This window comes from Parasteatoda tepidariorum, chromosome 10 (assembly GCF_043381705.1).
Source record: "Parasteatoda tepidariorum isolate YZ-2023 chromosome 10, CAS_Ptep_4.0, whole genome shotgun sequence".
Taxonomy (NCBI): Eukaryota; Metazoa; Arthropoda; class Arachnida; order Araneae; family Theridiidae; genus Parasteatoda; species Parasteatoda tepidariorum.
In genome coordinates this window covers 52,559,386-52,631,474 of record NC_092213.1, presented here as the reverse complement: position 1 = coordinate 52,631,474, position 72,089 = coordinate 52,559,386, and the positions used below count along the sequence as shown (strand labels likewise).

Genomic DNA, 72,089 nt, shown 5'->3' with positions numbered 1-72,089 from the left:
AAAAAAAACAATTTTTCTAAGAAATATTATCCTTAAAATAAAGAAAAAATTTAAATTTATGGCATTATAATCATGAATGATATTTTGATTTAATCAAATAATTTCTCTGCTACGAAATTAAAGTAAAATTTATTCTATCAGAACAACTTCTTCTTTTTTTAAATAATGCGGCTAATTTCTTTTTTATGTTACTTTGAAAAAATAATAATTATTGATTTATTTATTTTAGCCTCTTCAGTTTTGTATCATCACTTCAAAAATAGTTTTTAAGAAATTCGTATTTTCTACACTTTAAAAATTAGCAAAACTTTGGAAATATCCTTTATAAATTTATTTTAAAATCTCGTATTTTATCTTTCATTAAATCTTTATTTTCATTTTTTTGCCTGCGATTGAAATCTTTCCCTCCAACTTTTTTTTTAAAAAGAAATTCTTTACAAATTTTTTTATCATATTTATTACAATGTGGAAACATAAATTTTTTTAAACTCCTCTAATTTAAATTTATGGAAAACATTTTTATTGTTACTCTGTTTCTAAAAGTGTTCTTCTTTTCAGTGTTGAAATCCACCCAAATACTTCCATTTTGAAACATATCGCTCGTTCAAAATTAAAACGACACTTCTGCATTCACTTCTCATTCAAATAAGATGAGAAGTGAATGCAGAAGTGTCGTTTTAACTTTGAACCAGCGATATGCTCAGACTTTCTGAATTATAAGAAATACCACGCTTTTTTTATTTTGTAGAAATAATCTTGAAATGTAGCAGCTAATGTGACTTAAAGTTTTGCGTGTTTTTCCTTCACTTGGGGGCAATACTGTTCATTCAAATAATGATAAAAGAATGATCGAGCAGATTTCATGCCATACCCTTCGTTTTGAAAGAGACACTTAATTAAAAGGTGCTTTTTTTTAACTATAGATTCAAAGTTCAGTGGTATTTGAGCACGTTACAAAAGTTTTGAAAAGCATACAAATCGAATGGATTGGTAAAATTTCTCTTGGAAACATCATACTGCATGACAACGATTATTGAATATTACTTTTGAGTATCAATATATGAATTTTATCAAATACTTTGTTTTTTCTTGTTATTTATTGTCAGTAACTAATGATAGTCAGTAAAATTGATACTATATAACCAGAAATAAAATTATGAATTAAGTCTAAGTTTCAAATCTAAGTAACGAAAAAAGGAAGAACGAAATGAATGAACATTTGAATTTTAAAATAACCGATGAAAAAACACAATAATGAAATAATAAAGGAAACTAATGAAACAAGCACATAAAAATAAAGATAGATATGAAGAATAATTTTTTTTTTCATTCTTTTAAACATATAGGTAAAACACAAAATGTTAATACAAAATGCGCATATAGATAATAATTCCTTTAAGCATATAAGTAAAAGACGAAATTTCTTTATAGGTACAGAGGCAATCATTCTTTTAAGAATACAGGTAAAACGCGAAATTTTCATGTAGGCATATACGTAAACATTCTTTTAAGCATATAGGTAAACTGAGAAATTTTTATATAGGCATATAGATAATCATTCTTTTAAGCAACTAGTAAAATTTTCTTTCTTCTAGAGTGTGACAATTTATTGACACCCAAAAGACTTAACAGCATGCATACATTCTTCAGAGAGTTAATGTTTTCTAAAGATTTATGAATTAATTCCGAAAAGTCCATATCTTTTAATGAGTTCAATTACACAAAACTTCATTTCCTGAAACGATATTGACAAGTTGACACACGAGTTGTTATTTTACTTTCGCTTTTAAATGAAGCTCGATTATTTAATCATTGGGAACTTATAAAATTTAAGCAAAACTGTTATTTTTAATTGACAATGAATCACTATATTGGAACAAAATGCCAGATTTGATATTAAATTCAAATTCTTTTCAAATGAATGCTTACATATGGATTTTTAGATTGAAAGAAAATATTAGTGTTTCTATTTTCAGAGAAACTGTAATGATTCTTTAAGGCCGAAATAAATTGCAATGAGCTACAATCCAAGTTTAACATAATAAATTTTTCGCAAAGTGAAGGAGACAGTAGGACACCTTAGTTGGTTTCTTTTTCTTCTTTTTTTTTAAAAAAAAAGAAAAATTGTATACTGCAAGGTGTACGAAAGAAATGGAGACCATCAATTATAATCAAGATAGAATTGTTTACGTCCATGACGATTCTAAAAATATACATAAATAAATGAAAAATTATTAAAAGAAAAGCTTTTTTAGAATAACAAGTCCTTTAGAAGTTCTTTAACAGCACAGTCCATCTTCACCTCGTAATAACTCTCAGGAGGAACCGATTTCCTGCGTTATTGATTTGTCAAAATTAAGTTATTCTCAAAATTCAACATAATTATTCACTCGTCAATTTTAAGAAAAATCGACACAGCCGCTCTTTTACCTTGATCTTCAGAAATACACATTGGATCAAAAATCCAAATATGCATGGATCGTGAAATATTCTCAAAAGACGTATCAAATACTGCATTACTCAATTTTTCTAAGTGTAATGATGAGAAACCAAGTTTCTTTGGGAGTGAGGTTTGAGTCTGTTGTCTGATTCAGATAAAAAATATTCATAAAAATGTCCTATTTTATAAAAAGTTTTGCATTTCATTCGCAAATGAGAGCTGCAATTGTAAAATGAAAATGGTTTACAAATTGCTTATGATTGAGATTAACAAGAAACCTATCTCAGATCGAAAAATATAAAACCGACGTGTTTCATATATTTTTCACAAACTATCCTATATCTGGGGATTTTTTTTAATTCCAATGAGCTGCACAATCGGTCTTGTTGATGAGCAGAACTTGTGCGTTCTCCAGAGGTGGTATCCACTCTTTCAGGACCACCGCAATGGGTGAGATACCGTTGGTCATGTTAATTTGGACGTCTAGTTTCTGCCACACTAGATGGCAGCACCGAGACTCTATTTGGATGCCCCAGCCACTTATCTGGGAATCGAAATGTAAAAAACAAAATCAGTAGTTTTAGTTGGGGACTATTTTGGGAGCATCCAAATCTTCAATAAAGTATTGGGGTCTCTTTTTTAAGATTTTGAAGCAGCCCATGTGCACTACTAATAAAAAAGAAGTTTAAGGCTCGCGTTTTGTATCATTAAATACACTTTTCAAAAATATTTAACTCGTGTAGTTTTGGATTTTCGATTTAAAACTTTTATTTCGAGACAACAGATATTCTCCAATTTTTCGGACACCCTTTACATGTCAACTAAATGTTTTTGGAAAGTAAAATAGATTATCCATTTCTTAAGTTTCAAAGAGGTTTGAATATTTTGTCGAAAAAATTGTGTTTTTAAGTTTCATATCTAAATGTGCAGCTTCATACAAATTTCTAACAATGAAAAATAAATCTTTCATTTTATAATATTATTATATAAGTTTGTTTTGATTTTTTTGAGAAAAAATATCTATCTTGAATTCATTTTGGAAGTACTCTACAGTTCCTATTCAAAGAAATAAACAACTGTAAATAAAGGCACGATCTTGTGCTCTTGCTATCCATCTCTCATGCAAGATAAATCAAAAGCGTGTCTCTTAGATCTTTTCTTAAGACTTTCCAACTTGAAGACAACTTCAGTGTTAAAGAAATTTCATGTAGTCTCTATATTATGCTTTCTTTGATTTCTTATTATTATTTTTGGAAACTGGAAACATTTTTCTACTATTCTCAAGTCTGTTTTTATATATTTCTCTTATTTATAAAGGCACTTTCTGTGTCTTATATTATTTCTGATAAGTCTGATACGGTTTTAAGTAGCATGGACATTTTTATGTTAAAAGTAAATTACATGCCATGTTCTTTAATAAACAAAAATATTCATTTGGGTTTTATTATCAGCTGCTTAAGAACAATAAAAGTATTTTTTTAAGAAAATCATATTGTGATATTCNTATTAGTAATACAAGAAAAATGGTACTTCATATTGATATTTAATTAGAAATTTCCTCAGTAAAACACTAACTTAATTAAATTTCTATAAAACAAAATGAAAATTTAACGAAATACAAATGTACATATAAACATTATTATTTAGTTTCAGAAAGAAATAACCACCTAACAAGCAGAACTTTCCAAGAATTTAGCTAAAACCGTTGAAAGATATTATTATTTTCAAATAGATCTTTCCCCAACCGTTTCCAGTATTTTGGGGTTTATCAGGTGAAATTAATATGTTACAAATAATTTGACCGTGCAAAAAATTTAATTGAGCCTTTTAAAAACTTTCTTAAAGAAACTGAGAAAAAAAACAATTTTTCTATTAAATATTTATCCTTAAAATAAAGAAAAATAGAAAAAATTTAAATTTCATACGGCATATAATCATGAATGATATTTTGATTTAATCAAATAATTTCTCCGCTACGAAATTAAAGTAAAATTGTTTCTATCAGAATAACTTGTTTTTTTTTAAATAAAGCGGCTAATTTCTTTTTTGTGTTACTTTGAAAAAATAATAATTATTGGTTTATTCTATTTTAGCCTCTTCTGTTTAGTATCATCTCTTCAAAAATAGTTATAAAGAAATTCGTATTTTCTACACTTTGAAAATTAGCAAAATTTTAGAAATATCCTTCATAAATTTATTTTAAAATCTCGTATTTTATCTTTCATTAAATCTTTATTTTCATTTTTCTTTACCTGAGACTGAAATCTTTCCCTCCAACTTTTTTTTTCAAAAAGAAATTCTTTAAAATATTTTTTATCATATTTATTACAATACGGATACATTAATTTGTTTTCTAAACTCCTCTAATTTAAATTTATGGAGAACCTTTTTATTGTTATTCTGTTTCTAAAAGTGTTCTTTTTTTCATTGTTGAAATCCAACCTAATACTTCCATTTTGAAACATATACTCAGACTTTCTGAATTATGAGAATTACCACACATTTTTATTTTTATTTTGTAGAAGTAATCTTGAAATGTAGCAGCTAATGTGACTTAAAGATTTGAGTGTTTTTCCTTCACTTGGAGGCAATACTGTTCATTCAAATAATGATAAAAGAATGATCGAGCAGATTTCATGGCATACACTTCGTTTTGAAAGTAACACTTAAATAAGAGGTCCTCTATTTTTGAACTATAGATTTAAAGTTCAGCGGTATTTGAGCACGCTACAAAAGTTTTGAAAGGCACACAAATAAAATGGATTGGTAAAATTTCTCTTGGAAACATCATACTGCATAATAACGATTATTGAATATTACTTTTGAGTTTCGATATTTTATCAAATACTTCTGTTTTTTCTTGTTATTTATTGTCAGTAACTAATATTTAAAAAAATTGATACTATATTACCGGAAATAAAATTATGAAATAAATCTAAGTTTCAAATTAATTAATTTAAGTAACGAAAAAAAGAAGAAGGAAATGAATGAGCATCTGAAGTTTAAAATAACAGATGAAAAAACACAAAAGTGAAATGGTTAAAAAAAACTAATGAAAAACGCACATAAAAATAACAATAGATATGAAGATAATTTTTTTTTCATTCTTTCAAGCATATAGGTAAAACACAAAATGTTAATATATGCATATAGGTGATAATTCCCTTAAGCATATAGGTAAAAGACGAAATTTCTATATAGGTACAGAGGCAATCATTCTTTTAAGAATACTGGTAAAACGCGAAATTTTCAAATAGGCATATACTTAAACATTCTTTTAAGCATATAGGTAAACTAAGAAATTTTCATGTAGGCTTGTAGATAATCATTCTTTTAAGCAAGTGGTAAAATTTTCCTTATTCTAGAGTGCGCCAATTTATTGACACCCAAAGGACTTTAGCAGCATGCGCACATTCTGTAGAGAGCTAATGTTTTCTAAAGATTTATAAATTAACTCCGAAAAGTCCATAGCTTTTAATGAGTTCAATTACACAAAACTTCATTTCCTGAAACAATTCTGACAAGTTGACACACGAGTTGTTATTTTACTTTCGCTTTTAAATGATGTTCGATTATTTATAATCACTGGGAACTTATAAAATTTAAGCAAAAGTGTTATTTTTAATTGACAATGAATCACTATTTTGGAACAAAATGCCAGATTTGATATTAAATTCAAATTCTTTCCAAATGAATGCTTACATAGGGGTTTTTAGATTGAAAGAAAATATTAGTGTTTCTATTTTCAGAGAAACTGTAATGATGCTTTAAGGCCGAAATAAATTGTAATGAACTACATTCCAAGTTCAATTTAATTAATTTTTCACAAAGTGAAGGAGACAGTAGGACACGTTAGTTGGTTTCTTTTTTCTTTTTTTCAAAAAAAAGGAGCATTATATACCACAGGGTGTACTAAAAAATGGAAACCGTCAATTACAATCAAGATAGAATTGCTTATGTCTATGACGATTCTCTAAAAAAATACATAAATAAATAAAAAAATACTCAAAAAAACTTTTTTTAGAATAACAGTAAGTCCTTTACCAGCACAGTCCATCTTCACTTTGTAAATAACTCTCTAGAAGAACCGATTTCCTACGTTATTGGTTATCAAAATTATGTTATTCTCAAAATTCAACATAATGATTCACTCGTCAATTTTAAGAAAAATCGACACAGCCGTTCTTTTACCTTGATCTTTAGAAATACACATTGGATCAAAAATCCAAATATGCATGCATCGTGAAATATTCTCATAAGACGTATCAAATACTGCATTACTCAATTTTTTTAAGTGGAGGCTTTGAATAAAATCCCATATTTTGATCCTGCAAAAATCAAATCCTTTATTTAATAACAGATTTTGAAGCTAATTCATAGGTAGCGCTGTTGTTGCAAAATGCAAATGGGTTGTTAAAAATAGAGATTTCTCGAGAAGTTCTCCGACCGATTAAATAAAAATAAATCTGCTGATATTATTTAAAACCTATCTCTTTTACAACTCGTTTGCTTGGTGTCCGAAGAAATGGAAATTATCAAATATCTTTACAAATCTGGCAGCAAAATCCCAGTATACATGTGTGAATGTGTGATCTTTAGAAATACACATTGGATCAAAAATCCAATTATGCATGCATCGTGAAATATTCTCATAAGACGTATCAAATACTGCATTACTCAATTTTTTTAAGTGGAGGCTTTGAATAAAATCCCATATTTTGATCCTGCAAAAATCAAATCCCTTATTTTATAACAGATTTTGAGGCTAATTCATAGGTGGCGCTATTGTTGCAAAATGCAAATGGGTTGTTTAAAATAGAGATATCTCGGGAAGATCTCCGATAATAAATAAATACGTTTGCCTAAAAATAATACCTAAAAATAAATACGTTTGATATTATTCAAAACCTATCTCTTTTACAAATCGTACGTCTGGTGTCCGAAAAAATGGAAACAATCAAATATCTTTACAAATCTGGCAGCAAAATCTCAGTATATATGAGTGAAATATGCTCAAAAGACGCACACAATGATGAAAAACCAAGTTTCTATGGCAGTGAGGTTTGATTCTGTTGTCTGATTCAGATAAAAAATATTCATAAAAATGTCCTATTTTATAACAAGTTTTGCATTTCATTTATAAATGACAGCTGTAATTATAAAATGAAAATGGTTTACTTGTTTATAATTGAGATTAACAAGAAACCTATCTCAGATCGAAAAATATAAAACCGACGTGTTTCATATATTTTTCACAAAATATCCTATATCTGGGGATTTTTTTTTAAAATTCCAATGAGCTGCACAATCGGTCTTGTCGATGAGCAGAACTTGTGCGTTCTCCAGAGGTGGTATCCACTCTTTCAGGACCACCACAATGGGTGAGATACCGTTGGTCATGTTAATTTGGACGTCTAGTTTCTGCCACACTAGATGGCAGCACCGAGACTCTATTTGGATGCTTAAGTGCACTAGGAATTTAATTTTGCTGGAAATGCCAAGAGCCAATAAGGCACTCCAGGAATCTTTTACATGCCACATATTCATACGACGTGGCCGTTGAGAATTTTCTGCATCTCGAAAATCCGATGTCTGGGCTGGAGATCGAACCCGCAGACTTGGGCTCAGAATGCCGGCGACAAACCAACTGAGTCACCCAGCCACTTATCTGGGGATCGAAATGTAAAAAACAAAATCAGTAGTTTTAGTTGGGGACTATTTTGGGAGCATCCAAATCTTCAATAAAGTATTGGGGTCTCTTTTTTAAGATTTTGAAGCAGCCCATGTGCACTACTAATAAAAAAGAAGTTTAAGGCTCGCGTTTTGTATCATTAAATACACTTTTCAAAAATATTTAACTCGTGTAGTTTTGGATTTTCGATTTAAAACTTTTATTTCGAGACAACAGATATTCTCCAATTTTTCGGACACCCTTTACATGTCAACTAAATGTTTTTGGAAAGTAAAATAGATTATCCATTTCTTAAGTTTCAAAGAGGTTTGAATATTTTGTCGAAAAAATTGTGTTTTTAAGTTTCATATCTAAATGTGCAGCTTCATACAAATTTCTAACAATGAAAAATAAATCTTTCATTTTATAATATTATTATATAAGTTTGTTTTGATTTTTTTGAGAAAAAATATCTATCTTGAATTCATTTTGGAAGTACTCTACAGTTCCTATTCAAAGAAATAAACAACTGTAAATAAAGGCACGATCTTGTGCTCTTGCTATCCATCTCTCATGCAAGATAAATCAAAAGCGTGTCTCTTAGATCTTTTCTTAAGACTTTCCAACTTGAAGACAACTTCAGTGTTAAAGAAATTTCATGTAGTCTCTATATTATGCTTTCTTTGATTTCTTATTATTATTTTTGGAAACTGGAAACATTTTTCTACTATTCTCAAGTCTGTTTTTATATATTTCTCTTATTTATAAAGGCACTTTCTGTGTCTTATATTATTTCTGATAAGTCTGATACGGTTTTAAGTAGCATGGACATTTTTATGTTAAAAGTAAATTACATGCCATGTTCTTTAATAAACAAAAATATTCATTTGGGTTTTATTATCAGCTGCTTAAGAACAATAAAAGTATTTTTTTAAGAAAATCATATTGTGATATTCCTTTTTAAGTTATTTACTGCTTACCAATATCTGCTGGCGTTCTACTAGTTTCCTTTTTAAATTGCAACTGCTTTTGCGATATTAAGCGTTTTGCAGCGTAATGTGCTAGAATATTTCTGAAGCTTGTTACTCGCTCAGTATGCTTTTTATTTGATATTTCTAAGACACAACCAAGTCTGATGGGGTCAGACCAGATTTAAGAATTTACCATTCACTAAATCGGTAACAAGATGGGAGGAAAACGTTTTAATCCTGATTTGACTGAAAAAGTTCTTAAAGCAGGAAATCTCCCAAGAATCCTCAAATACTTCTTCTGGTTCTATTTGTATTTTGGACAAAAAACGATAGGATTTATTACCCTTAGAAAATAAAAGGTATTTTAAGAGTCCGTGAAGCAAGCGTGATCAAGAACGGTTGCTAGTTTCGTAACAATGGTTGCTCGAAATGCTAATATAGTTTATCTCAGCTAAGAACTCCACCCGCTACAAAGCCTGAGGCCGTTTGGTGCAATGGAAACAAGAATGGCGCATTTTAGGGAGGGTAGCTTCACTCTAGGATTAACACAATAGACCGAAGAAATAGATTCCCTTTCTCTTGCCGACAGAGCTGAAACCACTCCAAAACAGTGACCCCGCACCCCTACTTGAATTAGTCATACTTCGTTACCATAGTCACCACCACAGGTCCAGATGAATGTCTGGGTAAGTTCTTATTTTAGACAAAGTATACAACATATTCTGTCATATGAAAAGATTAAGAAACAACTCCGCTTCAAGCCAGATGCGGATTCGCATTGACCAGCCTTTGGAATCAAATTGATTTGGATGATGGATCAAATTGATTGATTCGGATCAGCAGTCTTTGGGATTCAAATGTCATTGGAAGGCTCTGAGTCACCATGGCTCTTCAGTTCAAAAGTGAACATCCTAACATTTATTTTCCTGTGGAGGGAAAATGGAAACGTAATACTTTTCCTTTAAATTAGCTGTTAACCAATTAACACAATGAAATGTAAACTGATTACACTCGTACCATCTCTAAAATGTGAATTTTTTTTTATTTCATTAAAAGTGGGGGGGGGAGAGAAAATATTTTGCTTGAAAAACAGCATAAAAATTAGTATATATTATTCGAAGTTGACATTTTTACATGAAACATATCTTTTTTCATTTCTTTCAGATAGATATTTTATGTATTCTAAGCTTCCACTTAATTACAGCACTGTTCATTGAAGCATTTTATCGCTTTTTCTGAAAATGTGTTTTTTTTCACCAACCCCTACCTACAAATGCCATCTTGTAAAATCTGAAAATTTTATTTGAGATTGTATTTTCTTGAATCCCTATAATTTTATTTCTATATTTTTGTTTCAATTTCTTGTTTTCCATTCTAATAAAACTAAATGTAATAAATCGAAAATATACCATAATTCAAAATTTTGAATATTTTATTCAAATTGATATTCAATAATCGACATATAAATATAATATTTACAGCATCCTTTTGAGATAACGAGTACTACATTTCGTTTAATAAGTTTATCCATTTATTTAGAGTTGTTGCTTTAGAGAAAACGTTTTAAAAAATCGCTATGAAACTTTATGAACAAAACAAATTCACCAAAATCATTAGAATGTCATTAACTGAATGGTTTTAAAGCACTTAATAGTAAGTTCGAACCATTTTTGGGATATTTACAGAGCATTAAAGTGAATTCTGAATTTTAAAAGCATTTGCTTAATTTTAAAAAAAATTCTTTGTTTGTTACGTTAAGTGCTTAAATGCTTGCAAAATCCATAATATTGATTATTTGTATTCAGTAAGTAAGTTGTAAAGTATTAACGGCCTTCACGATAATTTTTTTAAAGCTTTGAATAAAAACAAAATTTGATTTTTCTCTTAGAAAATGTTATGATGAATTATTTTTCTTTTCGCATCAGATAAATATAAAACCTGAAATGATATGTTTTGGTTTTTTCAGAGAATCCATTATTAAATGCATATTTTAAATATAAAACCTTAAAGAACATCATTTTAATATAAATATTTTACAAGTGAGATTTTTTTTTTCAATACCTTTTAAAATAATAGTTCTGGAATAAAATATTCTTTTAAGAACGTAATAATGAATAAAATAATCTTATAGATGTATAAGTGTAAAATTTAGTCAATAAGTTTTAATTTACAAATAGGCACTTTTAAAACAGGATAAAAATTGATTTACTACGCTTAAAAAATTAATGATCGATATTTTTATGGTGCAATGCCTTTATCAAAACTTTTAGTTAAATAAATTACTTTAAAAAAAGTAATCAGCAAAAGTTAACAGCAAAAGTTGACAGTATAACTGACATAAGACTGAGTAACTAAATGAATGAGTTGCTGCATTAAAAAATTAAAATAAGCTTTCAGTGACACATTTAGTTGGTAATTAAAATGTACTTTGCTTGCCAACCAGCTTTATTTTATTTTTCTAAACCTAGGCAAACGAGTACTGCTATTAAATGTTTTCTTTTCTCGATAGTTAGACTCAGAAGTTGATACTTAATTGATCTAAGTATTAAATGAGTGTATTCAAACATACCCTTCACTTAAATTCAGTGCAGCTAGCCTCTGTTGGCACCATCCTCACATTTTTGAAAGAAAAAAAAAATTTTGGTATAAATATTATAATTTATTTAAAAAAATATTCTTAAGTTTGAGAATTAGAAATTCATGCACGTAAATGATTTTAAAATGAAAATTATTGTTAATATTTGACAACAGATATGTTTCGTATTAGAAAGCCTTGAAATTGAAATGCCATTTGTACACTGAGAAAAAAGTATTCTCAAAATAAACAGAATGAGCCAAAATTTACCGTGTTTTGGCTTTATAGGAATACCGAAAAACTCGGTAATTTTCACAGAGGGGCCTTTTATTCGGTTAAATCTGTCCGGTCACAAAGTCCTCCATGTTCCTCCAAGATCCCATAAAAAAATTTACCTCTGAGGGATTGGATTGATCGTTCTGTGGTTCAGGTCAAAATTACGATCTGTGGAGAAATAAATGTGTTCTCTCTATAAACGGGTGTGACGTATGGGTGTGGCAGAAGTCAAATTCGTGGCCATAGATGGTGCTACAGGAAAACAGGATCAAGACCTTAATGTCCAACGACATCAGTATTCGATTAAATGAATTTTTCACTTTTGTATTTTTTTACTAAATTGTAATAAGAATTATAATTTTGAAAACCTAAAGTTTCGGTAACCCGTTAATATATGAAAGGAAAAATTACCAAATGAATGGTTTAAATACTGTTTAATTTTATTTTAACCAAAATAATATTTTTTATTCCATTTTAATTTTTTTCTTCTTTTTTTTAGCAGAAATGTTATTACTATGCATATATGGTAATTTTAATCGTATTTTTCCCCATGTACGCATAAGATTAAACGTAATTACGTTTAAAATTACATATTAAAATACAGTATTTGTTTAATTTTTGTTGCCTTGTGTTAGCTGCCGTATTTGTTTTTAGTAAACAATTTTATTTTAGCATTTAAACTATGAGCTTAATGAGCCTTAATTTGGTATTTTATTTCATGAAAAGTTTTCGTTTAGTCCTATTTTTTAATTACATTTTAACGAACCTCTTTCCATGGCAACGTACGTTGAAAAAATAGTACTTCTTCAACAATATTGCATGCGAACAACTAAACGCAAAGAGATGGAAATTATCGCAAATGATCTAAAATATATATTAGCATTCTTTTACAAAAAGCTCCATGACAATCAGTGAGGCCATTCAAATGATATTACGGAAAGTTGAGTTTCAACAATGAATTTTCTTATTTTCGAAATTTCTCCTAAGCTACATACCGCAGAGAGCTTATTTACTAACTAGTCGGGAAAAAAAATCTAAGAACTGAAGGAAAAACTCAATTTCAATTTGTGTTGTCATTTTCGAGTAATTAACGTACAAACATTCAGACTTTTCCATTTATAAACATGGAGAGATTGCATGGATAAATTTTGTTCTGGAACATATTCTTCTTTATTTATAAGTAATGTATTTGTATTATTCTTATTATATTTCATATCTACATTACACAAATCTGTATAACTTCCTATTTCTTCAAAAAAAAAAGAGCCTATTGCATTTTTAAATTATTTTGTGCAAAATGTTAAGTATAGAATATGTTTCTGTCATAAACAGCAAAATTTAAAATCTCCCAGAATTAAAAATAATCGTAATGAAAAGACTAGAAAAGTTTATTTCGATGAGTAAAAACAAATAACCTGTCACAAACACAGTTCAGTTTCTTTTATTGCAGCATAAATTGGATAAGACACAAATGTTACCAATCAAATTCAAAGCATGGACTTAACTTATGTGTATTATGAAGTTCAAAAACAAAAAGAAAGCAATCATTGGGAATACAAAAAAAAAATAGCTTTTTGATTTTTTCCGTAACTATTTCACCGTCTTCTATTCTATTTTCCTCTTTCCTTTATTATTAGTCCAGTAATTGTAGTAAGAAAAAGGCTGTTTTTTTCTGCAAAATTAATACCCAAGATTTATATTTATAAGTGTTCATTATAAATGATGTCTTGAAACACTCTTATTTTCCTACCTTAGCTTTCCCACTTTGGGGTCTGAAGGTTAAAGGGAAGAATATTTTGGTTTAGGAGTAGAATTGATTTTCTTCACCAAAGGCAAGTGAAGCATTGTTTCCGATGTAATTTTTATAATGAATTAAGCGAAACCAAAGTAAAATCTACAGGTTTTAGAGTTTAAAACTTATAGCGGTTTTTATGTGTTTCATGCCATTTATTAATTTGATATTATTGAAATATTATTTTTTTTTTTTTCAAATTTTTCATCATATTAAAATTGTAGTAAAGTATATTTTTATGATCTCATTTGCTTAATAATTGTTTTTAAAATAATTTGAAATAGTTACATTATGATAAAAAAAAATAGCTTACTTCGTAATTCTAAGATTTCTCAGTGATTTGTTCACTTTCGAATAAACTTGTTCCAAATATATCCTGGCTATTTATATTAATTCAGATTATTTATATTGTTTTTTATTTTTTTATTTATTTATTTATTTTATACCATGTCGGGATATTTTTTCATAATCAGTTGATTTTTATACAAATCTATTGTTCAATATTTACTCCATATCGGAATTGTACATAACAATGCTTAACTCTGAAGCTCAATATCTAGCAATATCAAAATTCGCATTTGACGTGTTTTTTTAGTGATACTAATCGTCATTTTTGTTAGAAGAAGAGAAAATTAAACTAATTAAAAGATTTTGAAAGGGATTGTAAGATCAGAAAGGGAGTGCTAGATTTTATTCACGAAACTAACTATTTTTTCTCTAAGTTTTATTATTAATCACATTTTTTGTCCACAGATGGTGCTATCGTCTGTAAATGATGATCGATGGATAAGATATATTCTCTGATGCATGCCAGATAATTCTAATTGAATTATTTGCACGGATGTCAGTTTTTAGGCTGTTTTACATTATTTTTGAAAATAATACGCATTTCAGAAACTTGTTTTATTGTTTTCCCAGTTATCACGCTATTTGTTGACAAAATTTATAAATAAATTTCACATTTTGTAAAAATTTATCTTGGTTTTCTACGCATAATGCTGCAGGGCGTAAATTTCTATCACCTTTTCTTATTCTTTTATTAGCTATAAATCTTTAATGCAATTTTTTTTTTGTTTATAAAATGGTGCTTAAATAATAAAATCAAAGTATAGCTTTAATAAAAATTAAATATTAGTAATAATAACATTGTAATAACGTTTCATGTATTTCAGGCTATACTTTAAAAACAATCAATAATTTTTTTGGGAGATGCTTTTAATTTAATAGTTGACTTTTGGTTACAAAAATAAATGCTTTTTGTACTTTTTGTTTTACCTCTTTTGCACCGTTGGATGGAGAAAGAAACAATTTAGAATCAGAAAAGCGCGTTTCGCATATCATACTGTACGCCGTAAGACCATGAAGGGAACATCGCGTGGTCAGCTTTATGTGAACACTGTACAGAAGGAGTTAAGGTAAATAAATAGAAGCTTTCTTATAATAGGTTCTTGCTTCTATACCCCCCGAAGCTGTAGTGTTTCTATTTCCGTGCAATTATTTGTACATTATTAACGTTGTTTTGTAGGCAAAGAAAGGCAAAGTATACTTTTTCTCCAGTTGATAAGGTGCATCTTTTAAATAAAAATGACTGAAATAAAGAAAACAGTTAATTTTGTGTTAATTTCTTCCTTTGCAAATAATAATCTTATTTATACTCTATCAGAAATATAATCTCAAATTCACCTTTTTTTAAAATCTATTAAAATGTATTTTTTGCTGTTCTAAGTACTGCGAAACAGTCATTAGTTATTTCGTATATAGTCTTGTTTATACTGATACAACCAAGTTTTAAAATCCTACTGCCTCCTTTATATTATTTTTTATGCATTTTTTAGCTAATATGTCCTCAAAGAATAATCTATAATAATCAGTTCTGTTTTGGTTATACTTTTAAGTCACTGTGCCAAAAAATGGCTCGGCCAAATTTGATTAGAATTTGAAAACATTTTTTTCCAATGCCTGTCTGATTGATACTCATCAATCAGGTATCCATAGGGCAGATTTTTTGACCACTGTTTCAGAGGCACCATATTAGGTGGGCCAGCGTTGCTCCCATAATAAGGACAGATAGTACGGAAAATGACAGAACATCCATGCCTTTTTCCTTGATTCGAACCCAGGACCTCTCTGATGTGAGGTCAGCTCCCTGACCATTACATTCTAATCGGGTCGATGAATAAGAATACATGCATATACGTACGTACAAGTAAGTACATATGCGTACAGGCTGATAGGATAAAATCAAAGCAGACTATGTAGTTTTAATATCTTATTTTAGCTACAATTTTTGCTCCATTAGTTATAATCCTTCACATTCTACAACATTTTTAATTTCTGAATTCATAAAGAAAAATTGCAGAAGTTTCACTGAATAGTTTAGTTAACTTCTTTTATGGTTCATCATAATTCATATTATTTTTAAATGTATCAAGAAACTATTAAATTTTAACCTAAATAAAGACATAAATAAAAGAAAAATTTAAAGTATCCTTCAAGAAATTGTAGTTTCAAATGATGTTTTTTAGTCTTCTACGGCAAAATTTTACTCTCACACAAATTTTAACAAAAGAAGAAACAAGAGTTAAAACAAATGATCTGTCAAAAACAGAATTAATTGCTTTTCCTTTTTTTTCGAAACAAAACTTTACCATTACTAAAGGTATTACCCTACCATTCTACTTTAAAAAGTAGTCTCAATAACTCAATTTTTGCTTGCCTTGATAATTTTGAAACTGGAATAATTTATATTTTGAAATAAAATAAATGAGGATTTATAGCTTAATTCATTACTTCACGTCTCTTCTTTACTATAAATGATGTATATTCTTTGAATTTCTATGTCCTTCATAAAAATTTATTTTTCTATGAACAGAAAGTGTTCTAAGGAATTGTTCACCGTCCTTTGTAACTATTTGGTTAGACTAAAAGGTAACTGCAGTATATTCAACTAAATATTATTAAATATTTTGATGAAAGGGATTAACATTTTCTGAGTTGAATCCATGTACAAATCATGTTCTTTTTTTTAAAAAAAATTATTTTATTTCAGAATGAGAGAAATAAGGAAATAAAAATTTAAAAATTCAAGATGCAACTTTAAGAAAATTCGAGAAGGAATTCGTGGTGCTACTTTAAATAAAAAGTAAGAGAAAAATATTTATGTAACTTGCATTTGTTAATTCACTTAATTATTAATTTAATATTCATTAATTAAATCGCTATTCATAATGCTCCGAAAAACACAATCTGGTGGCAGATTTTAAACAGTATCTGGGCGACAAGTCCTGAACAGTTTTCCATGCAATTAAATTTTTTAGAATTTGTTAATAGAGAAACTTCGGTTTATAAGTCTGTAAAAAAGAAATGTAGCTTTCTTTCGTCTACTCCACATTTTTTTCTTTGCAAATCTTTTTCGTTCTTAATAAACCTTTCATATAAAATATATTCAAAATTTGTCATAATCACCCAATTTACCATACTTTTTAAAGATATTTATAGCATTTTTCGTGCCAATATTTTTCTTGAGAGTGTGCTATTTTCTCCAAGGCTATTAAAAAGATAAATTTTTTGGACCAGTTCCAACTTTCTTCATGACTTCATTTCTTCTGAGTAGTTAACTTAGTTGCATATGCAACATAACAAAAAAAACTGATATTAATTAGAAAATTATTTTTAAACTAGTAGGGTAAACCAACCATTGAAGGAACACTACCCAGTGAAGGAACATTTCATATATATTGATTAAAAATAAGAATTCGAAAGTTTTTCCTTAGATTTATTGGAAACAATAGCTTACTGCCAAACAATAGGAAGTCATCTAGCAATGTTTTGGATTACCTGGTCAAATAGACTTCTCTGGAAAAATTTTTGAATTTGTTATTATCTCTGCAACACCTTGTTTCTTTGAAAAAATTATAAGGTGAGTGTTTGTATTTATATGTTTGAAGTGGAATTAATTGCATGTAATAGTTTTATTTTTCTCACTGTGAAAAAGAGAATTCAAAATATAGTTATTGAAGTTACGTTTTATTTTTTTTAAAGCACCATAGCATAATCAAGTACTGAGATAAGGGGGTGTTTATTCACTGGATCACCAAACGATGAAAAACCAGTGAAGGAACAAGTGTTTCTATACTGTTTTTTTTCTAACTTAATGAAAATAAAAAATAAACTTTAATTTTCTTTTACCTTTAGTGATGTTCTGCATCAAAAATATGTTAAAAATACGAAAAACAACTTCTAACCTGTTCCATCACTTGATCTTCTTACCACTCGTTATTTGAACCTCCAAAACGTTAAAAAAATATTATGCAAGTTCTGTAAAAAAACTTTTACACAATTTGCAATTAGTAACAAATATGTTGACACTGTCATATAACTAAAATTACGAATTTTGAAATTAATATGATTTTTTAAAAGGCAAGCGAAGCCTAAGTGTTCCTTCACTGGTTAGTTTATCCTAAATTATTTTTTGTAAATAGTATTTTGAATCAAATTATCCTATTTGATATTTAAAAAAAATAATACATATTAATGAATTTAGTAAAAAAAGGAGTCATAGAATACTTTCTTCAACATATTTGCCTGCAGATAGTACAAATCAATAATAATTGTTCGACTAAATGGATAAACGCAAAAATTAGGCTTCTTAGCAATAAACTAGAAATAATCTCGCATCTACACAAGTTAAAAATAAAGACTAAAATAATTTGCCCTTCAATCGAATATGAGGTGTTCGATTGATACACAAAACGCTTTTGTCTCGAACTGACTACAATGCTGAAGAAAAATGTCCCCAATCGTAGACAGACCATGGGTTAAAGACAATTTATTGTTGAAAAGTTTTTGTGGTTTTCGTCTTCATTTAATTCATTTCTTTTTATATACTTTTTAATCGGTTAATTTTTTCAGAAATTAAGCCATTTGTCAGTTAGTTGATTTGCTTTCTCACTTCTGACCATTTCTTCATTTTCTCAGTTACAGTAAGGCCGCTTTTTCATTACACGACATGATACCGAGAAAACGGAGGCATTGGTTGTCTCATGATACAGGATCTAGTAAGATACATTGCAGAAGCATACGAATTTTCCCACTCAACGATACGATATCGTTTATGGAAATGACTTATCGACAAGCACCCATGTATTCCATCAAATCGCGCCGATATTTTTTTTTACCTTTTGTATCTGCTTTTACTCTTCTGTTTTATATTTTACTAAGATATCAGTGCTAGTTAAAATTAACTCGTATTTGTTTGCTTTAAGAAATATATAATTTAATTACAAATAATATAATTTGTTTAGTATCCACGATGCGTGAAATTATGCTTTAAATTTTGGATAAATTTCAACAATTATTTTCAATTAATAAACATAGATGGCACTACTACTATTCTGTACTTATATAGATTATCTGTAAAATTATATATATATATTAATTGATAAATTAATTTGCTTTTAAAATTCGTTAAGAAAATCATTTTATTTTCTACTTCTTCCTTAAATTCTTCATGGAAGGTTTTAATAATAATTCTGATCGACCGGTCTGTGTAGGGGGCATGGAACTGTCCTTGCATCAGAAAGGTCCTGGGTTCGAATCCCGGGTAAGGCATGGATGTTTCTTTCCCTCTCTGTGTGTTCTATGTCCTTTCTCCTTTGTTTGTTAATATGTGTGAATGTGACCCGCCCTATAAACGGGTTGTGGTTGTGTGAATAGCGTGGCAAAAGTCGAATTCCTGGGCATAGATGGCGCCACTGAAAAACAGGAACAATCGCAACCCCACTGCCTAAACAGGCATACGACAAAAAAAATAATAATTCTGCTACAAGAAACAAACAAAAAAAAAACGAAAAAGAAAAAAAAAACGTAATCTACTACGGTCAGCTGAAAAAGCGTCAGTCGAACCCTCCGACAACAATAGTATCGTTCCGTCATGTCATTACCGATTTGATAATCGTCTCGTATGATGAAAAAGCGTTTCATCAACTGATTTTAGTATCACTTTCACAGTCTTTTAAAATGAAAAATAAGAAAAATCCTAAAAAAAATCATGTCTGAAATAAACTAATAAAATTCAATTCAAAATGAGCGCTGCCATAAACCAACATATTACGTACGTAAAATGCAACATAGATTTTGAAAATTATAGTGTAAACTTCTGAAAAAAAATTTAAAGACAAATATACTTCTTATGAAATAAGTTGACAAAACCAAACGTTTCTCTTAACAATGAAAAATATTACATGGCTCGCTCTATCACATAATGCCTGCCAAATTTTAGATATTCATACCATTCTGACTTGCAATATAAGTCTGAAATTATTTTAAATTTGCTCGATTACATTTTCCCTTTAAAAAATTTTTAATATATTTTTTTTTAAAATTTAGCAACAGTATTGTAAATCAAAAACATGTCTAACCTACTGGTGGCTTAGCCAACGGGCAAAATTGGAAGAATGTTTTTCCCCAATGCACTATTTCCCTATCTAACATGGAAAAACCTGTTTTGCTATTAAGAGAAGACTGCTGGTTGAAATGAGACATTTTACGATTAGAATTGTCAGTGGATTAATATAATATTGGGGATAAGTATATCTTTTCGATGCAACAGTGGTACCAAGCTGAATCACAAATTGTTTATAAAAATTAAAACTAGTATAAGACTTTATGTACATTCACAATAACAAATTTTATTTTCACAATAACGCCATCAATGGAAAGATATGTAGTAAACATCACATGTGCAAAAATATTCATAACAACATTAAATTTGGTTACAGAGACCATGAAGCCAAACAAATTCCATTAATGGTGCAACTTCATTGAAACCTGAAAGAAAAGGAAATAAACAATATTATGATCTTGAATATCATGTAAATACGTTAACGACTACTTGCATGCATGAAGCGGATACATAATTATTGTTACTAATTTATATCAAACTATTATTCAGTTCAATTTTAAGTACAAAGAAAACCTGTTTTGTTAAATTTGATGACATTTTATTGGATAGAAATGTATTGTTATAAAATCTAAATATATAAAACGAAATGTTTATATAAAAGTATGTGTGAGCTTGAACCTACTTTAAATCAGCAATTCTGATCGATTCTGATCTGAAAAATTAGTTTCATCGCATTGTTCTCATGAATTTGTTAATCTTAGGTAATCACAAGTAAACTCAATGCCGATAATTACTCGAATGGGAATGAAGTCACTGAATTCGTATTTAAAAAAGTACATGGAACCGCGCTTTCTTTTTCTATATTAATGCTCTTTTAGAGCGTGTTTCTATGAACTTAATTAGTGAAAACTCAACAAGAACTAATGAAATAAGATTGAGTTATCTATTAAGTCGTTGAGAAATTATGGTAAGTTTTGAATGTTAAATTTTGAATAATACTGAATGGATAGTTTTTTTTTCTTTCTTTTTTCTTTTTTTTTAATGGCGGGCACTTGGAGTTTTTCCCATTGGCTACAGAAATGCCAGAACTGTTACTCTCTTCTCGTTACCCAGTGGGCACCTGTGGCGAAGCCACGGCGGCGGAGCAGCGCCGCCCACGCCACACAACTACAAACCCGCTTATAGGGCGGGTCACATTCACACAAAGAGGAGAGGGCATAGAACACAGAGAGAGAAAGAAACATCCATGCCCTGAGCAGGATTCGAACCAGCGGCTAATGGTTCCGCAATTAGACACGCTAACCACTCGGCCACCTGGTCGGACTATATGAATAGTTAATCTTTCATTTCGTCACTTGAACTTCAACTTAGATTATGCTAAATCTAATTGTATACAGCTATATAGGAATATTAAAAAAAATGAATAAAAAAATAAAGTTTAATAAAGTAATTAAATAATGTATTTAAAGTGGTTACTCACTACCATTGTTGATATTATTTTCTATTATCATAAAAACCTGAAAGAATTTCGTGCAATTTCCGATAATCAGAGCTCTTAGTAAATGTAGGAAAAAAATTTAATATTTGAATTAAATTTGATGCTTAATATATAAAATTAAAGTAAATTTAATATTTACCGTAACAAAACGTGGAAAGAAAAGTATCAATAAATGACCACCGAAAATTGAGCCTAACTCCATGGCGAAAATATTCTTGTAAAGAACCGTACTGTAAGATAGTGAAATTTCTAGCAAAAAAAGAAAAAAAACATAACTCCAGTAAATAAAAAGTAAGATATTCATTATTCAAAATTATAATTCCCATTTTCAAGCATTTCGTAAAAAATACAAAGCGGAAAAGTAAAATTAACCAAACAAATGTCTTCTATGCCATGGCCTAAGATACCTCTTAGCTACCTAACTACCTAAGCTACCTACCTAAGATACCACATTTTATAACGTTTACCAAATTTTATCACATGATAAAAACTATATTTTATTGTTTATATTACCAAAATCATTACTAAAGCGCTCCGGCAAAAATTACCAAACTCTTTGGTGTTCCCATAGAGCCAGAAACACGGTAAATTTTTCCACATTCTGGTAGTTTCGATCATATTTTTTTTTCTCTGAGTACTAAATAAGTACTCAACCCCGTACCCATCAAACTGTCTGCAATATTTTAAAACAGATGAAATATGTTAGGAAATTGTCATGACGTCATGCGAATGTTTCAAAAGTTGCCATGGGCTCCTTATCTAAGAGCTAAATAGTTTGATAAAACCTGAATTTAATAATAGTTTAAGGAATTTTACAGCATATCATTATAAATGTTTATATCTAGTATATATTTATACAGGCGGTTTAAATAAAGGAAACATTCATCTAGAAATATGTTAACCATATTTTTTTAAATTTGGTATAATTTATTAACAGTTGCCGTCAATCAGCTTATTCCATATTTTATTTTTTTCTTTCAATAAAGCATTTACAATATATGTATAGAAATATGCCTCGTTTAAAAAAATTAATAATTCAATTTATTAAAAAAATATTAACAATAACATTAAAAATTAATAATATTATTAAGTAATACTTTTAAACTTCATATAAATCTCTAATGATTTTAACAACTGAAAACTTTCAGAAGAAATTCCTTTTTAAAACATATTCTTTCTTATTTTTACATTTTTACCTTATAACGTAAAAAAAAAGGTCTTAAATGGAACAGTTGTAAAAAAGGCGGCAACAATGGACAAAGCAGAAAATATACCATTTTATCTGTCCTTTCAAATCGAAGCAAGTAAAAAATATATCCACTTTTATTCTTTAAGCTTTTCTTCCCTGGTTATACTAAGGCATATTGAAGTAAATTTGAAATAGAATTCACAATTCAGTAAGGCACTTTAGTAAAATCAAAGAAATATTTTGCGTGAAATAAAAATAACTATGTTAGGTGCTTTCGTTTGAAGAAGCTATTGCTGAAAGCAGAAATGCTCTCTCACAAAGCTACATTTCTCAAATGACAATTTCAGTCTATTTTCGTGTGGAAATGTAAGTGTAAAAACGTTATAAGTAACAGGGGGCTTCATGAATGTGCTACAAACTTCTAGGAAAGAAAGTGCACATCAACGAGAATAAAATTGCATGTAAACCGATGCCTGGAGATTTCATCATATGCCGTTAGTGTAGCTTCCTAATTATAAGCTATTTCTTCATATGTTTCTGAACAAGTCATAATAGAAAAGCATCCCTAGCCGCGTATGACGACATTTCCGTGCATTGGTTACCATGCAATTTGATTATATTTCCTATCTCCCCTTGAAGTTTGTCCAATGTTATGATTGTTTCCATCAGTCCAATGTTATGATTGTTTTTTAACTTCAACAAAATGAAGCTATAAGTGCCATTTACAAAAATATGCAGAAATTTGTTCCTCAGTGCCATTTTCAGTTTTTTAAAATGTTAAATAATGAATAAAAATCGTTAATATATCGAATGTAAGACTCTTTTGAAGTATTACATGTGTAAAGGCTAAGCGACAAAAATTAATTCAGTTGTCAGTATTAATCATCTTCAATAAGATACGAGATTAAAATTCCTTTGATAACATAACAGGAACAAAAGCTGTAATTAATTAAAACTAACTCATTTTAAATCGTAATATAATTATTTATTTGCTTGCAAATAATGTATTGAAACATCCTGAGTACAATACAGGAATTATTGAATATTTATATTAGAAATATCTTTTTTAATTCTGTGTCAAAAGGTCAATTAAAACTAAAATTTTTATATTTCCCCTTTCAATTAACTCCTAATCCTTAGGCAAAGAATATTCTGTCTTTAATCCTGATTAAGAACTTCATTTTCAAAAGCAACATGTCACGTGTTGTCTGTACAATAACAAGCCATTTCTCATGCTTTGGGAAAAGAACTTCTGAATTATTCAGGTGAGGTGATAAAAGCAGCTTGTTAGAAATCATTTGTGAACTTTAATTACCATAATTTTCCGACAGATCCCTCTATAGAAATCATTCAATTCGAAAAGGAACAGCGTGTTTCGAATAAATTAGAAGCTGTGTGAGTGTCATATGCCTTTGTCAAATTTATTCACACATTAGCATGGAAATTTTAACATTTAAATTTGAATGGTAATACTTATTTGTATATTAATGTTGTTTTAACTTTAAGAATGAAACATTCGTGATAGACACTAAACATACGGCAGTTTTGAAGTGTAATCATGAGAACTATAGCTAAATAGAATTTGAATTATCATATATAATTTTTATATTTAAACTATTTGCGATATGTAGAAATTTATTATAATTACACAACTTAAGGATTATTTCTAAAAGGAATCTTTTATTATGTATTCAAAATATAGATCGTTTTAATTGAAATTATAGTATTTTATAAGTTGTCAGTTAAGTTGTAGTTTAGAATTTTTGAAATTATTGTTCTGTAAGGAGTTTAGTTTAATTTAGAAAATGGTGGTTAAGAATCTGTAGTTATAAGTGATAATATTTTTCGTATTATTTTTGTTTTCCTGAAAGAATTTAGGAAGAGATATTTTGGTAAAATTCCAAAATATGCACCTCGATCCGAAAAATGGTTTTAAATTTATTTTTATTTATTGATTGGATTTGCATGATACTTTCAAGTACGTAATTTTGTTGAATCTAGAATATTAATGCTTATTTTAAATAATTTATTCTATATAATTTCCCATAATATTAACTAACAGCGCAGATTTATGTTTTACTATTACATCTTTCGTACGTCAGATCATACACTGTAAATAAATAAATAAAAATAAATAGCTTAAGAGTTACCGCTTTAAGCCGGCGGATCAGTTGATTGTTCGAAACCGTGAAATTAAACCTTAAATCCGTAGCCTCGATGGTTTTTTTCAAGTTTCGACAAGTTTTTTTTGTAACAATTGCGAAGAAAATACGTAATCAGACTGGTTTTTTACGGTAAAACTAAACCTGTCGTCTCAACAGAGTCTTACCATATGAGAGCAAGAACAAGATTTTTCTGTGAAGATTTCATGTAAACAGAATTTGTATCGATTAGTCATTGCTGAGATTTGAGCCTGGGTCACTTCGTCGACAAGCATGCACTCTTTCCCCTGAGCCACTGCTGCTCAAGTGTTATAGTAAGAAGAAATTGTGATAATGAGAATAAATTTGGCATTTGTTCAATATTGAATCGATTTCAATAAATTTAATTACCGTTTTATTTATGTGATGTTGATGAAAACCACAAAGTAATTGCTTAAAAGTAAGAGCAAGTAAAGAAAATCGTGCAATGATTGGAAAAAAGGTAAAGTTATATTACGAAACGCAAAACTGCATGGCAAAAACTAGAATTTCAATTGACGGTTTTAACCCGTTTTTGATAAGCATGAAAAATGGAAAAAAACAGCGTTTAGTCATCAAAACGACTTTAAACCGTTAAATATACTGAAGAATTTGGATAAAAACAGCGGATATTTGTATTGTGTACAAATTTAAATTATTTTCACAGTTACTTGTTTGTTCAGTCCTTGCTTTGCAGCAAGCGTTGTTGCAACTCAGAGTTTTTTTACAGTTTTACTAATAAACTTTTTAATGAAACTTTAAATTTTTTGAACAGAAAAAAAATTTATAACAAATTTTTAAGTACTCTCTTCATGGAAAGAATAAAAAGTTTAAAGTTCTCGGATTTTATTGAAGAAAAGAAAGTAGAAACCTACATTCTGCTGCTTGAACATATGATATATTTATGATTTTTTTTACGCTAAATCAAATGAGAGCAATATCGAGATGATCAAACTAATAGGTTATAAGTTATAAAGTCTTTATGAGCAATAAGTATACTTTTTTACTCATACAAATATAAGCCTCTGACATTGCAATCTAAATAAGTAAAGCAATGTTTCCTATGCATTACACTAAATCGGAAGAAACTATACACGAGTCAGTATAACGAATAGTTTAACGTTGCAAGAGATTTGCGTAGATTAAGTACTACTCTTAACAATATTTATGTGCACGTTTTGTATTACAATCTATTAACTCTCTGAGCATGTAAGGTATATTTTCCTATGGTTTTTTTTTATTTTGAATTGAATGAGATAAAGTCTGAGTCGATAAAATAAATGGATTAAAGATTAAAAGAAACCACTAAGAGAAGTAATTTTTAACAATTAAAAATTTTATTAATTGATAAAAATTAAATTTATAATAAAAATATTTTTCTATTTAAACTTTAAGTTTTTAGTAGATTGCTAAATTGCTACTATTTTAAAAATTCGAAATGTAAAGCCAACTTCATGTGTTAAAGTTCCAAACGCTTACAATACATTGTTGTCAAATATTCGAAAATAATATTAAAAAAAACATAAAACATAAAAAATATAATTTTGAATTTTTAAAGTCAATGAATGACTTGTGTAGTACCAAAATCAACATGTTAAAATAATTTTATTTCTGTTATGTTATTAAAAATTAAAAATCATTTTTGGAATATTTATCCATTATTTATTAAACTTTTTATTTAAAATCTAATATCTACCTTATGACCAATGAAAAATTATGAATAATAAAATTCCGAATAAAAACAAAAATTTTGAAAGCGATAAAAATGAAATCGCATATTTTCAAAACTGATCTGAATGAATCCAAAGAATCCAAAATGTTTAAAGATTAACAATTTATAAACTTGTTAAATTATAACTTATTCGAGATTGTCTAAAGAAATCAATTCTTTTAAATAAATTTCCAGACGTTAAAATATATTACAGATTTAACAAAGAAGGCTTAATAAAGCTCATATAAATCACAAAATACTCACAAAAAAGACTCGCATAAATCTCTATATATTAAAAGTGCATACCTATTTTTAAAAGTTTATTCATAACAAATTTTCAATCTTCAAGATAAAGTATTACAAGTGAAAGAAAAATAGTAAACTATTACAAAATTATAAAAAAGGGAAAATATATTTCACCGTCTAGATAGCTTACAACCTTTCGATTAACAATCTTTTTCAAATATTAACATGGTTAAAGATGAGTGTTATTATAATCTAAATTGTTTATTTTTATTTAGGGAAAAATTGTTTAAGTAAAAACTATGCCTACGGTAATTTCCTTCCTGGAAATAAAAATTTGAATCCTTGAAATTGTTTCACATTTATTAAAGATTCAAATATGCTACTTTTCTAGCCCCGTATTTCATTACATTATATATTTTTCACTGTTTTACTCGTTCAGTAAACAGTTTGTATAGATTTTTACTGAAGAGAGATTATAGAGACATACGCGGATGAACTTGTATCATCTTTAAGGTTCGTAAATGTATACTTCTTTTGTGGAAGTTTCTACATCCAGAGTTTTTCAAGTACTTTTAAAACAAAGATACAGTGAACTAGGTTAAGACAGGCATATGATCAAAATAAGTACTCTTTCGCATTTCTATTCGTGATGCTACACTGAAAAAAATTCCAGATCAATTTAGGGTGAAAAGTACTGGCACCCAAAATACACCATCCGTAAAATCCATTTTCAAAGTAAAATTTTATATCGCAATTTTTTAAATTTTTTACAGTAATATTTATTTAATTAGAGTGGTTTAGTGTATTATATTTTATATTTTATTTCCGTCGTTGAACAGCAGACCCAGTTTTTGGGTTTGCGACAACTAATGTTCAACTCTGTAGCCTTGTAATTTTGAACCAATCCAGAAGATGTGGAAACCCCCCCGAGGTATTATTTGTTATGGGAACATGGAGGACTTTGTGGCTTGACAGATTTAGCGTGCATCAGTCACCATTTTATAACTCGGAGAGTCTTCGGCCGGCGGGGATCGAACCCTCGAGCTCCTCTGACATACGGGCCCAGTGCCCTACCAACCAGGCTATCCCGGCACCCTTAGTATATTATAGTAAATACAACAGTTAATATATTGTCATATCAGTTTATCTGATTCTTTGTTTCGTAAAATTTTACATTAAAACTAGATTTTACCGGCACCCCAAGTGTCAGGACATTTTACCTAATTTGATGAATTTTTTAACAATGTGGATAACAATATATTAGGTGAAATCGGGAAGGAATTCTCATGACTTTATAAAACGGATTACCTTGGGAGACATACAATTGTAAAGAAAAAACTAACTTTGTTTATTTTATTAATTATAAATAAGTTCAATAAGATATACACTGTAAAAATTTCCGGATCACTCTGACTGCAGTATTTTTATTTTTGCGGCAGTAGTCATTTTTACCGTAAAATGTGATACCGTAATTTTTACAGCAATGTTAATCTAATTACAGTTTAGTGATTTTGCAGTAAACATTACTGTAAAATTTACTTTACATCAAGTTTCTTGTTCTGAAAAGTTTTACGGTAAAAATTACTGGCATAATGAGTACCACCCGAGTGCCTCAACTGCAATATTTCATACCTTGTTCGATCTTTATTTTAATGCTACATTACATCCTTTATTTAAATTCGGGAAGTCTAGTTAATACATGAGCATACTAAGGTCTGCATCATTTCGTTACATAAAAATAATGGTTTGAAAACCAATAAAAAATAGAGAAAGAGCTTTCAGATTTCTCTATGAATCATGAGGGGAAAAGCAAAATTTCACGTTTTTTTCTGAAATATTGCTTATAAAATAAATATTGTCAAAAAAATTGCTTATAAAATAAATATTGTCAAAAATATTGCTTAAAAAGAATGTTAAATCGTAAATAATTAAGGTTTTATATTTTAGATTGCAGTACAGATTTCCTGTATTTTAATAACTCTATAATACAGTGTAAATGGAACAATAGACAAATAAAATTTTTCGACAACTTTCATATATTTGTAGGTATTTATTTTAAAACAGATCATGGAATAATTTTTGTACAATAAATTGAGTGATTTCAGTAAATATTTTATAGGTTATTAAAATATTGATTTCAACAGTGCCATAATACGATTATTATTATTATTTTTTTGTATGTAGTTTGAAATACGAAATTTTAATTTCTAGGTTCTTCAAATACAGGAAAGCGGGATTCAAGTAAATAAAAATGCCACAAAATGATGTAGTGCCACAAAATGCCACAAAATGATAAAAATGCCACAAAATGATTAAAGAAACTTGCATCATTTTCAAATTTGAAATAGAAAATAAATATGCATCAATATTTAAACCACTTATTCCCAATCAGTCATATATTTGCTATGAATTTGACTAAAAACGTATATTTTTACCATATTTATAATTTTTTTTGAAACGATTCCATTTTATTTTGCTTACACAGCGTTATACAGCGGATTCCATCCTGAGTTTACAAATATCAATATTCAATTCAGTTTCCTTGTAATTTTGAACACAACCCAAAAGACATTTTGTGATGGAACTAATCACTTTCGTGCTACATGGGGAGGAAAACTACGAAAATCTCCCACAGATAGCTTAACGGCAAGGGGATTCTAATCCATGATCCGTGTATTTTTCTCTATAACTGTGGTCGTGCGAACGGGAGCAGAATTCGTTTCAATCAGCCATCGCTGGGATTCGAACTAGGTTCATCTCATTGGGAAGTGAACGCTCTATCCCTGAGCCACCACGGTTCTCGTAAAGATATTTTATTTTATAACAGTCACCGAACACCAAAAACAATTTTGGGTTTATGGCTATCAATGCTCAAATCCGTATCCTTGTATTTTCGAACCCATTCCAAAAGACAATGGAACTACTGGGTTAAGTATCAGGAGAAATTTGCCTTCGTTGAAGACTTTTACATAGAACTAACACTCATTTGCATTGCATGGAGAGGAAAACCACATAAACCTCCCACGGTTAGACTGACGGTAAAGGGGCTCTAACACGTGATTCGTCTACCACTGAGAATATTTTAGGTCAGCACTCTGGTCCGTGCAAGTCGGATGCGGAATTCGTATAGACCAGTCATGGATGGAATTCGAACCAGGTTCACCTCATTGAAAGGCGAAAGCTCTATCCCCTGTGCTGACATGGCTCTCATAAAGATAGTATAATTTATTATGTTTCAATTATTTAAAGCAATTAAAACTCATTATTTTGTGCGTTTAAATTAAATAATTTGTTTTTTTGTCTTATTTAAAGAATTGAATTTCAGTCGAAATATTTTTAAAATGAATTTGCGTGTTATCATTATTCTACGATATGCATTTTCATTTACATTTAAAAAATTGAAATGATTTTTTTTTTCAATTTAATTCCTTTTTTTTCTCAAGAAGTCTTCGCTTTTTTTAAACCAACGCTCCTAAATAATCATCACGCATGAAAGTTCATAAATTCTTTTTCATGAACAACCGAGTCGTCTTCTTTCGCCGTAAATGAATTCTCCTTATACTTTTTAAGAAAAGAAAAAATACTGCATAGTTGAATAGTTTTTTTTTTTAATTCGCGAGGAAGTTTTTAATTATCAAACCAAGTGGAAAAAAAATTAAATTAAAAATTCAATATATGAAAGAATATTAAAAATATTCAATTATCTTAAAACTGAGAACATGAAGTATTAGTAAATTATTTTGACAGATTACGCTAAAACATCATCATTCATTTATCTTTCAAAGCAAACGAACCATCCATGACCTTAGATCGAAAAGAATGTTCTATAAGTACTGAACATTTAGTTTACGTTCGAAAAGATCAAAGTTTATGTCGATAATATAGCTATTTTCCTAGATATTATCAATCAATACACAAAAGGATGATAAATTACACTAATTTTGTGTAAATTTAACAAGATAACTGAAAAACAAGGAAGAAAACGGTTTAATTCTATGAAAGATGTTTCTGAGAAATGCGATTTTGGTGGCTTGAAAATCTTCAGTAACAAGCATTCGGGATCAATTTTCAGGATTGATGTCGCAAAAATAAAAATATCCTCGACTGTACAATCATTTTTTTTTAATTTCCTTTGAAGTTTCGCAATAAATTTTATAATTTTTGAAGTTGAGAAAAATAAAATTTAAAAATTTGGGTTGGACAAATACAGTTTTTCCTCCACAGTCCTCCCTTATCAATACTTCACTAATATTCTCGTCAGCTTCTCACTATACTTTTCCTTGCTCTTCTTGTTCATGGGTGGACAGGAAAAGTTTATTATTTTTTTCAAGCACATTTTCACAGCACGATTCAGTTTCACTGCATCATAACTCTTAGGGAGAACCGTTCGTCCACCTAATTGATCTGTCAAAACTTTTTTTCTCTAAGCCCTCCAGGAGAATGACCTTTTTGTCATACTTGCATTTGGGGGGCATATTTGTTGGCCACTCCTTTAGGGGCACCATATTAAGTGGGCCGACGTTGTTCCCACAGTAAGGACAGAGAGTATAGAGAAGGGAAGAACATCCATGCCTTACCCGTGACTCGATCCCATGACCTTTCTGATGCAAGGCGAGTTCCCTGATCCCTACACATGCCGTTCGGCACTTGTCAAAACTAAGTTATTCTCAAAATGCGACAGATCGCAATCCAAATGTCATTTTATTGAAAATGGATATAAACCGTTCTTTCCCCCTGAACTTTAATTTTTTTATTACCTTGAAATATCCAATTTATTTTTATGCAGTTCGTTTTCGCGCTCACTTAAGTAATTAATTGAACCAGGCCAAATTTGTCGTAAGACCTGAGGGCCCGCACTTGTCTGAGATCCCCTAAACATTTCAAATATTATTTTGTATGTTTTTCTACAAGAATTGATTATTATTAGAATGAGTTCACAAAAATTAAATTAAATATATGCTCAAATTAACAAATATATTGTAATTTATTTATCATACAATTAATTTTAGCGAATTTTGTTGATAAACATATAAATTTGTTTTAAAGTTACAACCAGTGTGGCCAGTTGCAACCAGTGTGTTTGACAAAATTAGTCAAACTCATTACTTGGACAAAAATTTATTAAATTTTTTTAAATTGAAGCAGAATATTAAAATACAACTACAGCTCAGCTAATAACAAAATAAGAAGAATAGTATTATATTTTAATACAATACGTTATACACGTATAAAAAAATCTGATAAAATTACCGAACTCTATGGTGAAGACATTTCTGGTAAAAGAAATAAGATTCTGGGTAATAAAACCAAAATATACGGTATTTTTTTAACTATTCATTTTGTAGTTTTTCTGTTTTAATGATAACGGTATATCGGAATTTCTGGTTTTAAAATTATAGCAATATTTACCACACGTTAAATGAAAAAAAAAAACTCATCAAGTAAATTTAACCAAATGAATGGTTTTTATGCCATGCTCGAAGGAATCATGATGTCATTACCATAGTTTACCACATTTACCAAATTGTATCTCTTATTACAAAACTATTTTTTATTGTTAATTTTACCAAAATCATTACTAATGCACTTCGATAAAAATTGCCAAGCTTTTTGGTGTTTTTATAGAGCCAGAAACACGGTAAATTGTTCAATATTCTGGTAGTCTTTACCATACTTTTTTCTCAGTGTAAGTATATTAAAAACAATGCAATTAATAGTCATTTCCCTTATTATTTTCAACTGTTAAGTTCTTTTAACTGAAATCAAGTTCTCTTGATTATTATGAATCAATACACAAAAGCATGAGAAATTACACTAATTTTGCGAAAATTTAACAAGATAACTGAGAAACTATATTTTACTGTGAAATTTATGCTAATGTGTGCAAATGCTAATTTTAATAGTTGCGTTAACTCTTTATAAAATTATTACAAATGTTTATTTTTACAGTCCAAAATAAAAAATATAATTCATTTAACGAAACTCAATATTTTGTTAGTCTATATATTTCGAAAACTTAATAATTCTAGACGTAAAAAATACTATACTTAAATATTTCTTGATATATATAATTCTGGAATAAAACAAAAGAAATGAATAACAGTTAATTAAATTAGTTATAAATGGAAATACTTCGTAGTTCCTAAATTAAATGCTTAAACATAAATACTTTACTAGAATAATATCACTAAATAAAACTGCATTTATTATTGAATGATCCATGATTCTTGAGTTATTATATTGCAATCTTATTATTCTTTATACACTGCGAAATAAAGCATGGTTAACCATATCAGAATATTGTAACATTTACCATGTTTCTGGCTCTTTGGGAGCACCGAAACCTCTGTAATTTTTACGGAAGAGCTTCGATAATGATTGTTTTTAGTTTAAAAATAAAATATATTTTTACAATGTGTGATGAAATTTGATAATTTTATCATGACGTTTAAGTGCTTGATATAAAAATTCGGTTAAATTTTAGATTAAATTTTGCATTTTTTTAAAAAATGTGTAAAAATAAAAACAATAATTCTGAAAACAAGAATTTCTGGTAAACTTCATATGATCGGAAAAATAACCAAATAAATGGATTAATTATAGTAAATTTTGCTTTCATTAAGCAGAATTAAATGTCGTTGCCATATAGTAGGGCAATTTTACCATAATTTTTTTCTCCGTGTCAAATTTAAATAAAATTTATAATTTGTTAGTTTAAGGTTTAAAGAAATAACATATTTTCATGTATGTATATTTATACACCACCACAATGTAAATCCTCTCCCAGTATTTTCTTTTAACTCTCTACAAGGACGTTGGTTGCCAAATATATTTTATGTATGAGTTTGGTAAGGTAACTCGACAGAATTTTTATTTTGATAAATCGCTTACGCAACATACCACTTAAATTTAAAATTTATTACTCGTGTCAAATACTTTTTCGAATATTTATAGCATGCAAAGAACCATCGTTAAAGAGGATCATGGATAGAAAAATCGATTCTTGTAGTGTTTGTCCATTTTCTTTTACTTTCTTCAGTTAGCATTTTTTTTTTATTTTGTGTGCCATTCTATATCCTCTGAAATATTTTTTGCTAAAATTAGAAGAATACTACATTAACATTAAAATATTTTCCAGTTTGTAAAAAAATATTAGTATTATATCCACTAAATATTAATTTTACATATTTCTGTTTTATTATTCTACAATCACATATTTTGCATGCAGAAGTTTCGTTCGTGCACTCTAATTCTTGGTATGGACAAATAGTTTGTGAAAAAGTACTTTGCTATCCTAGCGCTAATTTTTACAGACGAAAATTTTATTACTTTTCATCAGCACTGAGCAGATAATAATTGCTATAAGAGCTAGAATAATAATAACAACTAATTATTTGCAAACGTGCACAAAAGAGATTCGTCAGAGCAATGTTTACTTATCATCACTGTGACCACCAGTGTTATCACATCGTGTACCACTTATGCTACCAATAATGTATAATAATGTTGTTGTTGTTCATTTACGTCGCAGTAGAGCTGCACAATGGGCTATTGGCGACGGTGTGGGAAACATCCCTGAGGATGATCCGACGGCATGCCATCACAATTTTGATCCTCTGCAGAGGGGATGGCACCCCCGCTTCGGTAGCCCGACAACCTGCACTCGAAATCGAGCACTTTACGGTAGAACAGTTTAACGAGGACCAATACCGCACACCCTCGGTTCCTAAGCAAACTGATCCAAGTGGTCACCCACCCGCACACTGACCGCAGCCAGTGATGCTTGACTTCGGTGATCTGGTGGGAGCCGTGTCTAAACGATCAGTCCACTGCGGGACATCAATAATGTAGAAGTTGTAATGATATCATTTTCCACGCATGTTCTGTCGATAGTTTGGATTGTGTGTTCTACGGACTGAATATTCTCTGGAACAGTTCTGGAGTAAATGATAAGATGTCATTTGTGAGAACCAAAATCGCAACTCACTTGTTAAGAAATCAAAATTCCAAGTAACTAAACATGGTTGATGATGAGAAAAGTTATTCAGCTTTCGTGTATTGCATCTCTACAACAATGCTGAAACTATTTAATTCCAAAGCTTGTATTTTCTATTTTCTTAGATAAAATCATCTGAAAGATCTTCTTTTGTTCAAATGATACTTGGAAAAATGATTCGAGTGCTAAATTTATAGAACTTGGTTCTATTAATGATTCTGAAATTTACAAGTACTTAATTTATTTATGATACTAGCAAGCAATTTCATGTGAACACATCTTACTTACTCACCATGCTTATTTTCACGATAGTGCGGGCATGGCAGTCAAGTTGAAGAACTTGAAAAAATTTTTGGTATGTAATTTAATTTCCTTTGCATATTTTCTTCAATAATAGAACGTATTATCATTGTAAGTACACTGGTTGTCGTTAATATGTTGTAAGACTTGAAAAGTTGCTAATTATGTTATTTTTTTTAAATCTCACCATATGTTCTTGTCTTAACACTAATTAACAGGATTAACATTGACAGCTGATTTATGCTGTTAATATTCGCGTGAGTTGAGAAAAAAGCTTTACGCAAACATTTTACACTCTACTCTATTAGTTGTTGAATATACACTAATTTGAGCTTGAAGCTTTAAATTTTGTTTAAAATATATATTTTAAGTTTTTAGAAATTTTATTATATGAAACAATCTAAACAAATTTTCAATCAAATTAATACATTTTTAGTCAGAAAGAACATAATGGCAATTATATTCATTTAAATGCAACGTCTCCTTGATATTTAAAATTGAAGTAACTGAAGTAGACTAAAAACTTGTATAATGTCTCTGCTAAAGAAAAACTAGGTTAATTAATACATATCATTAAATATACTTTAATTAATGTACAGTTCATAGGTTCTCATACTTTATTTATTCTTCAAACAATGCTTAGAAATATCTCATTAAAATTTGATTAATAACAAGCTCTTTTTAGAGTTTAAATAAGACTGGAAATTTTAAAAATGAGACAACGGTGCTTTAAATCATATACTGAAACGACGCTAATTAAATTCAATTAATTTCAATACATTGATTATGAAGATTGGTTACTTTTTATAAATGTCTAATTATCTGAAAGCTTTATTTTTCTTCTGACAAGGAGGACTATGAAAACTTTTAGTTATATATCTCTTAAAAGTTGATTTGCATTTTCTCTTTTTTATATTACTATATTTATAGTTCAGTGAACATGAAAAAATGAAGCTTAACTTGAATAGTTAATGACAAATTAAGTTCAAGTGAACGAATCTAATGCTCAGATCATGAATTATAATACTTAAAGGCAATTTACTCTGACGTCATCATGACGCTTTTTTATAAGTTTCTTCTAGACATACGGGCGCTGCACCCTCTAGCGTCAATTAAATGTATCGGTTAGTTGATACAGTAGATTTATTTAGTTGACATGCTTCGGTTAGTGCCTCTGTAATATTTTTGTTCATTTCTGAAAGATTATATTATGAATGATTTTTATATTTTAAATGGCACTTCTCTAACCGCGTGGTATTTTTCTGATTGTGATTAGTTCTAAATTAAAGTTTTTTTTAGCTTCATTCATTTAAACAATTATAGAACTAAGATAGATTTGCGTGATGTTATGTTGGTGTTTCGAAATTATTCCATATTGTGCATTTATTTAGAAATATAAAATTTTCTAAACTATTTTGTATACTTTTTCGTTGATTTTCATTATATTATATGTAAAAATCATTTCTGTGATATTTTTATATTTTTGTACGCTGATGTTTATTTCATTCTGTCATATAAAAAGTTCTTTCATAAACAGAGAAAATAAATGAATCTACATTAATAACGCTTTTCGGAATTCAGTCTTTAACTTAAATGGTGCCAGTAGTTCAGAAAAATATGCATCTTATTAAACATAGAGATAAATTAAAGTGCAAAAAAAATGCAGTGAAAGTGAAATATTTCAAATAAATCCTAATTTACTTTGCGAAATGTACATTTGTCTTCATTAATATAAGCTGTCCTTGAAGAAAAAGAATCTAAGCAATTCTAAGATCTAAAATGAAACAAATAACCATGATGAAATTATTGCAAAGAACTTCATAGATTCAATTAAAAAAAATCTGAAATGAAGAGGTGAGCTCATTAATCTAACTAGTAGTTAAAATTTTGTAGCAGCGTGGTGCCAAAACATTATGGCCAACGCATTGATAAAAGCACATATGTAAAAAAATAAATAAATAAAAATTAAGAAAAAGTAAGAGGATTCTATAAAAAAAATTCTTATTTCAATCTCATTCATATGTGCAACATTATTTTTTTTTGCAAATCCCAGTTGTTTAAAGAAATATAAGGAAGTCTTTCATGCTTTTGGTATGGAAAAAAATTGGATGTGCATCAAGCAAAAATGGAAGGAATTAAATTGGAAAGGCTCTCATTTGATTCCACATTCTAATTTCTTTCATAATCTCTAGGTCTAGAGAGTGAGATATTTTTTTGGAACGAAGATCGATTTACCGGATCTGTATTCTCAACACAGTTTTTGGAACCATATAGTTCCACGATTTAAGAGACTAGAGTTCCAATCATGAGCTCAAACGATCTTCGGATTGGTTTTTTCGTATCCCATGGGCCTTAGCTTATGTTGTTTCTCGCCTATGGTGCGTGCTGCTTGGTGGATGCTGGTCGCCATTTTAACTAACACAGTGCCTTGTATACGAATCGTTGTTGAGAATATTTTATGGGGAAGCTGAAGCGTAAATAATGAGAAAGATTATTTCATTATTAAAAGGACGAATCATGAAGTTTTTGTTAAATTATAGTTCCAATAAACTAACAAATATTTCGGTCTATTAGTAATGCCTCATATTTAACAAACTCAGCACGAAGAAGTAGTATCCATAATGATATTTCTCATTTTTTTGTTGTTTAATTTTTTATTGAATGGAAAATTTCTTAGTTGCTTGTTTGTTACTGTTTCTGCTTTATATTTTTGAAGCTTTAACTTTTCATTTTCTTTTGCTTTTAATGTTTTAGGTGATTATATGTAAAATAAACGCACTTTTTCTCGTTTTACAATAAATTTTCTTGTATTTGTGTTTTATTCTTATTACGATTGATTTTGAATTTCATTTAAATGTATCTTTGCACTTTTTCCTAATAACTTAAGAGTAAAATATATGTTATGTTTTATTTCGCTATTATTTATATATTAAATTTCTGCAGAATTTACTTTTACTTTCATCATTTTAAGTTATCACATTATATGTAGATAACGTGCTTAATTTGATTTGCATTTTCTCGTTTAATATTGTATTTCTTCTAGTGATTTCCCAATAAATTTTTGCAGAGTATGATAAACACGAGGCATTTAATACTATTCAAAACATAGCTTAATAAGAAGCATATTATTCCATTCAGAACTATTTATAAAATAAAAGTTTTTAAAGGCAAAATATTTTCTCAATAACTATACAAAAGTTTCACTATTGAAATGATTCTACATTAAAGTGGAGTTGAAAAAAATTAAAATGAGATATATAAACCAGTGAAGGTTAAAAAAAATTATAATTAAAAGTCGACAGTGATAATATTTTTGCTCTGCTTAAAATAAAAATTTCAATAAAACTTATTTCAAGCATCACAAAATTAAATTTGTTTATCTTTTGGTTAAAATTAGGGAAGTATAAACAAATATATTCATATGAATGGGAAGATTACTAAAATAACGGAAAAACCGCATAATTTGGTTTTATCGACCAGATTATTTTATACCATTTTTTTTTATACCAGAAACGTCTTTAGAGTACAGAACGGTAATTTTACCAGAATTCTTTTTTCGCCGTTTCGTAACAGTCAGAAATGTTTACATTACATAAATTATGTTGGATCTTAACTAGTTATGAAAGCGTTTAGTGTATTATTCAGGATGTATGGGTTATATTTTGTTACCTGTAAATATCTAAATTACATCTGACATACTCATCTGAAGCATCAATCAGGTATGAAATTAGATTCTACCTCGAAAAGAAAGATAATACTAAAAATCGGCATTAAAACAGAAAGCAGAATTCATAAACCAGAAATTTTCGTGTGTTATAATGTTTTCAAATTTATCAAAACATAAATATTTAGTTAAATAACAAGTAATAAACAAGCAACATCAAATTTTTTCTGTTTTTATATCTGTAACCCAAAATGAATTTCGGTGTGTGAATAAATTATGAACCATCTAATTGTGTGTGTGTGAAAAATGACATATTTTAATACTATTATCCATCACTCAGAATCTACTCACTCAGGTTTATGCACGGAAAAAAATGATTCTAGAAAAATTCTCCCACTGTATGGTTGTACCCCACAGCACTTCAGTTAATAAAAAGAAAACACACATAAAACTGGTTAATAAAACCGAAATATATGGTATTTAAGCCATTTTTTTGGTATTTTTTCCGTATAATAGGCGGTAACGGTTTACCAAAATTTCTGGTTTTCAAGATTATAGCTATTGATACCCCCCCCCCCGCATTTTGTAAAAAATACAAAACTGAAAACTAAATTTAACCGAATAAATTGTTTTTATGCGATGCTTATGCATAGGTAGCAGTTCCCAAATGGTGATCCGCAGTCAAACTCTCGAAATTCTGGGGTTTCGAGAGTTTGAATTTTGAATCTGTCATTATTTGTATCCAAACAACATACCATTATTTATTTGACATTTTGGTTAGTTTTTTTAAAAATTATTTCATTAAAATATTATTGCAAAAAAATCAGAATTTCTTTTTAAAATTGATAAGTTTTAAATTTACTGCTACTTGATTATGGTAAGCTACAGAAATTAAACAAAACATTCCTGTCTGTTTAGAATAAAAACAGTCTGCGCTTGTTTTAACTTGTTGAGGTCGCTATAACATGAGAGCATAAAACTGCCGTAAATATTAAAAAATAGGTAAAAAATAATTAAACAATTTTAGCAAATCTATGTAATAATAAGAATTTGGTAACTAACCGAAAAATAAAGACTCTTTTTTAAGATTAGTATATGAGTATAAACATACTAATAAAATAATACTTAATAGGCTGATGGGGGAAATATGCTTTAAAAATACTATGCTGGTTCGGGAGCTGCCATTTCCGATGAATGACGTACGTCAAGATTACTGCGAATTTCATGTTTAAACTCGAAAATAAACCAAACACAAGTCTGACATTTCAACAAAAAAAAATTTTAAAACAATTTTCAAACAAAATAAGTATTATAGAAATATTTTATTGCTTCTTTTTTTAAAAAAAGAAAATTTAACAGATTATAAATGACCATAAATAACGACTACTTAGAACTCAGTATGAGAATTTAAGGGGTCATGTCAATCTTCTCTCAGTCAAATGGGAACAAAGTGATTTGTATTTATTGAGTGGCATCTTCAAAGAAAAAAATTTTGAAATATTTTTTCGAAACTTTTTTTGAAATAAAATTACGGAAGTTTTGTTGATATATTGAAATAAATGTTTCCGTAAAGACAGGAGAGCAAAATTACTTCTATGAAATAACGAACAGTACTTTATCCCTCAATCGTAATAAGGGAAGGGTCATTGTAATGGGGATGGCAATAAAGAGTAATAGCAATAAAGACAGTAAATTACATTGAAGATTTAACATTTGTTTGCATTTACTATTTATGCTCATGCACTTGTTTATCGATAACGTAAGGTGTTGAATTTGAAAAAGAAAATCTATTTGAAATTTGTAAAGCGGACATTGAGAAAATAATTGTGGTCAAAACTACCAGAATATGGTAAAGTTACCATGTTTCTGGCTCTATTGGAACTCCAAGCATATAGGTGATCTTTGCCGAAGTACTTAAGTAATGATTTTGGTAAAATTATTGGTAAAATAAAATTTTATAACATGCGATTAAGTTTGGTAAATGTAGCAAAAGTTTGTAATTTTATCCTGGTATTTAAAGCATGTCATAAAAATAATTTCCTTGGTCAAGCATACTTTTAAGTTATGTACATTTTACTAAATGTTTGGTAATAAAAACTATAATTTTGAATACCAGAATCTCTGGTAAACCGTTACCGAAAAATTACCAAGTGAATATCTTGCTAAAGAGTATATGGAATACCGCATCTTTCGGTTTTATTACCAGAATTAATTTTTTTAACCTGAAAAGTCATTACCGTACAATACGGTAATTTTACCAGATATTTTTTCACCTTGAATAATTTTCATTTAAAGTTTACATATTTTTTAAACTTAAATATCACATACATAGATTTTAAGATGAATGTTGATACAGTTAATTTTTAAATTTCTTTCTATCATCTCTGTAATTCAATTTGATGTTGATCGAATAGAAAAATTTAAGTTAGGAGAAATTAGAAACATTTAATTATTCACGGAGAAATAAATAAATGCGTGATTTTTTCATTATAAAAGATGATTATTAATATTATATTTGATATTCATTAATTCTAGATTGTCAACAAATCAGCGTGCTTAAATGGAAAAAAAGGAAAGACAATAGATTTCAAGAATTGCCGGATAACATGAATATTTAACTATGAATCCTCCTGCAAAACTAATGACTTTTTAAAATTAAAACTAATCTCGTTAGTTTCATTTTTAGTAGATGCAATTATATCAAATTGTATTAAAATTTGCATGAAATAATCCACTTAAGTAAAGGCTCTTAATAATTAAATTATAAATTCAATTGAAAAAAATTTTTAAATTATCTCTAATTTATAAGACAGTCTGTAAAGATTCATTATGATTCAATCGACAAAATCTAAAAAAAAACATATTTAAGTGCATTGCTAATTTATTATTTATTGAAAATATTAATTATAATATAAATACAATCTTTTGATGAACTTAAAACGATTTATAGGAGAACCAATTCTTTTAATTTATTTTCACTATTAATATTTAATTTTTATACTTTTTTTAATCAGGTTTAAAGTGCTTTTCTTAGTTTTTATACATTAAAAAGTACTAATACGTCATTTATATTAACAAAACAATTTTTGAAAGGTTTTTGTTCGCGCAACTTTAATCAATAGAGTGATTATATTGTATTTAATGAAAAATATATTTTATACATTTCAAAATCACTTAAAAGTCTTAGAAAATTTGATGATTGAATTTAAACGCAAGATAGCGTCGGTATAGATTTATTTAGTTTTTTTACACAAATGATGCCTTTTTATTTTTTCAATTAAATTATTTAGGTGCAAAACTCGCTAAACGCGCTTAATCAATAGAGTGATTATATTGTATTTAATATAACATATATTTTATACATTTCAAAATCACTTAAAAGTCTTAAAAAATTTGATGATTGAATTCAAACGCAAGATATCTTCGATATAGATTTATTTCGTTTTCTTTACACAAGTTATGCCTTTTCATTTTTCCAATTAAATTACTTAGGTGCAAAACTCGCTAAGCGCGTTTAGCGAGTTTTACACGTAACTCGAAAATATTTGACAAGAGCTGAGAATAAGACGTTGAACAAACTGAACACGCATACAAAAATACAAGCTGAAAATGAATTCTGTCTCGTTCAGTTACAAAGATAACAGGAAGTAAAAATATCTATGTTACTTTTAGATGATTATATTAAATATATTATTACCTGCACATTTAGAAAAAATACATCACTAAAAAGTAAAATTAATGCATAAAAAAAGATTCGCAGCAAAAGTTCTAGATTTCTACTCAGGACGTATTATTCGCTTCAATATGTATTTGGTAACAATGAGTTTTCAATGGCTATATCTTTCACTAAAAAGAAGGGTACTGTGCCTTATAATCAGTTTACTCTGCGGTGGTTAACACTGTAAGAAAATTCCGGATAAAAGTATGGCAAAAAGTAACGACACGGAAAGGTGCCAATAATTTTATCGTATGAAATTCGAGTAAAAAAAATATAATTCTAGTACTATATTATGCCTGATTAAAAAAAAAACATAGTTCTAGTTAATAAAACTTAAATATATGGTATTTAAAAAAAAATTCTTGGTATTTTTTTCGTTCATAAGGTATCAGTTTGTTGGAAACTCTGGTTTTCAAAATTATACTTTTTATTGCCACACATTTAGAAAAAATAGGAAAGTAAAATGCAAGTATAACTAAATAAATGTTTTTCATACATTGCTCATTGGTCTTGAAAAAGCTACCAAATTTTAACACTTATTATAAAACTATATTTTATTGCTAATTTTACTAAAATCATTGCCAAAGTGCTTCGATAACAATTACTGAGGTGCTGTTGCTTCCGTAGAGTCATTCCTGGCTCTATGGGAGTAACAGCACGGTAAATGTAATCATATTTTGGTAATTTTGACACTGCTGATTTTTCAGTCCATCAATAGAGGTTTGAGCTGTTTATTTTATGCAATAATGTGCCTTAATATGACACCTTATTAAGGTTTTAGCTAATTTACACCCTATTTTGGTTCAACAAACGCCACAGTTATAAAAGCGTAAATTTAAGCAACAGCAATTATGTATTTATGTTATAAGACAATTTAAAAACCGTACACCCATTTCGAATCAGAAACATTACTCAAAAGACAATAAATTTTATAAAAAGTAAAAATAGCAATGTATACTTAAGAATACTTAAAACGACGGCTTTACTTCAAATATTCTGCTCTTCTGCGAAATCAATTTATGTGTTTTGCGTAATTCACCGACTTTTTTCATGTGTTTGGCATTTTTTCCTTTCTAATTACAAAACTAACAACAGGTCGAATGCATACTAATGTAATCCTGTCTTTTTTTTTTTTTTTTCTTTTGTAAATGTGTTTTATAAAAATATTAACCACATGTTGATTTGAAGGCTGATTTCCAGACAAATTGTATATTTTGTTGATAAAAAAACAATACAATAAATTAAACAACTTTACTTAAAAATGCTACTAAAAATACGATAAAAATTTGTTTTCCCAGATGTTAGTTTGTTACAAGTAAGGATACTATATTCTTTTATTTAAATTCTGCAAATAGTCGACTTTTATTAAAATAATAATTATGTATTTCTTTAAATAAAATATATTATTTTTAAAATAAAAATTGTGCAAGTAGGTAGTTAGGTACTTAATTTACGTTGCTCGAGAGTTACACAATGGACTATTGACGACGGTCTGGGAAACATCCCTAAGAATGATCCGAAGACATGATACCGCAATTTTGATCCTCCACAGAGGGGATGGCTCCCTTGCTTTGGTAGCTCGATGATCTGCACGTGAATTCCAGCACTTTACGATAGAACAGTTTAACTAGGACCGACACCGCATTCCCTCAGTCCCTACGCAAGCTGATCAAAGTGGTCACCACCCGCTTAGTGAGCGCTGCCAGTGATGTTTGACTTCGGTTTTCTACTGGGAACCGTGTCTCTACTATCAGTCCACTGCGAGACTAAAGCAAATTATGCACAGTGTCTCGTCAATTTGCCATCGTGGGGAAATTAATAGAGAATAATTCGTCGGGTCGACAGTTCATCGTCTGTACAATTCACGGAGGCTGACAGTTTGTAGAAGGCGCAATTCGCCACAGGCACAGTTCGTCTTGGTGACAATTCACAGATGGCACAGCTTGTCTCGGGCTCGTTCCGTCAAGAGCACAGATCTTTCCAGGAACAATTGGTCGCAAGTACAATTAATTGAAGTGACAATTCGACGTGAGCACCATTTCTTGCGGTTTTGATAAAATACACGTATTTACGATGACAAAACTCTATCATTATCTACTAAAGCTAGCTAAACATTTAATTAGTGGCCGTCCAAATAATACAAAAGCATCTCAGGGAGAGAAGTTTGTGATTTGCCTATTGTTACTTAAAAGTTATGCGAGTAAGGCTTGAGTAAAGCATTAAATCTAAAAAGAAAGTTGTAACGTCCAGCGTCCTTAGTTTCTTGCGTAATAATTTCGAGAAAAAAATATGAACAGTTTGCAAGATAATTTTTAATTTGCATTACTCTTGGCTAAACATTTGTATTAATCGTAACATAGCAAGAAATGTAATTTGTTGCTGAAAATATTTTACATTACCCTAATTTAATTTTTCAAACTTAATACTTTTCTTAAGCATATTTTCAGAATTTATTATTTTCCTTCATTTAATTTCAGTTTTTGCAACAGTATTCTTTGAATTCAAAAAAGAGAAACTTCATACACTTTGCTATCACACATAAAAATAAAAGACTTTTACAACATATACTAGGGGCGTCTCATTGACAAACTGGGGCGCTGTTAAAGATATAGGACCAGAAAAAAGTTTTAGAATTAAATGAAAAATAAAGTTTTTTTTTAATTTTTTAATCTAAAAGATCGGAATTTTACATAATACGGTGCTCTCTAAATAGTGGAAAAGGCAGGCATTAAATTGAGCAAATTAAATGCTGTAATTGATAGATAAATTATGTTTAATTATGTTAAGTTATATTAAATGAAGACAAACAGTAAGGGTGTGATATAATGAGCATGATATATTGAAATAAATCCGCTAATATAACTCATTTAGAGTTCTAGTCAAAATCTAAACAGTAAAGATAGAAAAAAAAATTTAAGTTTTATAGACTGTTAAAAATGATTAATTTAGGAAAATATATCTTTCTGTAGTTTATATTTAAAATATCATTAGAAAAAGGTTTAAATGGAAAAATTTTAATTTTTGGTGTCAATATAGAAAAGCGAAAAACGAACTTTTTCATCTTATACTTTTAACCCTTATATTTATAAGGCACTGTGCGTACGTTATATTCTCCCCAATAATATAAAACTTCTACTATTTGTGAGATTTCTGTCATGCACTTCAAAAGAATGCACTCTTTGTTGACTACTTATCTATCATTCTTCTTTATTTCCCGAAATTCTAATTTGCCGTTAAAATTAGCATTGATAACAATGAATACTAATCACTACATTAGTATACCAAATTTTTGTGCACTGTGCGGACGTTATATTCTCCCCAATAATATAAAACTTCTACTATTTGCGAGATTTCTGTCGTGCACTTCAAAAGAATGCACTCTTTGTTGACTACTTATCTATCATTCTTCTTTATTTCCCGAAATTCTAATTTACCGTTAAAATTAGCATTCATATCAATGAATACTAATCACTACACTAGTATACCAAATTTTTGTCTTAAGAAAAACTGAAACAAAAATTAGATATGACGTAAAATATATATTGATAGATTCATAATAATTTTTTCAATGAATTCATTTTTCAAACTTTCTTTTCCAAGTTTAAAATGTATATAAAAATACAATTTCGGACTTTTTGGTTCAAATTGTACAAATGAATCAAATCATTTAAATAAATTACTTATTCCTTATGGAATTTCTACCTTCTCTAATAAATATAGAATCCTATTTGATAGTTAATATAAACTTACAATCTAAGCGAATTTAAAATTTAGTTTAGATCTATATTAGTTTTTTAAATAGCTTTAAATGTTTAGCAACTATTTGAAATCTAGTTATTTATTTATTACGCTTTTTTTAAATGTTAGCAAACTTTCCTTTTAGGAGGTATGCAGTTCATTAAATTGTTTTAGAGTTGCTTTGAAAATAATAATTTTTGACAACAAAGAAAAAAACTAATAAAAAAATTATAATAATAAAGTTAATTGAACTAGGTCAATTAGAATACAATTTTACTAAATGATAAACAATTTCATATATTGTAATAGCATAGAATTTCCTATAACCTTTTATCACATTTTAATACCCTAAAATTAAGTAAAACTAAAAATAAACTAAGAAATAAATGGAAAATTCTTGAAATTTAGTCAACATAATAACAAAAATAGAAACTTAATATTTTATCACAAATATAAATAGTAAAATTAACTATAAGTACGGACTTAATTCTTTAAAATAAGTATAATTCTCAAAATCAGGTCTACTGGAATAAATAACTTAGAAAGTTACTTACCATTTTCGGTGTTCCGTGCAGAGTGATTATTTTTACTATGTACCACTGAATTATAAACTGTGAAAAATGAATACATCTATAGACTGCTGGATTCCGAAGTACCATTTGGAGTCAAAGATCTGAATCTCGTAGAGGGTGCAACAACACTGCGAAGAGTCTCTGTGTGTGTGACTTGCAAAGTACTTGTAAAACTCTGATTCTTTGTGCGCCGGAAACCACAGAACATGTGCAAAAACATTTTTTTAAATTTCTGTCCAAATATGCAGTAAATGACAAAGTTTATTGATGAGTTGAATGTCACCAGAAGATTAGACACGCGGACTAAAGCTGGGACAACAAGGTCGAACAACTCTAATATATTGATCAGCAGGGCAAGAATGTTACAGACAAAGAAGATAGCAACCACACAAATGAGCATCATGGCCAACCCGATTTCTTTCTCTTCTCTCCGAGTAAGCCTTTGTCTGTCTTTGTTGGCATGTTGCACAGCTCGCCAAATAAAAATATTCAGTACAGCAAGAGTTAAGAAAGGTATAAAGTACATCACAAAGAGATACAACCATATATAGTAAACTTTATAATACAGCTTGTTCATACGAAATTCACTTGGTTTTGCCATATAAACACTCGAATTAGAACCTGGATCAAGCACCTCTGTAACATCTATCTCCCAGAATCTGGGTATGTTGTAACATACAGCAAAGACTACAATTAGCAAATTAAAGATTCTCGCTCTCCTATAAGTACAAAGAAATCTAGCCTTAAGAGGATGGCATACTGCAACATATCTTTCAACTGTTACACCTACAGTAGTCCATACTGATCCTGTTTGAGCGATCAAGCCTATAGGGTAAGCCACCATGACCACAAAGGGGAACATCTCAAAAGTGTAGCGATATAAAATGACCAGTTTGTATCCTAATTTGTGCAGTCCAAGCATTGTAATCGATGATATAAGAACAATTGTGTCAAAGAATGCAAGCCCTTGAAGACCACAATTGACTGAAGATCTCATTTCTGGTCTGGATAGAATAATCAATGAAATGACATTTCCGAAAATTCCCAAAAGCCCAAGGAATGTTAATATTGCACCTTCTGTTATAAATTCGAACATGGTTATTTCTGGAATAACGATTGTTATATTTTCGTAGATGAAGGATTCGTTTACTTCCATTTTTTGCTGGGCAATAATTAAAACTATTGTGCAATACCTTTTAAAAATTTTTCCCTTAATGGGTTCATAAGGGATCCTTGCTTAATTAGAGTTTATAAACAGTTATTTTAAATTAAAAACATTTTAGTCAATCTAACAAACTAAGTAAAAATATTTTTAAATCACATTTACAATTATAAAAATATAGCAATATTCGGAATAAATAAATTTGAATTTGTTTAACGCTTGTTGCACTAATTTGAGTACTAATTTGATTTGTGCTAATTAATCCGAAAAGAATATTTCATAATTTTGAATCAAGGAAGAAAATTCTTATTGAAAACTAAGAAAACTCTTATTTATTATTTTCTGAGAGTTAAATTTTACACTTCAAAAAAAAAATTCAGAAAAATAAATTATTTTTTAAAATTGTGCTTCATTATTCACAATGTCCATTCTATATAAGTATGCCTAATTAAACTATACATTATATTCATTCTGAAAATATCGCATGCAAAATAACAAACATATATTTAAGATTATAATTCTTAAGAATATTCAATTTATGACATACTTGTTGTCAGATGTACTACAAATATGATAAATTAAATTATTTTATTTATTTAAAAAACTTGTTTCGTTTTGTACTTCTAAGGGCTCATTTGTAAAATAGTTTTAAATACATATATAGTTTTACACTAACAACTATTAATTATACAAGTATTTACAACAATAAATAAAGAAAAGATTGAAATTAACATAAAAAGAACTAGCAGTTTTATGAAAATTACTTTTATGTGTTTCTTACTTTTAAATCATTTTACTTCTTTCTACAATCTGCACTACCATTTCCAATTTCGTTAAATATTTTTAAAAGCACCACTGCTTAAAGGAACATATTGTAATCACAATTTATGTGGTAAAAGTAATAAATTAATTAATTGCTTAGGACTATAAATAAAAATATATTTATCGAAATATTTGATTCTCAGGTTTTATCTAATAAAACTATTAGATAAAATATTTATAAACTATTAGTTAAAATGGGTTAAATATGAATCGTCAAGAAGCGAACACTAAAAATAATTTTACTTCCACTTTCTCCTGTTGATCCTCGATCATTAATTAATTTTTAACCGAAAGTAATTTCCCCAACAGAACTTGTGAGAACTTTCAAAAACATCGACTTGCATTTCAGCGCTACAGATTTCATCTATTTGCTCTGTGGAAAACAGCTCCGCTGAGATGCGGAAAATCTGTTAAGACAGATGGCGCTGCGGTCGAGAAAGTTTTTCCGAGAAGAGGGGGGAAAGTGAAACAGGAATCAATGTTTCAGGAAAGTTCCTTTTATAACCAGTGAGGAAGTTCTTGAGGAAAGATGCCAGGAATTAAAACTTTTTAATACGACGTTGTATCCTAAATTTAAAATGGCCAAATAAATAACTTGATAAGGAAAAGATTGATTGTGTTATGGCATTGTATTTTAAATTCTCATGAGGATCCATAAATTTGTATTCAAAAATTCTAAATATCCGTTTGGTTTTACTATACTAACTATTTAATTTCAGGTTTCCTCCATCATATAAAAATATCAGATAAATAGCATAAAGAGAGAAATTAAAATTAGTATTTGTTGGAATATTGGATATTGTGGTGTTCTGTGATAAAGACGAAAAAGTTTACACAATACGAGTCTAATTAAAATATAAAAGAAATGAATGACAATCTAGCATAAATTTAAAATCTCAAAAATTAAAACGCAATTTTGTTTAATTATATAAAATATAGAACAGTCTTATGTTCCCTTATAAAAGCATTGTCTAATGCAAATCATGCCTTCCCAGTGTTTGATTGTTTAATTTCTGACTCATAGCTTTCTGAAATACCATTATCGTCTCAAAATGTCCCTTTTTAATTTTTAAATATCTGGTTTACTTTATTAACATGAATTACTTTTAATATTATTTTGTTAATTAAACTTTTTACTAACAACCTGCTTCCTATAAATATAAAGGACAAAAAAATAGCTTGATAGGGAAACCAAGATTATTTATTGGATTATGGAATATCAAGTCAAAATTTTCCAATGGTACATAAAATTGCATTCTAAAACTAATAAATACTGATTTAATTTTATTCTACTTACTAAATTACTTAAGACCTCAATTGTTTCCAGAATAACAAAAATGGCTAATAAATGGGTATCAAAATAGAGAAAAAGTAGGATGAAATACAATAATTAGTAATTTTACTATGAATCAAAAAAATGCATCTTGGGAATTTTTTTTATTTTAAATAAAGCATTAAATAAATTTTGATTCGGATTTTTTTAAATGTAAGAATTTAAAGTTTTTGTAAGTTCATTTCTTAAATATTCAAATTTTTTTTCTCTAGTCCTCCTTTTTCTTTGAATAGGTGACTGACTTCTCACACCTGCAGAAACTTTCCACAGGTGTTTGATAAGAGTTTGTAGGAATTAATCGCCTTGCATTCATCACAGCTGAATTGAGTGCTGTCACAGCAGATGGTTGATTTGGCTAGCTGCGTAATCTTTGTTCTCATCCATCCCTAAAAATTTGTATGGGATTTAGATCAGAGATCCAATCCACTATCCACTTTCAAAAGCATAACAAAAGAAAATATAAATGTGGCTTTGGATAACTTTGGAAATACTAACTCAGTGATGTAGCCCTCAGGTGCCATCCACTTTTATCGTTAATCTTACCTCACATAACGAAAAAAAAAATATCTTTGAAATATTTTTTTTAAAAAATCTCTTACTTTACAACAATGGCTACGATGCAAAACAGAAAATAACTCATTTATCAGACTTTTTTTCTGCACAAGCTATTTAAAATTTCAGTTTATTGTAAATTTTTGCATAGTTTAAAAAAAAATTGAAACCCGTAACCGATATATATATATATATATATATATATCCGTCGTTGAACAGCCGACCCAATTTTTGGGTTTACGACTACCAATGTTCATCTCCGCTGCCTTGTACTTTTGAACCAATCCAGAAGACATGGAAACTCCAGGATCAGTACCCCCAGAGGTTTTGATTTGTTATGGGAGCATGGAGGACTTTGCGACTTGACAGATTTAACGTGCATCAGTCACCATTTACTACACGGGTAGTCTTCGGCTCTCTGGGATTGAACCCACGAACTCTTGAACATGGGCCCAGTGCCTTACCAGCCAGGCTATCCCGGCCTTGTAACCGATATAATGAAAATTATATCGTTCTATATCATTACGATAAATTCATTCAGTAAGTAATATAGTACAAAAAGTCAATACTTGACCGAGAGGACCCACGAAGGTTAAGGTTTTGTAATTTCGAAATCAACGGCGTGGTGATGGTAATGTGGTTAGCATCGACCAGAGGGTGTCTTTATTTCTCAAGTAAGTTAATACTCATCGAAAAAAGCAAACAGCCACCAACGATAGAACCCAGCTCTTTCACAGTTGAAGCGTAGTTCCATAGCTACTGAATCACCGTAGATCAAAGTCAAATATTTCTTTAAACAAGTTTTTGTTACCTTCATTTTTTAAATCAGAATATTCCTTTTATTTCATTTTAATTTAACATCATAATTTGAAAATTCAAAATGATTAATGCTAAATCACTAAAAAATAGAAAATAGTGCATAAAAGCACGTTTCATGTCGTTGCTATTTACAACTTTGATGAGTTAAATTATATTTTATTTTATCATAAAATACTAACTGAAAACAAGAAATGATTGAGAAATGATTGATAATGATTAATGCTAAATCATTAAAAAATAGAAAATAGTGCATAAAAGCACGTTTCATGTCGTTGCTATTTACAACATTGATGAGTTAAATTATATTTTATTTTATCATAAAATACTAACAAAAAACATGAAATGATTGAGAAATGATTGATAATGATTAATGCTAAATCATTAAAAAATAGAAAATAGTGCATAAAAGCACGTTTTATGTCGTTGCTATTTACAACATTGATGAGTTAAATTATATTTTATTTTATCATAAAATACTAAAATAAAACAAGAAATGATTGAGTTTACTAAATGAATATAACATTTCAATCAACCTATTTTTTCCCATAGACTTCTTACTTAAAACTTTTTTAGTTTACAAAATGTCTACTTGGCTCATTAAATTTTTTTCTAGAACAAAAATAATTTAATTTGAAGACAATGATAGTAAATTTCTATAATAATAAATCTAAGATCGAAGTTTTGCATAAAAGATTGGAAATAAATCACTTAGACACCAAAACTTTGGCTCGCGAATTTCCTTTATAATAGTTTCGAAAAGTTTTCTAAATTCTTACATCCCATCTTTTATTTATTCTATTTAAAAGAATAAAGATCCAACAGGAAATCCTAAAAAAATCGCGGACATGACCAGAAAGTTTGTGAAATATATTTTTATAGAAGATTGAAGTGAATACTATAAAACTTTTGAGAGACTGTAAATCTCTAGTGGATTAGAGCACAAAAATCTAAAGCTTAAAAGGAAAATATTATTCTACCTGAAAAGTATACATTTTGCTTCACATAAATATTTATAAAACGGTATGGAGAATAAAATGTTAAGAAAGTAAAAAAGCAAATTTTTTGTTTCTTGATAAAATGCTTTAAACTAAGCTATTGAATAAATATTATGTTTCATACAACATAAATAGATGAGTGTAACGTACAAATCAGCTATTTTAGGCAATAATAGGAAAACAATAATAAGGGAAGTTTTTTAATTCAAATAATGGTTTTAGAAGAGAAGAAAAAATACTAAGCTCAGAAAAAAAGTATGGTTAAAATTGCCAGAATATAGTAAAATTTACAGTATTTCTGGCTCTATGGGAACAATAAAAATGTCGATAATTTTTTGCCAAATTGCTTAGGTAATAATTTTGGGTAAATGAACTATAAAAATATTTTTTTATAAAATGCGATAAAATTTAGCAAAATGTGGTAATTTTATAGTGACACATTAGAAAGTAACATACAAAAAAAATTTTCTGTTTAAATTACTTTTCAGTTTTTTTATTTTTTACCAAATATGTAGTTATACGAACTATAATTTTTAAAACAGGAATTTCCGGTATACCGTTACTATATGAAAGAAAAAATTCCAAGTGGATGTTTAAAATATTGTATATCTTGGTTTTATAACAAGATTATTGTGTTTTTTTTCGTAACTGGAAATGTGATTACCATTGAGTAATTGCACAATTATGTTATGAGTTCATAAAATGAACATATAAAACTTATGATTATGATATAAATTTAAAGATTTTAAAGCTATTTTGTTGCCAAGAATATTCAGTTTTTTTTCCAAAGAAAAATCTTCTGCTAAGGAATAAACAGTAAAGAAACAAATGGTTAAAAATATATGTTCTTATATTTTATTGTTTTTTTTCAAAGAAAGCAAAACTCCAAAATAATTCACTGAATTGCAAGATAACTTATTTGCAAAATTTAGTGCTACTATTATATATTCTTCTTCTTGGATTGTAAAAATATGTAATATTTAAGAATGAATATATATTTTATTTGCTATTATCATAAATTTACAATAGTTTACGTTCATTAGTCACTTAGTCATTAATTTCATAAAATATAGCTTTAAATGAAAACAATTTATGTAAGTTATGATGTAAAATTACAAGAATGCAAAAACAGAAGAAAAAAAAACATATGGGACTAATATAATTGGAGTTCTTTATATAATAAAATTTATGAGTGTTATTTAAAATTTATTATTAGTATTATTAGTTAATTTAGTACTTTGATTTGTCATTTTTGCAGCAACTAGGTAGCAATTACTTGATCTAAAACTACTTTTCATGTTTAATTTAATTTTAGTTAATTAAATAAAATGTTGAGGTATTGATCAATTAATTAAGTAAAATAGGACATTTGAAAATTAGTGGAGATTTTTATCGTGTTTGCAGAAAATAATACTTGGAAGTTTGTTCGCTCAGATAATAAAAAATATTTTAATGAATAAATAAAACTTCTTGAAATTAATGTTGAAAAAATTTAACTAACAAAATTTGAGATAGGAACTTTTAACAACGCTTTAATTATTATAAATTTTGCAAAAATTTTAAAAAATCAAAATTTGATTTAATTAATGTATAAAACAATTCCCATCATCGAAATATTTCGAAGTATATAGGAAAAGGTTATAAAGATAATATGCTACATAATATATAGAATATATGTTATGATATAGTAGATGAACAGTTTCATGCTAAAATACCTTTGTGATACATAGTTACGCCAAAAACATAAAAAAATAATATCTGAAAGGAAAATATGTTGTTCCTATTATTAAATAACTTAAAATAATCTTAATTTTCGTTGGAAATTTAAAAAAAAAATCCTCTGTGAGCATGAAGCCATATTACCTAATTTTAAAATTCATAACTCTTATATAATGTAAAGATCTTAACTTAAGAGATTATTATTTTTTATTTTTACAGTTATTTCGACAGAAATCTTCGCAAACTATGAATCTTTTGGGGATTTCAACAACTATAGATCTAAAAAAAATTATTCACTCTTCATGAAAAAAAATAACGATAAATGGAAAGTAAACGAAATGTAAAATCTGAAAATTTGAAAGAAATAAAAAAAAATATGTTTGCATAAGACAAGGCGAAATAAATTGCTTTCTTAATGTTAAAATTTTAGGATTTCTTCAATAAAACTAAATTTTTAAGCGTTCTATATATGTGATAATATGAAAGGAGTTTAAAAGATATCCTTTTATGTCATGAGACTTATATGAAACTGGGAATTAGGGAATTACTCTGGCTGCAACCATATACGAGTATTTATCTTGGTAGAACAAATGGTTGTAGTTAGATTGGTTGTAGTAGCAGTGATGACAGAAAAAGATTGTCACGTAATGGACAAAAAGAAAAAAAAAACACGAAGAAAATTAAGAAACACAATAAGTTTTATTTACTGCTCATAAACTGCAATGTGTGTGTAGTGTGAAAGTTTTTGTTAATTTAGATTTTAAATTATATTTTGAATTTTTAAGTTGCTTAAATAATACGTTTTAACGCTTTAAGTTTTTTTAATCGTTTAAACAAATAAGCTTTATTTCACTTTATTACTAATTATTTTTTCTATTTACCTTCATTTCTTAATTTGGATAAATTTAATCTTCTAGAATGCAATCTTTTTCGAAATGTAGACGACAGCATTAATTTTATAGGTAGGAAGGTATTTCATTTACGTCGCATTAAAGCTGCACAATGAGCTATTGGCCACTGTCTGGGAAACACCCCTGAGGATGATCTGAAGACATGGCATCGCAATTTTGATCCTCTGCGGAGGGGATGGCTCCCCTGCCTTTGTAGAACGACGACCTGCGCGTGAAGTCGAGCACTTCGTACGCAGGTACAGTAGAACAGTTTAGCGAGGACTGATAGTGCACTGCCTCGGTCCCTACGCTGGCTGATCAAAGTGGTCACCCACCCCCTTACTGACCATCGCCAGTGATGCTTCACATCAGTGTTCTACTTGGAACCGTGTCTTTACGAACAGTCCACTCTGGGAATTACTAATTTTTAAATTCCTATGTATTTAACCAATTTTATTAATCTAACTATGCCCATTTGAAACTTACCTTGATTTCTTTCTTGCAATTTTATTATCTGCTCCATTATTCAATCTATTCTTGACGTTTTTCCCCCCTCATATATANTTTTCTATACATTTTGAACTTATTTTATGAGTTCTATAAACTTGCAGCTTATTTATTTTCCTAAAATTTATTGATTTTCTTGATTTTCTTCTTTTTTCTTTTTGTCCTTTCTGTAGTTATTTATTATGCTATATATATATATATATATATTGCTGTTGTTGCAGTTAATTTACGTCACACTAGAGCTGCGCAATGAACTATTGGTGTCGGTCTGGGCAACATCCCTGAGGATGATCCGAAGACATGACATCACAATTTTGATCCTCTGCAGAGGGGATGGCACACCGCTTCGGTAGCCCGACGACCTGCAAGCGAAGTCGAGCACTTTACGGTAGAGCAGTTTAACGAGAGCCAATACCACACACCCTCGGTCCCTACGCAGACTAATCCAAGTGGTCACCCACCCGCACATGGATCGCAGCCAGTGATGCTTGACTTCGGTGATCTGCTGGGAACCGTGTATTAACGATCAGTCCACTGCGGGAATCAGGACTCAGAGCAGCCTTCCCTGGCAACAATAACAGCAGTTATTCTCCTCGGCATCGAGTTGAACAGAGATTGGATAGCATGGACCGGTACAGCATTCCTTGCAGCCTCAACATTATGCCACAATTCATCGAACGTAGTGGCTGACGAGTGATGGCGTGCTAGTTGTTCTGCTACCATTGACCAGACGTTTCAATTGGTGTGATATCTGGAGAATGTGCTGGCTAGGGCAACAGGCAAACATGTTCTGTGTCAAGGAAGGTCAGGAAGTGCGGGCAACATGCGGTCGAGCATTCACCTGCTGAAACGTAGCGATTCGGAGGCCTCGAAGATAATGTAGAGCAACTGGTCCTAACACATCAGAAATATAACGACTGTTGTTCAAAGTGCCGGCAAAGTGCGAACAAGAGGTGATCGAGACGTGCATCCAATGGCACCCCATACCATTACTCCAGGTTATGAGCTATAAGTATGACGATGTCGAATGCAAGCTGCCAGTGGGTGTCTCCAAGTCTCCATGACGTCGCCAAACACGGATGCGGCCATCATGATGCTGTATACAGAACCTGGATTCGACTGAAAAGACGACGTCATGTCATTCCTGCTTCCAGGTTCCTCGTTGATCAGCGAATTGTTCGCGTAGACACTTGTTGTTTTGCAAATGACTCCATTTGTTGACTCAGGGCTCATGACGTAGCTGTATGATCCCTTAAGACCATGTCTGTCTTCCCGGCTGTAAGTGATGAGGGTCACTGAGATCCTCCACGACGTTCCATATGACCATCATGAACCCATCGATTCCATATACCACTAACAGTCATGGGTTCTCGACCAACGCGAGCAGTAGTACTTCGATATAATAAACCGCAATCCCAGTAAGCCACAATTCGACCTAGATCAAACTCATACACGTGCTGGTAGGCATTTCTCATTATTACACAAGGCATAACAAAAACTTTTTTACCCAAGAGCAACGCTCAAGTTCAATTTCTATATGAGAAACTTACTGTCAAATATCTTCTTTTATACTCATTGCAGGCGTCACTACGGCCACCTGCTTTGCATAAATGCGCTGATAAGCTGATCATTTGGATACCACAACATGCCTTATCCGTCCTTCAAATTTCACGTTCCTGGTGTGTAGCCTTCCTGGTGCAGCAATTTTAATGGCCAGCAGTGCATAGATATGCATGTACCTACCTACCTAATAAAATGCATGAAATGAAAAATTTATATAATATATATATATAAAAACAAATACAAGAAAACACGAAGAAAGTAAGTTCCCATCGATCAGTGGGGTTGAACTGAGTCTTCGTTATGAACTTATATATATATATATATATATATANGCAAATTATAAAATTATTTTTAGATCTTTTTTTCATAATATTCTAAACCCAGTAAATTTATTTTATTCATCAAATTAATGTAAAATGTTATCGATATCAGACACATTTCGATCAGGTCTAGTAAAATGATTATCAATATGTCCAATAAGCATTCTTGTTAACTCCTCGGAAATGAGAAACAAATTGGAATACGGAATCTGGAGAAGAAAGTACGAAATAACAAGTTCTCATATTAGATGTCAGATCGATTAATCCAAAGCGATCCGATAGCAATACAGAAAATTCACTGTCCGTTCCTATTACTTTAGGAGAAAATTGCAATTGATAAAACGTCTTCCTCGTTATTTGTGCTTGATTGACATCAAAAGAAAATATCCTAAACATCATGGTAAGTCATAATAGAAGTCACACACGAAATAAGAATAGAAATGATATTATTTTTACAAGCAGTGATTTTATATTTGAGTAAATTAAATAAAAAATTTTTCATTGTCTAAAATAAAATATAATTTTTCAACATTTTTTCAATAAAAGTACTTAAAATGTAGATTTTGAGTAAATGTTTTTTATCAAATGTTTTCAATATATAAGTTACAAAATCTTTATCAAAGTTTAATGTAATATCATTAGTAAGTACAACAATCGTGAAAATGAATAATCATTTTTTAGGCAGTGATAAATACGTTTTATAATATTTTAGTGTTCACACGTTGATATTTGACCCAGTAGAACTTTTAGGAATCTTAACTCAGTAAATAATAATATCTCGTTTTAAAATAGATACGGAATGAATGTCGATGGGAAATTATGGGCTATTGTACGTAAATAAAAGATGTTTCACAACAAAAAATGACTACTTTACTCAAAGATCACTCCTAAAAATTCATTGAGTTTACGTGAATTACAAACAAATTTAATTTGTTTCTGAGTATTCTCTTTCTACCAAAGCAAGGGAAAAATGAGTGCTACACCCAACTTTTAGGGTGAGTCTCGTCTATAGGATGAGCACTACACCTCACTTCCTGTGTATGGATGAGAGTTCAACCCCACTGATAAGCCTCTTAATAGGGATGATATAGCATGGCTCTTTATGTAGTATAGTTTGGACTAATCAAGTGCTTCTTAAAAATTTTGTGTGTTTATTTCTTCAAAACTATTTATATTCATATTTTAAAATTTGACGATAACTTTTCTTATCTGAAACAAGCTTCAAATGAATTTTTTTTCATTGGAAAATGTTTAAAAAAATTCGCAAAGTGTCCTTCATTATGTTTACTTACTATCTGCTCTCAACGTCCTATTGTTTAGATTAATCAAATGCTTTTTTTTTTTTTAAAAAAAATTATTTCTTTCTTTAAATCTACGGGTATTTTTGAAAGCTTTCACGCTTACTTTGTCACCTGAAACAAGTTTCAAATGAATTTCTCATTTGAAATATTATAAAAAATTCGCAAATTGTCCTCCTTTATTTTTATATATGCTCGAAACGTAGCATTGTTTAGAATAAAATTTTTTTAATTAATATAAATTTTGAGTTCAAATTTTTGACACATAAGGATATTTTTGAAAGAATTGACACTCATTTATATTTATCTTAATCAAGTTTCAAATGAGTTCCTTATTGCAAAAAATTATATAAAATTCGAAAATTGTCCCCCTTTTCGTCGATTATACATATGCTCTTGAACACTTATCATACATTACAACTAGATTTAGAACACCCTCCTCATACTAACTTGCCGCCAGCTCCGATATCCAAGAGGTTATGACCGTTTTCACGTCTTCGTAATCGTTGTACTGGTTGCCTGTAAAACGATGTTTAGAACATCGGAAAAGATGAAAATCACTTAGCGCAAGGTCTGGGCTGATGAGGGAGGATCCAAAACTTCCCAGTCGAAAGAGCCAATCAAGCTCGGAACTGAGGGGTGAAGAGAGTCATTGTCATGGAGTAGCGAAATTTTCCTTCAGCATGCCAGTAGTAAGCTTCGTAAGCTTCAGAAATCTGTCGGTGAGTGTATGCAGCAGACAGGTTTTATGACGACTGAAAACGCATCACTGACCATACCTCATACGCGGCGGGTGATTTGTTAAATTTGAACATTTCAAAGACACAGAAATGACCGCACAGGATGCATACACATCTGTAACTGAGTACAGTTGTTCTCAAGGAATACCGAGACGCGCCGCATGAACTCGTTGCGACGCAAGTGTCATCTATTAGTGCACACGACAAAACGGACCTTAATTAAAAAATTCAAAATAAAAAATAATATTTTTTAAAGCCACGTTTTTGTAGTGGAGAATAATAATTTAAAAAAAAAATTGAAAAACGAAAAACGTGGGGCGCATGAAATGCATAACAGTAATGTTATATTAGTGTGTGTATTGAGAATATGTGTATGTATATCTGTAATTGTAATTGTATCTGAATGTGGATGTGGAATATATTTGTGTATTGGCATATGTATGTGGCTGTGCATGTGTATGAGTATGAGTAAGAAAATGTGTATATGTACTGTTATGTATTTCATGCGCCCCACGTTTTTCGTTTTTAAATTTTTTTTTAATTATTATTCTCCACTATAAAAACGTGATTTTTAAACATATTATTTTTTATTTTGAATTTTTTTATTTTGATATTTTCTATTTTAAATTATAATTTTTTTAATTTTTATTTTATATTTTTTAAAAATTACTAATTTTCAATTATTATTCTTCACTGCAAAAAACGTGGTTTTTAAAAATATATATTTTTATTTAGATTATTTTTCTTAGTCAAGAGTAGTCAAGACTACTACAAGACCACTACTAAAATAATAGAACTTTCATTTTAAATTAGGGATACAAAAATCTTTATAGAAAAACCATACCTTTACGACTTTCATTAGTTTTATGCTGATGACAACCAAAACAATCTGGAAATGAATGAGGAAAAACTGGATCCTACCACGTGATTTTTCAGCCAATAAAAATACTCCGACAATAAAAATCTTTTCACCTGACATGTAATACTAATTTGAAATAATGGAATCGACAACAAAAGACAATCTCGAAAATAATTTTTTTTTAAATTTTAATTTTATTTTACTTTGTATGTCTTTTTTCTTTCATTTTCATGCATTGTCATCCAATTCTGAACTATGTACCAAATTTGAAGTCTGTAGCTAGTCGGGAAGTTAGTTTAAAATTGATTACAAAATTCCACCCGGACAGACATACACGAAGGCAAGTTTATATAAACGTGGTAAATAAAAAACTGCCCTCGTAGATAAATATTTAAAATTGCGGATTACGCAGATAAAAATTCCGGATCAAATTATAATAAAAAGTATCTGCATTCATTGATCATTTTTACCTGCAGAAACGTGACTGGATTTAAGCTTCTTCCCTAAAATCTCTCTCGATACTCTCACCAATTTTACGTCTGACTTTCATATTGCGCATATCTTATGCTAGCCATGCAGGAAAATTGACCCATTGTTATCCCAGACATTGTCTAACTGTTAGCTTATATTCGTGTTCTTCTCTTGTTTCTTTATTTCCTTCGATTTCTCACTCGCCATTTTTAATTATTTCTTCAAAATCCTACTTTATAACATTTATTTTTCGATACTCTCAATAACTCTTTAGAACCATGCAGAATTTATTACCTAATAATGATTCTAGTTTAGTCCAATGATGTTCTTAAGCTTTTCATTCTAGTGCAATGATCTTAACAACTTTTGTAATGGCTACTAGCAATGATTATTCGAGCTCTGAGTTTTATAAATTAATTTTTCTCTCGCCATTTGTAATTATTTCTTTAAAATCCTTCTTTATAACATTTTTTTTATACTCTCAATAACTTTTAAGAACCATGCAAAGCTTATGACCTCATGATGATTCTAGCCTAGTCCAATAATGATCTTAAGCTTTTCATTCTAGTATAATGATCTTAACAACTTTTGTAATGGCTACTAGCAATGATTATTCGAACTCTGAGTTTTATAAATTAATTTTTCTCTCGCCATTTGTAATTATTTCTTTAAAATCCTTCTTTATAACATTTTTTTTATACTCTCAATAACTTTTAAGAACCATGCAAAGCTTATGACCTCATGATGATTCTAGCTTAGTCCAATGATGATCTTAAGCTTTTCATTCTAGTATAATGATCTTAACAACTTTTGTAATGGCTACTAGCAATGATTATTCGAGCTCTGAGTTTTATAAATTAATTTTTCAACACAATATGTTTACTACTGAAAAAGTTAAACGAATATGCTCGTAAGAAAGATAATTCACAATTTTATGCACAGTAAAGGTTTACTTTTTAAAGAAATATTTTTTAATAAGTGAACTTCGTTATATTTATAAATTATTAAATTTATGTTAAATGATTTATGAAATGCTTGACATTCAGAACAATTATAGTTTGTTTGAAGCCATAGTTACATTTTTTTGTTTTATTTTCAAAATCTGGAAATAAGATTTCATGTTTGAAAAATAGTATTAGAAAAGCATTTCCAAGCATCGAAGATTAATTCTTTTCTGCAAGTCCACAGAATAAAATTGTGAAGTCAAGCAAGAAAACTTTGGAAATAATTGAGGAAATAGTTTCGAAAATTATATTTCATTTTTCTATTGCAAATTTTGTGGAAATTGATTAAATCTTGGGTGCTCAAAGAAAGGATATATACATTTGAAGGCATACCTTTAGTCTATAAATAACACAGAAAAAAATTTCTTTCGGATACGTTGTGTAAGCGGTTCAATATTTTTTTCATCATTGAAAGCAGATTAGTTGATCGGAAGAACTGATTACCTAAAAGCATTGTTTTTATCAACCGATGTTCCCGTCGAAGTTCTCTTACTGAATTAAATCTTTTTCTTTGGTGTATTTAATTAATCTCTCTGAAAACGGTAAAGACGGAGCAGAAGAAAAGTAAGATTTTGGAAAGAAATACGGATATGACGTGTTTGTTGTAGATAAACGAAAAATATCGTATTTGTAAACATCTATATTATGCAAAATGCTTTTACGTGGTTACGAAAGCAATGGAATTTTTTTCCTCGCGTAAGTAGCAAAAAAAAAGATAGACATGAACGAAAAATTAAATGAGTACTGCTCATCTAAACAATCTTTTTTGTTTCAAGTTAGTTGCTGTATTATTTATGTAAGAACGTTATGTTATAAAATTTTATTTAAGTTTTAATATTATTCATTGGTTTACGCTGATGCGAGAGACATTTTAATGAAAATGCTGAACAGGAACAACGGAAAACGAACAAAATATTACAAAAAAAACTGTTGTGTTAAAAAAAAAGATTCCTTGATTACCTCATTTGTTATCATGCACGTTTTCATTTTCTAATCTTTTCTTTCCTCTTTATGCATTTTACAAATTCATGTAAGAATAAAGTTTTCTTTAAACACTGGACAGCTGTTGCGCCCTTAATCTGTTTAACTGTTGTGTCTTTAAACACTGAAATTTAAAAATTTTAGTTATATTTTTACCATTTTTAAGCTATTGGCGGCTGAGCAAATGGGCAAAATTAGAAGTCTGCTTTGCTCCAATACACTATTTCTTTATCTAATAAAGCAGAAAAGCCAGTTTTGCTATGCAGAAAAGACTGCAATTTAAAGTACATTTTACGTGCAGAACCGTCAGTGCGTTAAAACATCAATTTAAGATGAGCATCACAATTTTTACAGTATATTGTGGTCCAATGAACGATGAAATTTATGTCTATCTACGCTATTTAAGTCCTTCTTGCTCCCGCGAAAATGGCGGGGTGAGATTTCACCCTCTATTTCTCACTCCCGTGATATTTCCGGGTTGGAGTGTTCAGTAGTAAGGAGGCAATAAGAACAAAACTACTTCCTTTCTTTTGCCCGGAAAATATTTTATTTCCTCATTTTACACACTTGATGGCAGTACCAGGATATTTTTAAGGTAATTGTAGATAGTTTATTTTAAACTGGATGTCAGCACTAATCAAATACGTAATACAAATACAAAAGTCAGAAAAATAGACACTTTTATGACCTTTCCTTGAAAATTAACCAATCGTTAAGGGGTTAAGAGTAAGAATTTTTCCCAGTCTCTGTAGACTTAAGATCATAAAATTTTTTGAGGCACCACTAGGAACGTTCAAAAATTTTGTGGCACAATTTATATTTTTCTTTCTCACCCTAATTCTATAACATCTATCTTCATATATTCATGTGAAGATATGTATTATATAATATATTCATAAATTTACAGTTATTCATATAATATCTATCGTTTATTTATGATTATATAATGTTTTCTATTGACAGGAGAATTATTACAAAGCAAAATATATGAGTAAATTTTAGAAATGAAAATATAGCAGTTATCGTGTGTTCTAAAAACAGGGGATGTTTCGAAGAATATGTTGGAGAAAAACCAAATAAAATTGAATTGTAGGATTTTCTGTTTTCTGCATAAAAAGGAGAATTTCATTTTCACTTAGTTAAAAAATAGGTTACGAAGCCTATTAAAAAATGGTGAAGCTGACTGTAAAAGCTATAAGGAAATGCTTTTTGCAGCCTTTCGGATCATTTAAATTCGGACATTTGCAAAAGCGTCAGATAATTTTATTCTCAGACTGCGTCAATTGCTGAAATTGGCAATTATTTCAAAAATATAGCTTTATAGATTTTTCATAGTTAGTAGGGACATATGTTATTAAACTTTAAAATAGTTTTGAAACAAGTACAAAAAATCTCATTTCTTTTGCAGAATGCTGAATATGTGACATGTCTGTTACATTTTCGTTCACTTTTTATTAATTGTTTCTGACACCTGGAAAGATTATTTTGAGTTTAAAATGAAAGTGGATATTTTATTTGTATACTAGTTGAATACTCGAAAGTAAAGTAAAATAAAATAAAATAAAATCATCATAAATTGGTATTATTCAACACTACGAAATCATGCACAAAGTAAAATGACATGTACTATCACAACTAATAAAATTTAACACAGTGTTAAAGTTTTGGATGAACTTATAGTAAAAAATGCCGGCAACCAATACATTTTACAGTAAAATCCATTTGAATAGGAGCATGTTACGGAACGAAAAATCTAACAAGTACTAATTTTTACAATCATAATTACCATATAATCACTGAATCGCTTTAATTAAATATATATTACTGTACAATTTATAGTATAATATTTTACTGTTAAATTTGATTTTGCAGTAAAATGGATTTTACAGTACAATTTGATTTTGCTGTAAATTGGATTTTATGGTAAAATGGATTTTACGAAAAATGGATTTTATTGATATTGTACTCAAAGTTATACCGTAATTTAATCCGGAATTTTTCGCAATGTAATTCCAATGTTTCTAACCAATTTTTTATTAGATAAGCATTCCAGTAACTTTACATTATCAGATTAAGAAAAACTAATTTTTGAAAGCTTCATTCAGACAATTAACTACATTAAATTTGGCACGATGTGGTTGCAAGAAGCCAGCTAGTAAAAATTAGCACGATCAAGAAATTATTTTCTATAATTTCTTGATTCTACATATAATTTCTATATATTATCACAGTACATACATAAAATAAATACACCGTACATTTAATATTGCTAACATTTAATAATAGTGCATTTAATATTGATGAAATATATATGTATGATTTGCTGCGTTCTGCTTAAAAAAGTAGATTTTCATTTTCACTTAGTTAAAAAAAATAGATTATGAAGCCTGTCAACAGATGTCCTATTATTTATTACCTATTACCACAATACTGACATCAATAACTGCCAAAACTGATTGAGCAAAAATGGTGTCATTAATGGTTTATTGCTCCTTTAGAGTCTCTAGAAATATATAAATATATTTTCTCCATTAATATTGGTTTTTAGTTTAAGTTTATCTTTCTTATTTCAAACAACATTTATTTTGAAATATTTATTTTTTAAAAAAAGCACTTTTCAAAGACATAACTGTAAACAAAATAATTTTGTGGTATGAGACAAATTTAGAAATGCTATTTTGATGAAGCAGTCATCATATACTGTAAATGTTGATTCTTGTGATAACCTGAATTAATTTAAATATTGCCTGATATAATTACATATTAACTGACATAATTAATTATTACATACTAAAAAAATGTGATTAACTTCTTGTTTTATTATACAAAGCTGCACACTATCACACATCACTAGTAAATATAATATTAAAAATGAAATTGTCTATAGTTTAATTCATAACAATGGCTAATTCGAACCAAAGTAGAAAAAAAAATTTCAAACATCTCTCCTAAATGATCTAATTAAAATTTTAAGGGGTTTAAAGGATCTGTGGTTGAAATTGTCCTTAAAAAAACTGTCTGAATTTCTAAATGATAACACAAATAGTTCTGGATTTATAAAAGAGACACAGAAGCAAACTCTTTTTATTATTATATGTCATAGCATGAAATGAATTTCTTTTTAACATTACTTTACTGCAATTAAAAATAAAAATTTAAAACTCCAACATTGCAGTTAAGTTTCAAAGTCATCACTAGAACTTCAACGTTTTCGCTTTTAATTTCTCAAAAATTAAAAAAAAAATCACGCTCTATAGTGATTCACGACACCCAGACTAACAATTGAACTTTATAGCACTTTACAACACCCATAAGCACATACAAAACAAAAATTTACAACATCCAACACCCACTAAAAAGGTTTTTTCTCATATATGCACATTTATTAAAAATGAAACTACATTTAAAATAAGGAGAAGCAATTTGAAAAAGCGATAAGAAATTGAACAAAAAGTAAAAACACCACCGCAAAATTTAAGACAAAGAAAGAAAAAAAATTGTTTTCAATCCAACAAACCAAAATGTCGATTTTCAATAACAATTGTTTTGCCTGGGTAATTTGCATTTTGATCTTTTGAATATCAAATATTTCTGATGAATATTAGATCCTTGGATTTGGCATTTATGCGATATGCATATAAATAGGTTTTATTCTGCAAATACCACTTTGCTTCATCTATAAATCAATAAGTTTTCAAGCATTTTAATAACCTTCTTACAAAAACAATTTAAAATATCCTTAAAAATACGAAAGCAATATATTCTAATCCTGTAGTTGAGAATAATAATACTTTTTTCCATACCTTTTCTGTTATGTGTAACACTCATTCAATAAGTCTCCGGTTTAGCTTAGAAAAACAATTTTTTTTTAGAAATTCGACTTCTATTAGAAATTTGTCAACATACTTTCCTTCAAGACATTCATTCCAACGCTCTTTAAACTTTTCCATGTTTTTTGCTGTAGAACGATTTATTTTCGTTCTCAAAGTAACTTTCACTGGATCATGTTTTTAAGATCTGCGAAGAGCCAATAGTCACTAGGTCCCAGATCTGGAGAGTATGGTGGGCGAGGAAGTAATACAAAGCTTAATACATTCAATTTAACCACTGTTGTCTCCGACTTGTTACAAGGGGCATTCTCTTGGTGAAACAGACTTTTTTTTCTCTACTTGCGAGACAGTTTTTTTATTTACTTCTTCAGTCGATCCAATAATGCCATGTAACATTCTCCATTGATAATTTAATTTTTTCATGAATGTCGATGAATAAATTATCATGCGTGCCCAAAAGTACGGATATCGTAAGCTTGCCGTTTGACTTTTGAAATTTTGGTTGCTTCGGACGAATTTCATCGGCTGCTGTCTATTCAATTGAAGATCGTTTTGATTCAGGATCGTAGTAGTGGGTTCGTGTTTCATCCATGGTCGCATGCCGATGAAAGAAACCATTTTTTATTTCGATTTAAAAGTTCTAAACAGCGTTCTGAATCGCTGCCGCGCTGTTTTTTTGATTCGCTGTGAGTAAATGTGACACCCATTTCGAAAACAACTTACGCATGCTCAGATTCTTATGTAAAATTGTAAACACACTACATTCTGATATATACTTAAGGTTTCAGTTATCTCACCCAATGGTCAACTATTTTATGAATTTTTTTTAATATTTTCTGGAGTAACGCTTGATTTTGGGCAGCCAGAGAGTTCACCATCATCAGCGTCGTCAGGACCGAGTTCAAACTCAACATATAATTCAATAATATTTGATTTCCTTAGTGCAGAGTCTCCACAACACTTTGCCGCTGCTTTGTTTCGAAAGTATTTTTCCCCATAAAAAAGCAATGCTTAATTAAAACACGAAATTCATTTTTTTATCAATTGTTTTGAAAAATACAAAATTAGGGTCTCTAAAACAACTTGTAATTTCTAAACTAATTATCAGACTGTCTTGAAATTTCAGTTATCATTTAAATATTGCTACTATTCAGAAACCACATGGTTCTATTAGCAGTGTTGCCATTTATGTGTCAGACCAGTTACTTATTGAGTGACGTGTTAAATCTCTAAGATAATAATATAACTCAATTGCGTATTTCGAATTAAAATCTATATATTAAATATTCTCATCAATAATATCTGTGGAATGATTTTTAAATTAAATTATCTTCTAAACCTTTATAGAAATACTAAGAACTCAATAAAAGAGTCAAAGAGTTGATTTTTATTAAGAGTATTAAAAAATTTGATAGAAAATAGTAAAAATAAGAGAATAGTTAAGAATATTTCCTTACCTTAATAATTATTACATTGCTTTAGGAAATATAGACCGACTCGGCCTCAATGCTTAGGACTTTAAGTACCTAGATGATAGCACCAATTCTGAAAACTCAGAGTCTTTGAAAAATGAGTGTAATCAGAAAAGTTTTTGTATCAATTGCAAGGAAACCAATAAAATATGGAACTAAGTTTTAGATTAACCATTGTTTGACTAGCTACTCTGTCAAGCGAATTCAAAAGCAACTCCAAAGTTAATTCGTTGATAACTGAGTATAAATACCCAGTCTAGTTTTAAGCTAGCTCCGAATTCAGACTGTATTGAAACTTTTCCTGACATTATGTAATGCACTTTGTATTATTGATTTTAATTGTGCAGTTTTTCACGTGTATGCGACTTACGTTTTAGTTTTATTGCTCATAATTTTAATTATATAAATGTTTGGTGAGATGCGATGCTTGCTGCCCTCCGGTTCGAGTTGGTTCATGAATCAACATGTGGCGCTCAACTTGCTGTAGGCTGGTAGTTTTTCCAGTCTGCAGCCTTTTCTTTCTGTAATCTTGTGAATTTTTATTTCATCGCTGAAATGCTCGCGGATTTCCTATAATCATCGACCCAATATGTTGCACTCTATTTGTGCATGACTCGGGGCCTTGCACTGACAGATATGCGTACTATTTGGGCTGCTCTTGTTGCTGTGGTATTTTCTGTCACTTCGATGAGTATCAATGCCTGGCGTATGAGACTTCTGTTCTTGAAGCTGCTCATGGAATGAAATATTGATTGTTTGGAAATGTAAAGTGTTCTTGCAACAGTCCGTTTCGAGCCAAAGGTGTTACAGAAGTTAAATCTCCGAAATTACATAACTAACGGTATGATTATTGAAACGCAATCAACATTGCACATCAGCACTGCTGATTAAAATTTAGCCTTCACGATCTTTAAAAATTTTAAAGAATTAGCATAAATTTGAGTGAATAGATTTAAACCATGAAATTAAGCAATTTATTTCACTGTATAGGAATAATTTTCTTTATTAAATTAAGATGTGTTGCATATTAATCAACTTTAAATATTCATCTTCATCAACTTTCTATTTAAAATTAATCATGAAGAAAAATTTAAACATTGGAAACAGTAAAATTTAGTATTAGCGTACTATAAGATGCTAAAAAATGCGGATACGCAACAAATTTTTCAATTTTCATAAAAAATGAATATTTAATTATTTGAAATGAAATTTGGCTTTAAATAGAGCATTATAGGATAACACATTTATGAATACAATATTGAAAGAGTTGAGAAGGATTGTTTACTAGTAAACATTATATATATTGCCTTATGGTATAAGAAAATACGCTCGACAACATAGTTTTTGTATAAAACATTTTATAAACCATCTAACTTATAGGCCAGTTTGAGTAATTTAATAATATTCTTTGATAGATTTTATATATCATTCACTGCTTCTAACATTTGCTTTTGATTGTTCTATTTGCATTGATATTCATAACGACAAAGACAAATATTTTTCGAGGGAAAAATAAGTTCCCTCTCAACTTTCAGTTGGTTCTAGGAAAAATAATAATTGATTTCCTCTAATGTCTTCCGATATCTTTTCCATGTGTGTATTTCCCAAGCATATTTCTGTATTTTTACATCTACATTAAAATCCCAATTCCGACATATAAATTGAGATAAAAAAAAACTTTATTGTTTTTAAGCAAAGTGCAAATGCAAATTGCATGCATTGAGTATATATAGTGCTCCAAAAAGATTGTCCTCAACATGTATTTTCATAATGTTATCAAAATTATTATAAAATTTATATTAATTTAAAACTGATATAAAATTTATCAAAATTTTATGTAATAAATTATATATAAAATTACGTATGTATGTAATAATTTATGTAGAAATCACGTAACAGTTCATCATGTCATTAAATTTTCGAACAAAATTTGGTATAACTTTTTCTATTCTTTTTTGATACAAATAATTATTTTTATTATTTAAATAATTCTAAAATTAACTTAAATTTTTAAAATAAATATCAACGATCTACTAGTATAGCAACAAACTGGGTAAAAACAGGTCCATGCTAGATCTCTTATAGAGAACTTGAACAAATTCATTATAAAAACATTTCAGTTAACTAGATAAAAAAAATCGTCAGGGCCTAGATGATTTAATTGGTATATTGTTCACTTGGTTCCATCTAAGTTGTCAATTTTTAAATTTGTAAAAAATTGTACTTTAATGTAATAACGTATTTGAGGTTAATAGCAGTGATCGAAAAGCTTTTTTCTTCACTTACGAAAAAATGTTTGCAGCTTACCATTAGTTTATCTTAAACCATTGTCTAAAAATATTCAAGTTCAAACATTTTAATTTGAAATTATCGTGAACATTACCTGGAAGCAACAAAAAACCATGCAAATTAAGGAGTAGTTAAACACGTGTAAAGGATTTACAGCTCAGCTTTGCTCTTGTTGTAGAAACACTCAAGTAAGGAATGTCAAAATGTACGAACTGGATCAGATAATAAAAAAAGATAGCCAGCAATCTCGTAATCTTCCACGACTATGAAACAAAAATCACATTAATTTCGCTTCCTTTTACAGATATTTAGTTTACCGCATTCAAGTTTTTACAAACAAATGCAGATAAAGGTCTTTAAATTTATTCATAAACATTTTTTTGCTCAATTCTTAAGACAGATATTTGACAAATATTAATTGATGTTATTTAAGTTATCTATACACCTAATATATTTGAAATGCAGGAACACTGCCACAGTTATATTAAGTGTTAAAATTAAATTGAAAATCAGTCTCTTATGTTTAAACTATATAAAAAATGATTCCTGGAAAAACAAAAATAAGTATTTTAAAAATATGATATTTTAGGAAATAGTCTCGGATCGTTGCATTTCACATTATTTAGACTCTGCTTACAATATTTTGATGTTGCTTACTCAAATTGGTCTAACAAGTTGGCTCGATTGGCTGTACGAGTCCATAAAAGCTAAATCAAGAAGTGTTATTTAAAGACATTTAATTATTGGAGAAAGAGATTTCATACATTCTGTTTGGCAAGTGGCGTGGAGCAACGTGAGATAGTAGTCTAACTTTGCTTTTATCTCTCCTACTAATTTTTCTGGGGACAATTTGCAACATTGTGTAGAAGGAAATTATAACACAAATTAATTTCTTAAAGGAAAAGATATCTAAAAGGAAAAGATATCTAAAAGCAGGTTGTATATTAAAGAGAAACGAGACTAATGAATCAATATAAGAAATTTAAAATAGAGTTTAAAAGTTTCAATAAAATAATTGCAGTTAAAAAATTTAAATTTTTAATCATTTTTTGTTGAGTGAAATAAAAAAAATTAGCTTGGTTTATAAGCATCTGCTTCCCTATGATACTATTTATAGCTAACTATAAGTTACAGCCGACGGTATCAATCGAGAAAACCAAAGAAATAATTTCAAACAGGTCGTACAGGGGAAAATTTATCTCGTCTTATTCTGTTATTTTTACGGGATATTGACATTAGAACTAATTAGAGTTTCCAGTTGTATAAAACGAAAATGAAATCTATTTAAAGACTAAAGTAGAGGAAAAAGTTAAACAGTCTAAAAGATGATTAATTTCACCAGGCTGACAGGAAATTAAATAGCTGTAACGGAAAAGCATCGCGCAACAAATTTTTTTTAAACAAATTTAATTTGAAGCAGACTTTCGGCAAAAAAAAATAAATAGACTCTCAAAAAGTTACTCTTTAAAACTTTTTATATTAAACCATGAGCAGAAAAACTGAATTCAAATGAACTTTTGTTA

At 29.1% G+C, this 72,089-nt stretch overlaps 1 protein-coding gene across 1 annotated transcript; it reads right to left on the bottom strand.

Annotated features, from left to right (window-relative positions):
- Nucleotides 1–20,394: 20,394 nt before the first annotated feature.
- On the bottom strand, nucleotides 20,395–49,292 carry LOC107456153 (FMRFamide receptor-like). The gene is made up of 2 exons (XM_016073937.3): nucleotides 46,923–49,292; nucleotides 20,395–20,553 (listed from the first exon to the last, which is right to left on the bottom strand). Exon 1 carries the CDS (start codon nucleotides 48,094–48,096, stop codon nucleotides 46,999–47,001), a length of 1,098 nt encoding a protein of 365 aa, XP_015929423.1. The 5' UTR covers nucleotides 48,097–49,292; the 3' UTR covers nucleotides 20,395–20,553; nucleotides 46,923–46,998.
- Nucleotides 49,293–72,089: the final 22,797 nt, after the last annotated feature.

Excerpts from the sequence above, each read along its gene's own strand:
- LOC107456153 (XM_016073937.3), bottom strand. The coding sequence starts at position 48,096 with ATGGAAGTAAACGAATCCTTCATCTACGAAAATATAACAATCGTTATT.